This window comes from Diceros bicornis, chromosome 25 (genome assembly GCF_020826845.1).
Source record: "Diceros bicornis minor isolate mBicDic1 chromosome 25, mDicBic1.mat.cur, whole genome shotgun sequence".
Lineage (NCBI taxonomy): Eukaryota > Metazoa > Chordata > Mammalia > Perissodactyla > Rhinocerotidae > Diceros > Diceros bicornis.
Window position 1 is genome coordinate 11,900,839 of NC_080764.1, and position 68,759 is coordinate 11,969,597.

The following is a 68,759-nucleotide window of genomic DNA, read 5'->3' on the forward strand; positions in this document are numbered from 1 at the left end:
TTTTTTCTCCCCAAAGCCCCAGTACATAGCTGTGTATCATAGTTGTAGAGTTGTAGCTCTTCTGTGTGGGACACCGCCTCAGCATGGCTTGATGAGTGGTGAGTAGGTCGGCGAACCCCGGGCCGGCCCCGACTATCCTTGTTTTATATGCAAGGAACAAGGCTCAGAGGTGAAGCGACCTGCAGGCAGGGGCTTCCACCCCAAGAGCCACACTGGTGCCCACCTGTGAGTGACAGGTACCACCCTAACAGCCAGGGTAAGCAGGAAGCCATCTTGCCCAGCTCCAGCCACTGCCTACCACCCACGTTCCCGTGACAAGCAGGTGGAGCAGGCCCAGCTCTGCCGGGCAGCAGGCACCAAGAACCCTCCAGCGTACTACTGCCCATCAGTGAGCAACGTGGCACTTGCCCACCCATTTCATCTCACAACCTGGGGGGATGTCTTCATTGTCAGACAAGGCTACCAGCCCAGAGAGGTCACGCAGCAAATTAGTGACACAATTCAGACCTGGATCCAGGTGTCATCCCTTCAAGTCACTGGCTCTTTCCATGTCCTCCAGCTCCCTTACAACCAGAAAACTCAAAAGGAACCAACCACACACCAGGTGAGCAGAAAGCCTCGCTTGAGAACTCATAGTAACCCTGTCTAACCCTGTCACTGGGACGCAGGGAGCAGCCCCACCAGCCGTGTCCTTCCAAGTTCCAGGAAACAGCCCTTCACTTTCGGGCTAATACATACCCCATGTAGATTTTTATGGGTTATCTATTGCTGTTTCACCTTTTGCCCCCAGTCTTAGAGTTGGACTTCCTAAGTAAAAATACAAACTTGGGAAACAAAAAACTTGTCTTCACTACCCACTAACTTGACCTTGGACAGGCTATTTAATTACTCCAAGCCTCACTTTCCTCATCAATAGAATCAGGACACCAAGTCTACCCACCGGACTTGGTCTTCCAGATACCAGGTCTCCAGAATAAGTGAGACAATGCATAAACTGTTTGCAGGCCTCTCTGAGGGTTTACTCCTGAATGCAAAGCTTCTACAGTTCCAACATTTGACTTCTGATGGGTAGATTGGGTGAGGAGTCCTAGACAACCAGCTCCAGTGAAGTTTTCAATTATCAGAGACCTCTATTATCTGTGCTTCGTTAGATAAGATCAGAAACCGGCTCTGAAAATAAACAGTGTGGGCTGCCAGGTTCTGAGGTGCAGAAGATGCCATCTCAGAGAAGTCCCCAGGATGGCAGATCCCACATGGGCGTTTAAGGGAGGGATGGCAGAGAGAGTGAAAAACAGACACAGCCCAGTAGTGACTGGCCCACGGAGGTGCAGGCAGACAAGGAGAAGTATCGAACTCACTGAGGGTGGGAGAGGCTGCACACAACACAAATCAGGGTTTTCAGGGTGAGGAGTCAGAACTGGGCAGCAGAAGACAGCAGAAAAAAGTGGTGATTTGGAGTCAACTCTTGGCTTTTTTATAACTACGTTACTTTGACCAAATCACTTAACTCCCTGAGTCTGCTTCCTGATCAGCGAAATGGGGATACTACTGCCAAACCTGAGTTGTACAGTGCAGGCGATGTACACGGATTCCTCTCAGCACAGTTTCTGGCAGGAGGGGGTGTGCAGTCGTTCCTTCCCCAGACCAGCACTTCCACTAACGCACACGCAAATTACGCCAAGTCACTGAACACTCACAGGATTCTCGTGAGGTGCAAACGAGATACTGAATGTGAAAAAGTCCTGTAAGCTGTGGAGTGCTTTATGAACACAGGGATTAGAGAATCAATTTAAACACCAATAACTGACGCGTCAGGAGAAGAATCATCACACGGGAAATCAAGTCCTGTTACGATGCTCCCCAACAATAACAAGACGACAAATCTGGCCGCAAAGAAGATCCTTTACTGAGACCAATTTAAAACATTTCAGTCCTTGATTCAAACAAACTCCAACTCAGTGGACTGGCTGATGGCTGAGCTAGGCAAAGGCTTCATAGTGGTAAAAACACTCTCTGCCTACAATGACATCAAAATAGGTTCCTGTCTAATGCAAGTGTGAATGCACTCAGGGTCTCTGTCCCATCTTCTTCAGGGTTCGATTGAGCTAGAAGAGAAAGAAAAGCAAAGTTTGACATGGGGTTTTCACCAAACATTTTCCTCCGGGGTGCACGATCACCAGCTCAAGACTCGCCGGCCGCCCTGATGTCAGGGAAGGAGTCTCTGATGTGGCCACGAGTGTGTACCATGCGTGCGTCAAGACCCAGTTAGGTCCTCCACCCGACATTCATCTGGCCCCCACACTTCATGCAGATGGTCCTTCTACCTGCCCTTCACACTCAGCACGCACACACTCTACAGGGCCCCAGCCATTCTACAAACAGGAAAGGGATTCAGAGCGGCCAGACACACCAGGGCTGTGCTATCATCTTGCAGGAGGAGCCTGGTGGCATGGACACAGCATAGCAGTGACCTCTGCTGGAGGCCTCAAAGCACCAGGACACAGCGGCTCCGGCTATGGCCACAAAGAGACCCACACCCTTGTGTGTTTGGCCTGACCCACGAGCCCTCTCCTAGGTCACAATGCAGAACGCACCGCACCGAATCTGTCAAAACAGAGCTTCCTGTCCTCTGCCTGCAGGAACTGGTCAGACCTGTCTAAGCTGGAGAATAAGTGCCAAATAGGGAGGGACGGATAAGAGCAGGCAGTGAATCCACCCATATTAGGAAATGCCAGGGAGGGAGAGGAGAGCTGGCCACCCGCAGAGGGAGATCTTGGAAAAAGATGCTCCAGAGAAGGCTGACACAGCAACTCCAACAAGCCCAACCCCACTCCCCAAACCCCAAGCAGCCAGCCAGTCTAGCTCAGAAACTTAAAGGGCCAATTTCAGGCTTTCTTGAAAACAGAAACGAGAAATAAAAAATGTAAAACTCCCTACCCAGTTCCTAACCTCTATGCCCAGCCCACACACCACTGTCTCAGACCTCTCTCACCTCCTCAAATTTGTGAATCTGCCGGATGAAGAAATCCCCATAGCGCCTGGCGACCTTGGTATCTGCGATGTGGATCATGTCCTGCGGGAAAAGCAGAGTCAGAGAAGTGAGGTGGAGCCACTTTCGAACTTGCAAATAACCATGCCACAAAGAGCTAGATAAACCTCTACAGTGCTTTTCAAAAGCAAAGGGGGGGAAGAAACCCTCTGGAAGAGCATTACCAGTTAATTTCTTTCTTTCTAGATGGCTGATTTTCATTTTCTTCTTGTTAACTCATTTACTTTTATTCTCTAGTCTTTTCAACGAATATGAATCTCTTGGCAATAAACATTTATTTATTTATCCCCCCCCCCCCCAAGCCCCAGTAGATAGTTCTATGTCATAGCTGCACATCCTTCTAGTTGCTGGTTGCTGTATGTGGGACGCGGCCTCAGCATGGCCGGAGAAGCGGTGCGTCAGTGCGCGCCCGGGATCCGAACCCGGGCCACCAGCAGCGGAGCATGCACACTTAACCACTGAGCCACGGGGCCGGCCTGGCAATAAACATTTAAAACAGCATTTTATTCTCATACACTGTTGGTAAGATTGCAAATTGGTCTAGATTTTAAATTTTGTTTTTTAGCTCAAAATATTTTGTTGAACACCACTTTACTTGTAAATTCCTACACATTCTAGGTTAAGACTCAAGAACTTTCTGAATCTCTTTGATAATGATTTTTTTATGTCAAGGATGAAAAAAGAAAAGCCAAAAAACCCAGAAAGCAGCATTTTGCCAAAGATGAACTTGAACCAGTAAGAGGAACAATGATAACAACAAAAACACACAATTAAAAACTTTTTCGACTCAAGGACTTTAAATCATATTATTAATATTTTAACATATTATTAATTTAACCTGAATATAACCTGATAACAAAGTTTTATTTTTAATAACCAAATTGCTAATTCTTTTTTTTTTTTTATAATTTTATTTATTTATTTTTTCCCCCAAAGCCCCAGTAGATAGTTGTATGTCGTAGCTGCACATCCTTCTAGTTGCTGTATGTGGGACGCGGCCTCAGCATGGCCGGAGAAGCGGTGCGTCGGTGCGCGCCTGGGATCCAAACCGGGGCCGCCAGCAGCGGAGCGCGAGCACTTAACCGCTAAGCCACGGGGCCGGCCCAAATTGCTAATTCTTGAGCAGTGTTTTATTAAAGACTATCCGGAGTTAGGACTAGTTCAGCTGGGTCACTAAGCGATGACAGAGGGGTGTAGCAGGTTACTGATACCGCCAAAGAATGTGTATGTGTCAGGCATCTAGAAGAAACTCCAAAGGACTTTAGGTGGTTAACGTGATACTGCAGGGGAGACAGTTTTGTTTGATTTTTAAAAGCATGTTTTTAAACAACATTGAAAAACTTCCACTACTGACGTGTTTCTACTTTCAGTGAGTCTGTTCATGTCAGAGACAGCTAAGTTCTGCCAAACACCAAGTCTTCCAAAAACCATAAACTCTAAATGAGTACTCCGTTTAGCCAGACAAGCTTTCAAAAACAAAGTACCCAACTGACCGAGCAATTCTACCATCAAGTATATACCCAAGAGAGTATGGTCACATAAAGACTTATACACAAATATTCATAGCAGCATTATCCCTAATAGCCAAAAAGTGAAAACAACTCAACTATCTAGCAACCAATCAATGGATCAACAAAACGTGGTGTATCCATGAAGTGGAATATTATTCAGCCATAAAAAGGAATAAAGTACTGATACCTGCTACAACCTGGATGAAACTTGAAAACATGCTCAGTGAAAGAAGTTCAACAGAAAAGGCCACATATTTTATGGTTCCATTTATATGAAATGTCAAGAATGAACAAATCTACAGCGACAGAAAGCAGATTAGTGGTTTGCCAGTGATTGGGGGAAAGTGAGGATTGGGAATGACTGCTAATGGGTAAGGAGTTTCTTTCTGGTGTGGAATTAGATAGTGGAGATGGTGGCACAACGCTGTGAATATACTAATAATCACAGAACTGCACCCTTCAAATTGTAAGGTTTGTTATGCAAATTACATCTAAAAAAAACCAGTCAAAAAAGTATTATGTTTAGACCAACACACTTCCTGAAAACAACTAAAAACGCAGGATAATTTAAAAAAATCTCCTTATAGCATCAAAGAGCTGAAAAAAGAACTATTTAAGAGAAAACAGAAATCATTCTAAGCAAAGCCTCCTCTGCCCTGAGCCAGGGCCAGTCTAACAGAAGACTCTCCTTGTAATGCTGGGGTCCCAAAGGGCCATCCCCTCAAGCTATAGGTGAACCAGAAGTGAACTGCCATCCAACTCGTGACACCAAGCAAAGGCTGCCAAGGGGAGGGGGATATAAAAGAAAAAGAGACCCATCCCTGAGACCTTATAAACACAAGGGGATTCTTCTGACAATCCGTAGCCTAAGCTTATCACCTGGCTGGTCCAGGGGACCTCAGGCTTTGGGCTCAGTCTATGGTGGTCCCAGAGCAATAACAGCCCCAGCCAGCTTGAAGGGGCAAAAGCAAACCCCCCAGAGGAATGAATCTTCATCCTAGGCTTCAAAGAATGCCAGCAGTTTCTCAAGAACAATGAACCACATGTAGTACCAAAATAACCAAGCACACAAGGAAACACTGCACCATGAGTAAAAAAAAATTACAGAAAGCAAGAAATAGAGCTGAAGAGATTAATTAGGGATAGAATGAAGGATCAAAAGAAAATTATCCATAGTGGAGGAGACAAAACGATGGAAGACGGGTTTAAGAGACATGGAGGACAGAGTGAGGTCTAACATATATCAAATAAGAACTCCAGAAGGCGGAGAATAGAGAAGAAACAATATCTAAGAGATACCAAGAATATGAGAGGTGAAAGATCCAGTCTACTGATTTTAACAGGCTGCTGTAAGTCCATATCAGGGTTCCAAATATGTCTGAGTAGAACGTTTTTTTTTACTTCTGAGTATACGTACGTGGGGGAAACAAAGAGGGGACGTGATATTTAATGCAAAGAACAATTCTAGAAGTCTAGCATATTTTAAGTCTGAAAAAACTCATTAACAAAACAAAACAACTTAGTTCTTTAAAAAATCTCATTAAGAGATTAAAATGTCCAACTTGAAATTAAGATCCCAACAGTGACAACACTGCTCCTCAATCCGCCTCTCTCCTGAGAGGAAACCACTGCCATGCTGCTTGTGCATCCTTCCAGAAGTAACTCTTTGCATACACAAGAATATGTAAATTATATATCACTTAAAAAAAAAACTTAGGGCTGGCCCAGTGGCATAGTGGTTAAGTTCGTGCGCTCTGCATCGGCCGCACGGGGTTCGCAGGTTTCGATCCCAGATGCAGACCTATGCACCGCTCATCAAGCCACAGTAGCGGCGTCCCATATACAAAATAGAGGAAGATGGGCACAAATGTTAGCTCAGGGCTAATCTTCCTCAGCAAAAAGAGGAAGACTGGCAACAGATGTTAGCTCACGGCCAATCTTCCTCACCAAAAAACAAACAAAAAAAAACCCCAAAACTTAAATGGACCATTGACAGCCACTCTATAAAAACATATGTGTACTTTCTGTAATAGCCAAAAACCACCCAAATGCCCATCAACGTAAGACTGGAAAAACTGGCGTCAATCACCGTGGTAGCTGCTGGACTATCACAGAGCAGCAGGCATGAATGAACTGCTATACACGACGATGGTGGACGGTGACTCTCTCAAATATAATGCTGAACAAAAGAAGCCAGACACAAAAAGAGCACAAACTGGGCAATTCCATTATATGAAATTCAAAAGCAGGCAGCACTAATCCAGGGTGGAACAAGTCAGGACAATGGCTTCCACTCGCCAAAGCACTTCCAACAGTCTACAAAGCACCCTCTGCTTTCTCCTCCAACCCCATCTCCTGCCACAGCCACCACTCTCAGGCCACTCCAGCCACACTCCAACTGTCCCTTGAACATACTGGGTTTGCTCCCGCCCCAGGGCCTTTGCTCTAACTGCTCCCTCTGCCTAGAACTCTCTTCCTCCAGATATCTGCTTGGCTAATTTCCTAACCTCTTTCAACTCTTAGCTTAAATTTCACTTTCTCAACAAAACCCATTCCGAGCACCTTATCCAGTACTACAACCTGCGTCTTCCACCACCACTACCCTTACTCCCAAGCACTTGGCAACTTCTAACCCATTACACAATTCGCTTAATTATAATGTTTATTGTCTATTTTTTTTACACTAGAATATCAGCACAAGGGCAGAAATCTTTGATTTTGTTCACTGATGTATCCCAAAGGCCCAGAAGAGTGACCAGAAGACAGTGGCGCTTAATCAATATTTATTGCTGAATGGGTGAGCAGAGAGCGCCCCACAGCACCCAGCCCAGGGGGCAGCCATACCTTATCGATGTAGAAGTCAACCTCAGAGGCTGACTGAAACTCGCCGTCTAGGGCGGAGATGCCACTGGTCCACACCAGGTTCTTCATCTTGTGTTTGAAGACAAGCAGCTGGATCCGGAACTCCTGCTCTGTGAGGTCGAGGAAGCCAGCCAGCTTGGCCACAGGCATGGTGGTGTAGAGCTTGAGGAAGCTGCGGATGGTCGAGAGCTGGGCCTGCTGCTGCACCTCATCGGAAAACACCTTCAGCTGCTGCAAGAAGGGCTCCTTGTGGTAGTTGGGGTGCACGTGGTCGTAATTGGGCACTACAGGCGACAGGAATTTGGGGCAGGAGTAGCTGAAAAGCTCCTCGTAGACCTGCGGGTCACCCTTCTGCATGCGGAGCATCTTGTCCCCGTACTTCTCCCGCAGCTGGAGGTGAATGCTCTCGTCTATACGCATGGGGTACATGGTGAGGGCGATGGCCAGCAGCGCGTGCATCTGCTCATTCTGCTTGTTAATCTGGGGGTGGGGAGAGAGATGCGCACAGGCTCAAATGAAAAGGACCTTCTGAGGTTCCCACTGCCAACGCGGCCCCACTGTCCTCCCAAGTACTCTGCACAGATCCGACTTCTCCCTTTGTCTTACCCCAGCCAGTTAACTTTCCCAACGTCTCTCCCAATCCTCCGTCTAGCTCTACTGAACTTCTGGCCTAGTTCCAGGTCCTCCTTAGTTGTCTCCTGGATTCTTTACTGGTATCTCTGTCTCAGTCTCTCCAGTTCACCCCACACATCACTGGCAGGTCAATCCTGCCACACCAGTTATGATCAAGTCACCCAGAAACCTTTGATAGCACCTCAATACCTTAGCTGGGTAATGAAGGTTACCCCAGAATCTCACACCCCAACTCAACTACTCTCCTGCCCTCCAGCCAAAACGGTTTATTGTGCTGCTACATCACCGTAGTTCCAAGTCTCAACACCTTTGCTCTGCCTAAAAACCTCCTCCCAACTCTACACACGTCTTAGACCCATCTTGCTCCATGGCAAAGCTTGAGGACAATACCCACATCTAACTCATTTTTAAACACCCACAGCCCAGTGAACACTCAGAAAATCACTGCTGAATAAATAAATGTAGGCACTGTTGGCGGATAAAAGTGAAACAAAAGATACTGTCCTTATTGTCAACTGTCAAGGTGTTAACGATCTCTGAGGTAACAGGCATAACGAAACAAACTCTTAAGAGTACGCCAGCCATTAAGAAATCACGGTGTTGAAAAGGCATACAAAATAGCAAAATTTTGGATGGTGTGTACTGAAAACTGTTGTCATAGGTGTCAAGGGGTCAGCTGGTCAGAGGCCCCCTTACCATCTCATACTTGTATGTGGTCCTCTGGAACATGCTCTTGGTCCTCTGGATGTAGAGGAGGATGTTGGCAAAGACCCGGATGGCATCCTGGTAGCGACGCATCATCAAGTATGCAAAACCCACGTAATAGTACGTGGTGACCTGGCACTCGGGCACACGGGAATACATGCTCTGTGGAAGGAGGTGGGGGAAGCATCCATGAGTCCCCAGACCAACAGACCAATTCACCCCAGATGGGGTCTGAAAGCTGGCAAGGCCTAGTGTCAGCTGGGGTGAAAGCACTGAGCTCCCCGGGAGAGGCCCTGACCCATGCAGAGGAAGGCCCGGTTCTGGAGTCAGGGGCTTTGAGTGCAAATCCTATGGTTCACCAATTAAGCTATGTGACCCCAGGCCTCCATGGCAGGTGACCCTAAAGGTGACAGGTGACCCTCAAGTCTCTCAGCTCTAAAACCTTCCACACCTCAGTTTTGTATTCCTCCTTGCTTTCTACTTTCTTTTTCAAATAAGCACTATAAAGGAATAGATAGATAAGACAGAAAGACAGACACATGTCAGACAAAAAGGTAGCCATCTGTCTGTGGCTAGGAAAAACAACCACAGCTAATCATATCATTACCATCTTATAATTAAGTCATCTGTTAATTCTTTAAGACCAGTGAAACTTGAATGTAAAAATCTGCCATTATCACTCTGTTTTGAAAACAGAATCAAATGACTGCTGAATATGTTAAGTATTATTAAGCACCAGAGAGACACCCCTTGTCCAGTTCAGATTCTCACTGCAGTGGCTTCTCCAGTTCTCTTTTCAATTTTCAACTGGCCTGGGGAAGCATCCTCCTTCTCCTCCCTGAAATCTGTCCTAATAGGTCAGAGTTTCTCTAGAAGCAGACAGACTTGCTGGCTCTGGGAAGGCGGGCGGGGACTGGGAATTACCTTCTTGTTCAGTTCGATATTCTCCAGCACCTTGATGGCCTGGTAGTAATCCCCCAGCAGGGAGTGCAGACGCAGAAGCCCCACCAGGCTGAAGTAGCCAAGCATCTTGTAGAGGGAGTGCCGTCCATACTCCCCAGCCACGCTCTCTGGGTCGCCTGAGAGAGAGAGACACTGTGAACACTCAGCAGGGGCAGGTGAAGGACGGCAAATAAACTCACTCAGTAAACTCTGTGGGCTACCAGGCTCCACAGCTTCCTGCAATAGGGAAACACTCCGCCTCTGAAGGAACACCAAGAAACAGCATGGCTGGCCTTAAGCAGATCTTACATTTACCAACAGTTGCGTGGAGGATGACAGCTTTTTTGGGGGGGTCTTGACATAAGAAAAATTTTTAGGGCCGGCCCCGTGGCTTAGCTTAAATGCATCGACGCGCCACTTCTCCGGCCATGCTGAGGCCGTGTCCCACATACAGCAACTAGAGGGATGTGCAGCTATGACATACAACTATCTACTGGGGCTTTGGGGGGAAAAATAAATAAATAAATAAAATCTTAAAAAAAAAAAAAAAAAAGAAAAATTTTTATATTTTCAAGTATATGGGGAAGCCATTCTGGTTTGAACCCAATTTGGCCTGAACCTTATTTAAACAAGGAAGCCTACCTTACGACCTGTCAAACACTGTCCATCTGCTTTAACCTGCAGTAGGGAAAGTCCTCTTTGAAGACAGGATCAACGCCTCCCTCCCTATGGCACCAGGCTCATGCTGAACGAATGCTGGGCATGCGCTAGTCTAACAAACTTCTCCCTGAACCCTTGAAGGAATGTACCGCCGTCACACTTGATGACGTATCTTTGTTCTGAAATGGTACGTAACTGTGCCGGAAACTGCTCTTCTCTGGAGCGCGTTCTTCCCTTGTGAAGGCTGGGACTCCTGGGCTATAGTCCTCAGTAAGCCTTGACTAAAACTCTCTTCTTTTCTTTTGCAATAGAATGATTATTGATTCTGTCGACATTTCCAACACACTTGAGAACATGAGAGGGCCTTATCAGTAACAGTTACTCACCAAGGCCCCTCCTTTCAGGAAATCCACGAAGTCAAAGCTATTTTCCTAATAAGACTAACACGCTATTTGCCTTTCTCACTCAGTTGACACGTGCACTGATGGTGCAAAAACAACAGTAGGCAGAACTACTGACAACTGAGCATAAATCAGGCAGCAGCATCAAACTATACCAGCAGTCAGTGTATTCTTCACCACACACACTTGCAGTAAAAGAACCAGCCAGTTTTTTCACAAAACAATATTTTTACTTGAAAGAATGACTGACACACAAATGACAGTTATTTAGATTTAACCAGACATTTCCTCACAGATGAATGAAGTGAGCCTGTTACACTTCAATAAAGAAAACTGATAGTTTGCTGCCAATGAAAATTTGAGCTTTTAAGCAAAAATCAGAAGTTTATAAAATATGTATCTGCCACTATGAGCTCAGAGGCTTCTAAATAAAGACTTATCTAATGAGGTTGATGGCAAAAGTAACAGATGTGTTTTTTTAAAACTGTATAATAAAATGTCAATATTTAGAAAATCTTAGGGCTTTGGGGGCAAAGAAAATGAGGAGGATTGGCAATAGATGTTAGCTCAGAGCCAGTCTTCCTCAGCAAAAAAAGAGGAGGATTAGCACGGATGTTAGCTCAGAGCTGATGTTCCTCACAAAAAAAAAAAAAAAGAAAATCTTTATAACTCAGCTAACCAATATCTGACAACATCATGCATGGGTAAAAGATACATTCAAGCTGCAGGGAAGACCAATAAACCATGCGCTGCACAACGATGTTTCAGTCAACGATGGACCACGTATATGACAGTGGTCCCACAAGATCAACACCACAGAGCCTAGGTGTGTAGTAGGCTACACCATCTGGGTTTGTGTAAGTACACACTATGAAGTTCGCACGACGCATTTCTCACAGAATGGATTCCCGTCGTTAAGCGGTGCATGACTGTATAACAAAGTAAAAGCTCACTGAAAAGGTTTCGGATTCCTTACTGCAACCAACCCGGAAGAAACTACCACTTGTCCAGTTTTGATGTAGTATCAAAGAATAGCCGTACTACCTGAGAAGGCTGTTAAGATACTCCTCCCTTTCCCGACTAAGTATCTGTAAGGCCAGATTTCTCTTAACTACTTCAACCAAAACAGCATATTGCATCAGACTGAATGCAGCAGCAGGATGAGAATCCAGCTCTCTTCTATGAATTCAGATACTAAAGAGATTTGCAAAAATGCCAATCTTCTCACTGAAAAATTTTTTATATCAATAAACTGTGATTTTCAATCTTTTAAGAGTGTAATGTGGTCTTGACACCAAGAAGTTTGAGAAGTGCTTATCTAAACAAAGGCCTTGGAGACACGGTAGGAATATTTACAAATGCAGACCCCAGGAAATGCTGGTTTTGTCAGTCAGCCAACAGAATGCCAAGCCCAGTAGCCCCCAACATCAGCCCTTGGCCACTGTTGACACCCAAACACCAAAGAGGAGCAGCCTAAGAGACGATAACTCCTCTGCACTACCTGCAGTCTCTATTCACTTGGAACAGACGGCAAGCAGCACTCACCTCCGCTTGTGTACACCTCCAACTGCCGGTTGATGTTGGACTTGTCTACCAGGGAGTGAAGGACATTGAGGACACTGTGAACATTCCAGATTTTGGGATTGGAACGGAGAAAGTCAATCTCCTCCTCTGACTTCTTGGCAGTCTTACAGCGGTACTGACTGAATGACTGGAACTGTTGAGGAAGAAGGGAAAGATGCAGCAGATGCCAAACCCAGTGCCAGCCCAAGTGCACAACGCTGTGCATTTATCTTTCATTAAGCTGTGAATTTTGTTCATTACTGAATATGTTCCTTATTCCACAGCTAAGTAAAAATCTGTGAGAGGTAGTTTTTGGAAAAAGCATTCAATTTGGAGTCAAACACAGCCTAAAGTCACTTAATATCTCTGGGCTTCACAATGCAGTCAACTTGGCAGCCAGAATCAGGTGGCTTGTAACAAATCTATTCATATTGGCTTTGCCATGCCAGCGTCAAGATTATGAATAACGACACAGTGGAGATGGCACAGGTATCTGTGTCTGTCTTCCCTTCCAGAGTTGACCATCAATTCACCTGAGTCACCTCTGTACTAACCACAGCGCCTGGCCAAGTGTAAGGCACATATAGGGGACATAACACAGGTATTCTGGGGGGACCGTGGTTTTATCTGGGACCAGCGTCAGGCTGGCTCCATCAGTCACCCAGAGAAGAGCACAAGAGACCTACCTACCTACTCAATCAGAATTTTTAAAAGCTCCTTGGCTGATACTGGTACACACACAGGTTTGAAAACAAGTAACCTAGCTGGGCCAGCCCCGTGGCTTAGCAGTTAAGTGCGTGCGCTCTGCTAGTGGTGGCCCGGGTTCATATCCCGGGCGCACACCAAGGCACGGCTTGTCCAGCCATGCTGAGGCCGCGTCCCACGTACAGCAACTAGAAGGATGTGCAACTATGACATACAACTATCTACTGGGGCTTTGGGGGAAAAAAGGGAGGAGGATTGGCAATAGATGTTAGCTCAGAGCCGGTCTTCCTCAGCAAAAAGAGGAGGATTAGCATGGATGTTAGCTCAGGGCTGATCTTCCTCACAAAAAAAAAAAAAAAAAAAGAAAAGAAAACCAGTGACCTAGAATCCAGATCCTAAATGACCTAAGATTGCTCTTCAACTCTAAATATCATCTTCCTCTAAGAGTACAGAAGAAAAAGTTTCCAAACTGACAATGAACAAAGAATAGTATCCAGAATATAGAAGGAATTCTCCTAAGTCAATAAGAACAAGATAATCCAACAGAAAAATGGGCAAAGGATACTGATGATCACTTTAGTCAATTAACAGGGAAAATGCTTAATCTCTTCAGTTATCAGAAAAATGTAAATTAAAATGAGATTACCATTTCTTAAATCAGACATACCGATGACATACAGTACAGAAAACTTGCTCTCAAACGCTGCTGGTAGTAGTATAATTTGATACAGCCTTTTGGGAGGGCAGTATTACTATTTATTAAATGCAAAGTGATTGAAATGTTCTATATCTTGATTGTGGTAGTGTACACATTTGTCAAATCTCATCAACTATACACTTAAAATTAATATATTTTATTATATGCAAATTATGACTCTATAAAGCTGATTTAAAAAATCTTATAAAGCAAATATCTTTCAACCAGCAATTCTAGTGATCCCTAGAGATATACCTACGTGTAACACATACAAGGATACCCACTGATTCACTATTTGTAATAGTGAACACTGAAAACCCAAATATTCGGCACCACAAGAGCAGTACATCCATATCATGTACACGGCACAAAAGAACAAGGCAGATCCTCTACGCAGACATGGTAAGTGTTCCAAGTCACAACAAATTACACAACGTAGTATGATATCACTTTTCAAATGAGCTATTTTTATATGTACACATTTATGTAAATGCCTGAGAAACACTAACGTGGTGCCTATCTTTCCAGACAATGATGCCTCTGCAATGGCAAGGAAAGAAGACACTTTCACTTTACCTGCAGTTTGAAAAAGAAAAAAACTTTTCATCAGTAATAACACATTCATATATTACTCGTATCAATAAAAGTAAGTGAAAGAGAGTGGCGGGGAAGAGGCATCTACGCTGTGGCATCTACCTGGCCCTCAATGGCCAGTCTTTGTGAGAAGTGAGAGCACTTTAAGCCCCTTAATAAGAGAACACCAGCTAAATGCAGGGAATGATGATTATCTTAAGGAGGATGGAGAATCTTAGCACAGATGATCCTCCTCGACTTGCTGTGAGTCGACAAGACTGCCAATCTCCTAACATAGAGGCTGACACAAGCCCAGGAGCAGAGAGCAAACAAGGCCAGGGTGGTTTGTGGCCCTCGCTGCACAACGGCAGTGAAGCCCCATCTTGAGCAGGAAGCCTTTCTCAAAGAGCCCAGGAAGGTTTCCTCAGCTCACCAATCACAATTTATCAGCACTCTGTATTCACAAAGTCTCTCTGGTCCATGGAACTCAAATGGTTTTATTCAGAAACTGACTTCTCCTGAAATACCCACAGAGAGATATACTATCCCCCTAAAACACATGGAAAATGAATTTTTCCAAATTTAACTATTTTATGGTTTTCAGTCTATATTATATAAGAGTAAAACCAGGCTAAAAGAAGGTAGAGAACAAGGATGATGATATTGACCACCCTAACAAGCAGGCACTATCTCCCGCGCAATCATTCTGTGACAGGCACTGCACTAAGCACTCCCTATGTAGTACCCTGGGAATCTTCCCCATCATCCCTGTTTCAGAGAAACCAAGGCACAGTGTGCTTAGGTAATCTGCCCAAAGTCCAGGGCTAGAGGACAGCAAGACCTGAACGTTTACCCCCAGGCTACACAGCTGCTACACTTTACATCTGGCACGGTTCTTAGTGGAAATCTTAACATCACCCCGAGGTAGGCGCTATTTCCGTTCTGACAATAACGTTCTACTTTACTCTGAACTAGGACATACTCAGGTAACCACTATCACAATCGAGATACAGAACATTCTTGTTTTGTAGGTGAGGAAAGTGAGGCTCAGAAAGCTTAAATAATGTCACTGTTACACAGCTACCAGGTGGCAGCCCCCAGACTAGCACCCACTTCTACCTGACTCCAAAGCCTGTGAAGCCTCTGTTCTTCCTGCCAGACCACCTTTCAAGGTCAGGTAAGAACTTGGTGAAAGTCAGGAGTTCAACTCTCTTAGGCCTCACAGACTCTTCAGAAAACCACGACATAGGAGTTCACCACCATGGGATATTTACACTATGATGGGGACTTTTTTTTTTTCTGAGGAAGATTTGCCCTGACCTAACATCTGTGCCAACCATCCTTTACTTTGTATGTGGGTCATCACTGCAGCACGGCCGCCAACGAGTGGTGTAGGTCCACGCCTGGAAACTGAACCCAGGCCACCAAAGTGGAGCACACCAAACTTAACCACCAGACATGGGGCCGGCGATGTGGACATTTTTATACCATGCATCTTTTTTTTTTTTTTTTTTGTGAGGAAGATCAGCCCTGAGCTAACATCCATGCTAATCCTCCTCTTTTTGCTGAGGAAGACCAGCTCTGAGCTAACATCTATTGCCAATCCTCCTCCTTTTTATCCCCAAAGCCCCAGTAGATAGTTGTATGTCATAGTTGCACATCCTTCTAGTTGCTGTATGTGGGACGCGGCCTCAGCATGGCCAGACAAGCGGTGTGTCGGTGTGCGCCCAGGATCCGAACCAGGGCCACCAGTAGCAGAGCGCGCGCACTTAACCGCTAAGCTATGGGGCCAGCCCACCATGCATCTTTTTAACAACACAAACAATGGTAATAGCTGCTGCTTGTTTGGACCAGTTACTTCAAATTAGGCCAAGGCTGGCCAGATACCTGATAGATGAACTCATCGATGATATCCCAGAGCCACTGGTTGGGTAGTTCAAGGGGAGCAGGACCATCAGCATCTGTGAAGATCACAGAAAAGTCAGACTCAGAGCAGTGACTATGCCCATTCAGTCAGGCTGCAGAACACACTCTGTAAGTTCTCTCTTAAAAGGACTATGAATCATAAGATTTCCCCTCTTCCCACCTGCATATTAAAATCCTGCTAAAAAGAACTGGAGGCCAATACTAGACCTCACAATAACCTCACCCCCACCCCCTTGGCCAAACCTCAGACTCACTAAGAATGTAGTTGAAGAGATTGCAGTAGTTGTAATAAGATTCAAACCTCTGTTCCAAGGAGGGTCCTCCCTGTAAAGAGAACAGAGACATCAGGACACAGATATTTAATTTAAATGTATTTTTATGGTGACAGTTGGTAACTAGACTTATTGTGGTGGTCATTTCATCATGTATATAAATATCAAATCACTATGATGTACACCTGAAACTAACAGGATATTTTATGTCAATTATACTTCAACTAAAAAAAAAAATGTTTTACTCATGGCCTACCATGACAAGTGAAACAAATACCTGAGAACTGACGTCTGCTCTCTTCTTAGTAGGCAAAGAGTACTCAAGTGAGAGGCAAGACAGTAAGCGCTACAGCAGTTCAAAGGAGCACTGAATGCCTGACCACAACGGTCAGGTTTTATGGCAACAACCTTAACCGACAGTCAGACAACAGCCATGCAGATCCAGCAAAACACAGGAGAGAGGGGAAGGTGTTTCAGGAAAAACAGTACTAACAAAGGCAGAGAGCCAAAATCACGGCACTTAAAGGTTGGGGGGTAAAAGCAGACAACACTACACTGGGCTACACAGGCCAGGAATGCAGAGGTCTTGCAGTGCCAAACAAGAATCTAGTCCAGGGGGTCAGCAAATCCACCAACACTTGTGGAGGGGCCAGCCACACGGCATAGTGGTTAAGTTCTGCATGTTACACTTTGGTGGCCTGGGTTCCCAGGTTTGAATCCCAGGCACAGACCTACACCACTCATCAGTGATGCTGGGGCAGCGACCCACATATCAAGTAGAGGAAGACTGCAACAGATGGTAGCTCAGGGCTAATCTGCCTCAGCAAAAAAATAAAAATAAAAAAAATAAAAAAAATTAACAGGAACTCAGCCATGCATACTCATTGTCTATGGCTGCTACAAAGGCATAGTTGAATAGATTCAACAGAGATCATTATAGCCCTCAAAGCCAAAAATACTTACAATCTGGCCCTTTACACAGAAGGCTGCTGACCCCCGATCTAAACTTTATGTTGCTGGCACCTGAGAATGACTGAAGGTTCCTGAGCTGGGGAACAACATGATCAATGATGTATTTGTGATGGGATGGGAAGAACAGTGCCTTGGAGATTTAGCCCCACAGCTTACTAACTGTGGGGCTCTTACAAGGCATTTAATCTTTCTGTAAAATAAGACTATGTAGTTTAAATGCCTAATATAGTAAATGCTCTTTTTTTTTTTAAATGGTGCAGCCACTTTTTTATTTTATTTTTTTTTGTGAGGAAGATCAGCCCTGAGCTAACATCCGTGCTAATCCTCCTTTTCGCTGAGGAAGGTCGGCTCTGAGCTAACATCTATTGCCAATCCTCCTCCTTTTTTTTTCCCCAAAGCCCCAGTAGATAGTTGTATGTCATAGCTGCACATCCTTCTAGTTGCTGTATGTGGGACGCTGCCTCAGCATGGCCAGACAAGCGGTGTGTCAGTGTGCGCCCGGGATCCGAACCCGGGGCGCCAGTAGCGGAGCGTGCGCGCTTAACCGCTAAGCCACGGGGCCGGCCCAGTAAATGCTCTTTCGATGAAAAATCTCCCCCTGGGGTTTTAAAATTGGTCATGTATGTGAAAGTGCCCCCTCTGGTACCCAGCAAAGAGGTTATGGGGTCAGTAAACTTTTGCTGAATCTTCATCTACAGACCAAAGGGAAGACTAGAGGAACCAGCTATACCATGGGTTCCGATGCCACGGCATCCCCAAAGAAGCCATGTTATACAGGCTGCTAGATTCTCAGCCTAGCCCACAAAGTACCTGAGCCATAGCATCAATGGTAGGAAGGACTCTTTACTTTCTATCAGCTAAGATAATCAGAGACCTCACTGGGATGCCAGAAAAACGTGGCCCCTCACTACCTTAGCAGCAGGAACTCCTCCGGCTACCACCACTGATGGTGGCTCCTGTGCCAAGGCAGGCGCTCTAGTCAGGTCAAGTGGTCCTCAGGAGGATGAGAGGTGAGTAACTGTGAGAAACTGGGAACTTCTGAAGTGGAAATACTCTTAAAATTGTGGTGCCAGTTTCCTTTATGTACACATGCACACACACGCTCCAACAATTAATGTGTCACCATCAAAGATGAGGCACTGGATGACAGTAGTGAACAAGATCAAGCCTATGCCCTGGTGGAGATTACCCTCTAGGAGGGGAAGTAAACAAAAACCAAAGAAACAACACAATGCCAGCTAGTGCTACGTGCTCTGAAGTGCCACAGAGCATGGCGAGGAGCCCAGAGGAGAGAGAGTTGTAGGAAACAAGAGGAGAAAGGAGTCAGGGGTCAGATCAAGCAGGACCATGACCAAGATTTGGGATTTTATTCTAAGTATGATGGGAAGTCATGATAGGATTGTGAGGAAGGGAGTGACCTGATGAGACTATGTTTCAAAGGGCTCATGTTGGTCACTAGATTGAGAATAAACTTAAGTGGACAGAAATGGAAACTGACACCAGGTGAGCGGCTATGCAGTAGTTCAGGCAAGAGATGATAAAGCCTTGAACCGGAGTAGCAGCAGTAGTGGTGGTGAGAAGTGGCTGGTTTCAAGATGTATGTTGAAGCTAGAGCTGAATAGGATTTGCTGCAAGGCTGGAAGTTAAGTGAGAGAAAAGTCAAGAACGATGCCAAGGTTTTCAGTCCAAGGAACTGGGTGAGTGGTGATATCATCTACTGAGATGAGGAACAGGTTTAGAGGGAAAACAAGAGTTCAGTTTGGGGCATATTAAACTACAGATGACTTATGAGACAGCCAAGTGGAGATGGCGAGCAGGCTGTTGGCTACACAAGGCTGGATTTGGAGAGACTGGACCTAAAGATAGAGATTATTAAGTCATTGGTGTATATAAATAGTACAGATGGTATTTCGAGAGACTTAGGGCACTCTAAAATTCAGAAATCAGGAAGAGAAGAATCGAGCAAATACCCAAAGTTGAGAGAACGTGGTAGAAAGAACAACGGTGTCACAGTAAGACCGGCCTGGGTTCAACGAGTTTTGCCCCTTACTAGTTGCGTGAATGTGAGAAAAAGCAACCTCTATACACCCTGGTTTGCCTACTTTGCAGGATCACTGTGAGGATTAGAGATGTGTAGATGTGTGCCAAGTGCTAGCACTGTGTCTGGCAAATAGTGACAGTTTCATGTACGTTTCAGAGGGCAGGAGGCTCAGTGGCAATGCACTGAAGGGAAAAAGCAAAGGCAGCCCAGGCAGAGGCAGCAGAAGGTGCCTGGGAACATACTATTAGGGCAGCCTGCAACCCAGTGCATGTGGTAAGTGTCCAGTCAAGGAGAACTGTGGGGATCCAGAGATTAAAAACGACGGACAGGCTATGCAGTGTTCCAGTTTGTCTGGAACAGATACCCAGCTTTCTGGGTTCAATCATTCCCTCCATCGTTTCTTAAAAGAATGCTCAGAAAACATGCCAACCACTCTTAGGCACCAAACCAATGCAAACTAATGATTGTGTTCCAGGGACAAAAATAACACAGAGTTTAAAAAACTGCCAGCAACATTTAGATACTCACACTGACTTTGGCATATATGTGCCTGTAGTATAATTCTTTGTACAAAATCAAGAAGACAGCATCTGAAAGAGATGGCAGAGGAGTGCTTTAGTAACCCATAAAACTAGCGTCTCCTGGAAGTTCTCGCCCTTTGAGGGGAGTAAAGCGATAAACACAATTTCAGAGACTAAACAACATCGAAACTCTAACGCTTTTACCCCAAGAATATGTGCAACAAAAAAATTCATTTCTCATTTTACTCTCTCAGCCTCATCATAATCTCATTCAGAGTCATTTCCCTACACCGTTTAGAGATTTTTGCCATACAGTTTCTTAAATAAACCAGCATATAAATAAATAGTAACATGCTCCATAGAACGCAATTTGACACTATCAAAATTGCAAACACATGGGTATCTTTGACACAGAAATCCTATTTTAAGGAATTTAGCCCACTGATACAATACAACCATTAAAAAGAAAGAAGGGGGGAAAAAAGCTCTTTGGGTATTGATGTTACGCAGAAAAGAGTTGACAAAGCAGGTCTGAGACTGCTGTTCTTGGAAAGGCCTGCTAGTAAAGTTGGTCCTTGGCTGGCATCTGGGAACCTAGATCTCAAGAGGGTTCCCACCACCCTGATAGGGGTGTTCTGCTGTGCCAAAACTGTTTGTGCAAACGTATGACTTACACTGAACACCTGCTTTCGTTCTGGCAGTCTAGAATTTCGGTACATGCTAGGCAAAGGGTGTGCCTACATGACTAGCCCCCAACGAAAGGCCTGGACACTGAGTCTGTAATAAGTCCCTCTGGTAGACAACTTTTCACACACGTTGCCACAAATCCTCGCTCGAGGAATTAAGTGCACCCCGTGAGACCCCACGGGAGAGGACTGTTGGAAACTTGCGCCTGGTTTCCTCTGGACTGCGCCACAGGCGCCTTTGCCCTTTGTTGATTTTGCTCTGTATCCTTTTGCTGTAAATGCTGTGGGTACAACTACACACTGAGTCCTGTGAGTCCTCCTAGCAAATCATCAAACCTGGGGGTGGCCTTGGTAATCCCGGAGATGCAGAATACTCTCTGAAAATATAATAAATTTTTAAAAAGGTAAAGAAAGGGGCAATTAGTCTATGTAAAAAAGGAACAAAAACTACCACCATCTACAATAGCACCAAAAAACATGAACTACTTAGATCTAAATCTAACAAAACTTGTGCAGAGTTTGTATACTTTGACAAGAGATTTTCAAATATTGAGGTATATGCGGTAACTATTCGGGTTCAAAACTGATTTGGCTTAAACTAAAAAGGCTGACTTGGGGTCGGCCCAGTGGCGCAAGCAGTTAAGTGCGCGTGCTCCGCTGCGGCGGCCTGGGGTTCACCGGTTCGGATCCCAGGCGCGCACCGACGCACCACTTGGCAAGCCACGCTGTGGCAGCGTCCCATATCAAGTGGAGGAAGATGGGCAGGGATGTTAGCCCACGGCCAGTCTTCCTCAGCAAAAAGAGGAGGATTGGCAGATGTTAGCTCAGGGCCGATCTTCCTCACCAAAAAAAAAAAAAAAAAACCTGACTTATGGCCTATCAAACACACATTGTACATCTGCTTTACTTTTTTTTTTTTTTGTGAGGAAGATCAGCCCTGAGCTAACATCCATGCTAATCCTCCTCTTTTTTTTTTGCTGAGGGAGACCGGCTCTGAGCTAACATCCACTGCCAATCCTCCTCCTTTTTTTCCCCAAAGCCCCAGTAGATAGTTGTATGTCATAGATGCGCATCCTTCTAGTTGCTGTATGTGGGACATGGCCTCAGCATGGCCGGAGAGGCAGTGCGTCCGTGCGTGCCCGGGATACGAACCCGGGCGTCCGTGCGTGCCCGGGATACGAACCCGGGCCGCCAGTAGCGGAGTGCACACACTTAACCGCTAAGCCACGGGGCCGGCCCTGCTTTAACTATTAAAGAACGTACTCTCTTAAGAATGCAGACTTCCCCTTCTATGCAGCCCTATTGGTAACGTCCGGATTAGTCATTCCTATTTGCTTATGTACGCATAGAGTAAAAAGCAAGAATAAACAAGAAAATGCTAACACTAGATGGCACCAGAGAGAGAAACTGAAAACTCAGGGAAGGAAGTGGGAAGGGGATTTTTATACCAAAGCTCCTTTTATACCAAGAGTCCTGTGAATCCTTACCTGTTTAAAAATACGTATCATGGGACTCCTATTGTTCTTAATATACATGAGATTACATTCTTTATAGGCAAATAGGCTCTATAATATAGGCTCTATATTAAACATAGAATAAAGTCTGAGCAACGTAACATTTCTTTCTGAATGAGTTCTACACCTACGTAATGATGATACTAATAGTAAGTGTTCAAAAACGCTAGCTATAACAAAAGACTTGTACACTGAAAACTATAAAACATTGTTGACAAAAACTGAAGACCTAAATGAATGGAAAGACATTCTGTGTCCAAGGACTGGACTTAATGTTAAGACGGCAATCCTCCCCCAAATTGGTCTTCAAATTCAATGCCATCCCTATTAAAATCTCAGCTGGCTTCTCTGCAGAAATTGACAAGCTGATCCTAAAATTCACATGGAAATCCAAGGGACTCTGAAGAACCAAAACAATCTTGAAAAAGAAGAACAAAGTTGGAGGACTTAAATGTCCCAATTCCAAAACTTACTACAAAGCTACAATACTCAACACACTGTGGTATAAGCATAAGGATAGACACAAACCAATGGAGTCAAACTGAGAGGCCAGAAATAAACCCTTACATTTACATGATAACCAATTTCGACAGGGTGCCAAGAAAACTCAATGTGGGACGATTGGTCTTTTCAAAAATTGGTGATGGGACAGCTGGATATCCACATGCAAAAGAATGAAGCTGGATCCTCCTACTTCACAGCATATATAAAAGATACCATCAGAAAGTGAAAGGTAGGAGGAGGCTAGAAAGCCCATTCCAGAGTGACTGTAATGAACCCCGAAATTAGACGGAAATGGAAACAAGTCAGGACAAAGATCTGGGTTTCAGCTTTCGCTACATGAGAGATCTGTCCTCTTCATTTATTCAGCCTTCATTCAACAAGTTATCTACTAAGGGTCTACTATGTACCAAGCCCTGGCGAAACAAAATGGTGAGCAAAACAGACACAGATCATCAAGCTTTCCCACGACGCCCAATCATAGAATCCCATCCAGCATACAGGACAGAAAGAGCTCACACCTACCGTTGCCAACTTGTGGAGCAATGGCTTCAGCCTCAGGCCAAGGTGTATTCTTGAAGAATCTTTCTGTCAGCTTGGTCCAACTGAAAACCAAGAAGAAACATTCTAGAACCCCAAAAGAGGAAGGACCTGAGAGAGGCAACCCTCTCATTTTACAGATAAAGACCCAGACTCAGAATGGGGAAGATGTCACAGAAATAGAGCCAGGGCCAGAGCCTTCCAAGTCTACAACTTTTCTCAACCCAACCCTGTACCTCAGACAACCTTTCTTAATACATAACATACTCCTTTTATATCAATTAGGCACCCACCAAGCTCCTCAGGATCATCTCCTCCCTCTGTATCATGGACTCTAGCCACATGCTTGCTGTTCCCTGATTCGAGAACTACTTTTTAGACAGTCCCACCCCCTCCCTTAGCAATACTGGTTCCACTACCTGGAGCACTGTGCCTCCTCCCCCTCTCCAAACATGGCAGCCAATCAGTTTGATGCAGTCTGATGCCACAACAGACCTAGAGCATCCAACCCAAACACTGCTGCCCAAGATGCTTCACAACCCCACCAGACGTTTCTATTCATTTTCTTTCTCCCAATCCCTTTAGCAGTTACTGCAACTTTCCTCCACTCTCCTCAAGCCCCACCTTTCCCTCTTCTTTGGGTCTTAGCTCAGCATGGAAACACGCTCAAGTCTCCCTTCAAAACACAGAACAAAACAGAAAGCGTCTCAAGGACCCCATAAGTCCTCTACACTTACCAATTCCCTTTTCTCAATCCCCATTTCTTAACCCACTGTCACCTGGCTGCTGCCTCCGCCACTCCACTGAAACTGACCTTGCTAAGGTTACCAAGGGCCTTCTGAATCACCAAATTCAACTGGCTCCTTTCTCATCTCAACCTTACCAGACAGTTAACATTTGTTGACCATTCCCTTCTTCAAAGTCTCTTTTCTCGTTAGTTCCTGTGACCCTTCTCTCTGCTGATCTGCTGCCTACTTTTCTGACACTTCTCTTTGCTCATTTACTACTACTACTTTCTGCTGTCCCCTTTACTGTTTCCTCTTTCTTTGCCCACATTCCCACAGGAACTTATTTCCCAAGGTGCCAGCCATTCTCACTACATTCTCCTAGGGACAGATCTACCACATGCGAGGCTTCAACTACTGTCTATATTTGCCTTCACTGTCCAATACAGTAGCCACTGGCCACATGTGACTAAAGAACTGAATTTTAAATTTTAATTAAATTTAAAAAACAATACTTAACTCAGTTATTGGAAAACTTGAAAGTATATTTGGAACAACTTGGGTATGTGAATCTACTTTTCCAACTGCCAATGTTATGAAACCTAAATAGAGTTCAAGTATTTCTGATGCACAGAAATTAAGATGTGCTATAAATGTAAAATATAGGATTTAGAAGACTTAGTACAAAGAAAAAGTAAAGTATTTCATTAACAGTTTAATACTGATTATATGTGGAAATATTTATACTGGATTAAATAAACTGTTAAAATTAATTTCACCTGTTTGTTTTTACTTTTTTAAAAACGAAGCTGATGAAAAAACTTTAATTACATCAGGCTAGCATTATATTTCTATTGGACAGCGCTGGTCTGTACACTTCTAACCAGAAAGACCCAGGGGATGAAGGAAACACAGGTCAGGGATGGGTGAACAGGAACTCACTGATCCAACAGGCCTTTGGCTATTCGCCTTATCCACCCATCCTTACAGGAACTGCTTAAATTCTACTTCCTTGGTGATGTCTTTCCTGACTATCTCAACCCTGACTGACTGTCTCGTCTCTGATGCCCGCTGCACGAGGGCAGTCCCCTCAAAACCAGAAGAAATCACTCAAAGCTTGGCTCACCCTGTTACACACTGAGAAGTTGTACAGGACAGTTTAGAAACTAGGCTCTGGTCTCAGACTGTGCAGGTTCAAAACTCAGCACATCCACTTAACTAGCTATATGACTTATCCTTTCTGTGCACTGTTTCCTCATCTGTAAAATCAGGGGAACGATAGTATAGTAGGCCCCCCTTATCCGCAGGGGGATATGTTCCAAGACCCCCAGTGGATGCCTGAAACTGTAGACAGTACCAACTCTATGTATATTACTTTTTTTCCTATACATACATACCTATGATAAAGTTTGATTTATAAATTAGGCACAGTAAGAGACTAACGACAACAATAATAAAATAGAACAACTATAATAATATACTGTAATAAAAGTTACTGCAGATTTTAGCAACTTCAGTATACGTGCTCTTTCTTAAGTCAAGAAACTTTCACGTTTTCACTTAAAGGAAGCCCTTTACGGCTTCTTTGGCATATCTGAATTGTCAGCATCACTACTCTTGCACTTTGGGGCCATTATTAAGTAAAACAAAGGTTACTTGAATACAAGTATTATAATACTGTGACAGTGGATCTGACAACTGAGGAAGCTACTCAGTAATTAACAGGCGGGTAGCATATACAATATGGATATGCTGGACAAAGGGACGATTCATGTCGCAGGAGGGACAGCATATTTCATCAAGCTCCTCAGAATGGCCCGCAATTTAAAACTTATGAAGCGTTTATTTCTGGAATTTTTCCATTTAATATTCTCGGACCGCGATTGACTGTGGGTAACTGAAACCACAAAAAAATGAAACCGTGGATGAGGGTGAACTACTGTACCTACTTCTTGGGGTTACTGTGAAAGGTAAATAAGTAAATACAGGAAAAGCATGCTGAACACTGCCTGATATATACCGATTATACACACTAATTGCTATTATAATGATTGACACTGACATTATTTTAGGCCTTGTACAAGTTATGGGGATACACAGACCAACAAAATAACATGTCCCTAGCCCCAAGGAATCACAGAAACCCCTTGGACACTCTCTTTACAGAAAAATGATTAACCATCACCCCTTTTTAGGGGCAGCATCACCAAGCCAGTCCCACTCAGAAAGAGGTCATTTCAGCCAGCAGCCAGTACCTGTTTTCATAGATGTCCTGGATCTCATACACTTTCTGGTCAATGACATCACTGGAGACACGGCTGGCCTGCAGCTCATACACCTTCTGGTCAATCAAATCCGAGACGGTCTTGTGGAAATACTGGATGAAGTTTTTGATCACTTCGGGGATCACCTGGTAGGTTTGCTGTTCATACTGCCGTTCGTAGGCTAAATCCTGCTTTGGATCTCCTAGAGGTTGGATATAATCAACACTTTACAAAAGTGCTTTCAAACCCATATATATGACATAACAAAAGGACAATCCCATCCCCCAAACCAAACTCTATAAAATCGATATAATTCCCTTTTAAACACTCAAGGGATACAATCCTCCTAGGTCACTCTCAATCCCATCACTTTGTTTCTTCAGAACATTAACCACTACTTAGTTATTTATTTACTTATTATCTGTTTCCCCACTAGAATCTAAAGTCTATGAGGGCAAGAAGCTTGTCTGTCTTGTACCCAGGGGCACCCTCAGAACCTAGAACAATTAACACGTGTGTTGGAGGAGAGAGGAAGACTGTAGTAAGGGGGGGTTAGTAGGTACTTAATATTTTTTGAATGAATGAATGATTGCCGTTTTCTACCTCTATGGCACGATGCAAGTTACTAAACTTCTCTGTGCTCAGTTTTCTCATCTCTAAAACGGACACCACACTAATTTACGTACTTTATAAAACTTTTGTAAGGACTAAATTAAATACTTCACGCAAAGTACCGGGACAATGCATGGCACTTACTAAGTGCTAAGTCAAGCCAACTCACTAGGACATTTCAGGAAACGTCAAAAACCTTCCATCTGGGGCCGGCCCCGTGGCTTAGCGGTTAAGTGCGCGAGCTCCGCTGCTGGCGGCCCGGGTTCGGATCCCGGGCGCGCACCGTCGCACCACTTGTCTGGCCATGCTGAGGCCGCGTCCCACATACAGCAACTAGAAGGATGTGCAGCTATGACATACAACTATCTACTGGGGCTTTGGGGGAAAAATAAACAAAATTATTTTAAAAAAAAAAAACCTTCCATTTGGACTTGGTTTGAATCATTAATTTTTCACAACAAGATTTTCTTCTTCGGCTAATAGTTTAAACAAAGAAACCACAGCCAGGATAGCGATTCCTCCCTTCTGAGACTTGGAAGTGGACCATGAAAAAGGCCTGGTTTATGAGGTTCTATACCACCCTCCTGCTGAAAGCTAATAACTGACGCCAAAGCTGGACCATCAAGAAGCAGTTTTAAACAGCCGTGCGTTAGAGCTGTTGCAAAACGTTAATAAAGGTGCCAAACCCTAAGTTGCCGTACCTAGCTAGCCAGACCAACCTGTAGTCTCACCTGTATGCATATCATAGTCGCCCGGGTAAGCATACGGATCATAAGCAGCCTGTCAACGAAAAGAGACAAAAACAAGAACAGTCACCAATTCGTGAATCCAAAATGCTCGTTCTAGGGCCTACGTGCCACGCAGGATACTAAGGATACAAAAGTGGATGAGACACAGTCCCTGCCTTTGAGGACCTCGCATGGGAGCAAAGCGAAAACAATGACAACACAACGTTAGGAGCGCAATAAGGCAAAGCACGACAGACCGTGGGAACCAGCGGGATTCAAGACCGAGCGCAGACCATGAGAAGAGCTCAGTTACAGAAACACAGAACCCCATAACCAGCCTCCGTGCCCGGTCTTGGGAAAGGAGAGGACGAAGGGACCGGCCCTGCGAAGTGGGCGGGTAGAGACAGGGCTGACGAGGAGCCAGGAGCTGTGGCAGCAGCATAGGGGCCGCGCAGGCAGGGAGGCGGGCCGGAGCCGGTCGGCCCGCGGGGCTCCCGGAGACGCCCGGACACCGCCTGCCCGCGGGGCCCAGCATCCAGAGAGCCCTGCCCCCGTCGCGGAGCCCAGCACACTCTTAGGGTCGGGTTACCTCGGACTCGTAATCATCAGCAGGGTAAGACATGGCTGCGGCGCTCACGAACACCGCGGGAGAGAGCGAAAAGACCGTCCCGCCCCGCGCGGCGAGGCCGGAAGTTCAGGCCCGCTCGGGCCTGCCGGGAAACCGGAAGCCCTTCCGGGCCGCCGGCGAGCTGAGACAGCCACGTTAGGAAGGGCGGAAAAGACAAACACCTAAATTTTCCTTCCTTCTTCAAACAGAGAATTTACAAGGATCGTGGCCCTATAGTACTTGCGTAAAGTCGGAAATAAGGACATGACATGGTTCGCCGTAATAGAGGATGGGCAAAGTAAGAGAAGCCAGAAGTCATGCCACACAAAAGATGGCTGACAACTTCCTCGGCCGACTTCTCGCGTGAAGGGAAATTCGGACGTGGGGGCCTGATATTGGATTTAGGTGTAAGCGGTTTGCCTGCGGCGAGAAATGTCTTCAAACTTTCTGCTCTCAAAAGACTATACTTCCTGGGTGTAAAAGTTGAGACTTGGTCCCGTGCAGTGAGAGGGCATTGAGAAAAGGCGCTTCCGACTTTGGACTTGAAGGTTGGAGCAGGCAAAGATGAGGCCAGCTGTGGTGTGAGGCCCTGCGACCCACGGGTAAAGCACGGAGCGCTCAGGCTGTGGGTCGTGTTGCGAATCCGGCGGTAGCGTGGGTTCGAGTCCTGGGAAGTCCTGGAGTTAGGGACAGGGTTATAAAACAAACCAACAGAAACTGGTATGTGAGTCAAGGGCCTTCGTTTAGCCATCTGCCCATCCACAACACCCAGTGGAAATCTGGATTCTAGTCACAGCCACTGATTTGCTGTGTGACCAGGCTGTGTCTCTCCCTCTGTAGGCCTCATCGCCCGCATCCTCTTGTCACACAGCCTTCCCAGCTTTCCGAAGCGAGGCACGCTCCGCCTCACCTGGTCTAGATTGTAGAATGCAGACCTCCCAGATGTCCGCAAGGCTGGCTCCGTCACCTCCTTCAGCTGTTTACTCTGATGCCAGCGACTCAGAGCATCCTACATGTTTCGAGTTGCAACTTCCCGCCCCAGCTCCCTGTGCCGCGTTTTACTTTGCCTTCATTCTTTGCACTATCACCAAGAGGTGAGACCGTCATGGAACTAAAGCTTAAACTTTAGGGCCTCTCGATTCCCCGGGGTTCTTCCATGGCTCAAGGAGGGCCCCCAGCTACGTGCTTGCATGGTCTTATGTTTTTGTAAACTTTGCAAAAGTAATATTTTTACTGCAGTCGCTTAAAACCACTTTCTACTCCGATTTCCCCGGTCATACTGCCCCTTGTGTTTAATGGCGTTTGGGATCCAGCTAGAGGAAATCCAGTTGGGAACATTTGAGTTTAGTAGAATATGTTTATGTGATACTGTTCCACGTATAGTTGTTATCACTGGCCTTCCTAGTGTAAGCTGTACCTGCCATCCCCTGTGATCAGTGAGTGTCCTCAATGAAAGGAGTATTTAAGGTTAATCAGGGTACTAGAAAGCTTGAAATTTTATAGTTATATAGGACAAAAATTTCATACAGGTTGTCCCCAACTTTGACAACAATTCTCAAAATATTCATGACATTACTAAAAAGGAATTGTAAAACTGGAAGAAGTTTTTCTAAATTATTAATAAAAAATTTTGATGGAACATGCTAGAGGATAGACTAAATTATCTTTCCATTCTCATTATGATACGAAATTGTGGTCATATAAAGAGGCGACCAAAGCATAGTCAGCCTGCCAACACAAATAATCCATAATCAATCTATAAATCAAAATTGGGGTGAGTTTATTATGAGCCGGGTTTGAGGACTGTAGCCCAGGGCCTGCCTTCCCCAAGCATGGAAGGACACAAAAGTGGGGTGAACAGAGTGGTTATATACCGTCTTGGAACAAAGAGCATACATCACATATGATAGGAACGTCCCTTTTACAATAGTCACAAGATTGCTTTGCTGGCACAGCAGGTCAGTGGTCACAAGGTGAGCACAGCAGGTCGGTAATTCTTGTTTCTAGGAAGAGATGCTTATCCTTAAGGAAATGATATGGGGGAAGATACATCCCTATCTTTAAGGGCATCATTCTTGTCTTTGGGACATTGTAAATGATTAAAGTAGATGTACAATGCATGCTCAAGAGGCCATGACAGGCCCTTTTGGAAAAACAAGGTCAGGCCGAATTAGTTTTTTTTTTTTTTTTAAAGATTTTATTTGTTTATTTTTTCCCCCCAAAGCCCCAGTAGATAGTTGTATGTCATAGCTGCACATCCTTCTAGTTGCTGTATGTGGGACACGGCCTCAGCATGGCCGGAGAAGCGGTGCGTCGGTGCGCGCCTGGGATCCGAACCCGGGCCGCCAGCAGCGGAGCGCGCGCACTCAACCGCTAAGCCACGGGGCCGGCCCCCGAATTAGTTTTAAACCAAATGGTTTCCTCATACACTCCAATATATCCTGTTGCTTTTCATGCTTTTCCTGTTGCTTTTTTCAGCCTAAAATAGAAAACATCTTATGGAGGTGTTTAAGAAAATTAACAAATATGTTACTTTTCTGGATTTTGTGATGTTTGTATTATTTGTCAGCTTTTTAAAATGACAAATTGCAATTTGTGATTGCATGATTTCTCCCACAATTTGTGTTGTGATTCCTTGTTCTAAATAAATATTCTCTTTCCTACCTAGTTCTGGTTTTGTAATTTTCTGTTCTTTGTTCTTCATGTAAGCTTCAGTCACCAGAAACTTGGATTCTTTGATTACAACCATCTAATATATATTTTATTTATTTATTCATGACTTTCTACCTCTTCCAGAATGTGTGCTCTAACTTAGAGATTAGTAAAGGCTCTGAGAGAACGTTCCTCACTGGCTACTCTTTCTCACCCTCCTTTGTTGGTTTTCTTGTGTGTGTGTGAGGAAGACTGGCCCTCAGCTGATATCTATTGCCAATCTTCCTCCATTTTTTTTCCCTTTTTCTCCCCAAAGCCCCAGTAGATAGTTGTATGTCATAGTTGCACATCCTTCTAGTTGCTGTATGTTGGACGCAGCCTCAGCATGGCCAGAGAAGCAGTGCGTGGTATGCGCCTGGGCTCCAAACCTGGCCCGCCAGTAGCGGAGTGCGCGCACTTAACCACTAAGCCATGGGGCTGGCCCTCACCCTCCTTTCTTAAGTCCTCTTCCTCTCTCCAATCACTAAATAGTGGACTGCCCCTTCTCCCTGGGCTTGGTCTCCTCTATCTGCCATCACTCCCTGGGTGTCTTATCCAGTCCAGTAGGTTTAAATATCATCCATATGCTATTGACTCCCCACATTTATATCTCCAACCCAGACCGCACTCCTGAGTTGGGCTCAGTGGCCCATGTGAGTACCCGGATGTCTAATGGGCACCTCAAACTTAACATGTCCAAACTGATCTTCCGATTTTCTGCCTCAACCTTGCTCTTCTCACGGTTTTTCCCATCTTAGTTAACGGCAACTTCATTCTTTCGGTCGCTCAGGCCAAAGCCCTCAGAACCACCCCTGACTTGACTCTTCCTCACACCACACGTTCAGTGCAGCTGCACTTTGTTGGCTCTACCTTCAAAATATTCCCAGACTCTCCATTCTCACCACCTTGTCTCCATCATTCTTGTCCAAGGCACCATCATCTCATTGGTAGTGTAACGGCTTCCTCACCCTTCCTGCCTCCAATTCTCAGTCCATATTTGTAGAATTGCATTTGAATTCAAACTTAGGCCACTGCTTGGCAGCACATTAAGTCTGCTTAGAAATGCAACTTCGACCCGAAAGCAGCTGGAACCCCATTACAGACTATGAAATGTCTGAGCACTGCGTGTTTGATTTTGCAAGGCTCTCTTGTTAATGGAAGCACTACTTCAAAGGGAAGGAAACTGTGGGCAGACCAAAGCTCCTGGAATAATTTTACCTGGGAGAGTTGCTGAGACGATTTAGCAGCTGAAAAGCTGCCCTGTTTCTCTTGATCTTCCTTTGCCTGGGATTTGAGGCAGAAAATTCTCTGACCCAGAAAAGCCATTAGTTATATTTTACAGTCTGCCTGGGCTCTTCAGCTGGGTTCGTTTCAGGCTCCACTTCCCAAGAACCTGTAGTTTGTTTGTAGTTTGCTTACTGTCCTGTTTGTTTCATTCTCCTGAGCATGATTTCACAAGCCCCTGCCCACCCCCTTACTGCAGTGGTCTGTGGGCCCTAAGAGAGCAGTAGCCAAGTCTTTACAAATCAGAACTAGAAGTGTCCTTAGGAATCATCAGGTACAGGATTCCACTAGATAGAAAAAGACAGTGAAGTAGCAGACTGTTTCCTGACCTCATGTTAGGTTGTATCCCTTCTTTCACCACAGACATTGAAGACTATTGTTCTTACCTACAAATAAATATTCACTTCCTTTTCTGAAAACACAGGGCCCTCTCTCTGTAGTCTAAAAGATCAATTCTCAAATTGTTAAAAATATAATTGTCATGTTCTATATCTTGATAGGGGTGGTGGGCACATGAGTGTATACCTTTGTCAAAAATCATTGGCCTTGTACACTTAAAAAGTGGGACTTTTACTGCATGTAATTTACACCTTAATAAAATTGATTTTAAAATTATAAGTAAAATTAACAACAAACAACTAACCAAGAAAATTTTGGAAACTTAAGATGATAGACAAAAGATTAATACCCTTAAGAGATTAAAAACAATTCTCACACTAATAAAGAGTGAGCTTCTTTAGTCGTTAATGAAGGAACCAACAGTATGACAAAGCTGGTTTGGAAAGAATTTGAGGATAGTTAATGGGCAAAGGAAAGCTAAAATATGATGGCTGAGTTAGATCCAAACCTGTTTCATGCTCTACAGAGTAACAAACCGTAACTGTTGGGGTTATCTCTCCATTGGACACACAAAAATTATTGCACCTTATCAGTTTCCTACAAGTTAACCTCTAACTTGACAGAGTTGTAAAACCTCACTGGGTCCTAATCGATTGTTAAGTTTCTCCAGAGAGTCAGCTGTCCCTTATGTAGGTTTTATTAGAAATTCTCTAGCATGATAATAAAAAGCCACATAATCACTTTGTCATGTTTTCAGACACTAGATAATTTTCCTCTGCACTAGTTTTCATTATTCCACGTTTTAAAGACAAGAAATATTTTAATTTCCTGTTAACTCTACTTAAGAAAAACAACAGCACAAGTGTGATGAAAAACGGTAACTGCCTTTGGGCCTCAATGTGGAGGTAACAGAGAGTGGTGGGGACTGTGGCAAACCAGAACACCATGTCCCATCAAAAGGGGACAGTTGCCATGCAGACCCAGCCAGCTGTTGCCATGTGGGAGAGCTGGTCCTGTATTGCCATATCTTCTCATTTTTAACAGAATCTGGAAATAAAACATTATGTGAAAGCTCTCAATTTTTAAATGTTGGCAACCAGTTCAAATTGCTCTAAAATACTGTGAAGGCCAACAGGGGGAGGGAAAGAATGAAAGGAAAGCCAACCTGCTGAATCGGGTCTGAGCCAGTGTCAATAACTGACCTAGAACAATACCTTCTGATGGGAAGACTGAGGCCCAAAGAAGGGAAACACTTACCCCCAAATCAGGAGGTGAGTTTGGGCTGAACCAGACTTAGAACACAAGCCCCTGGATTCCCACAAGGCAAACATTATAGGTACTTTCTTTGTCTCCCACAAACTGCTTCATGTTTTATTTGCCGATTGACCAAATATAAATGACTTGTATATGAATGCTTGCCTTCATACCCTTAGGTCAAGTTCAAGCCAGTGTGATGTGCCCACCGCTGTGTAGGATTTGCATGGGCCTTAGCCTGCATCCTACCCTTATTTATAATAATAACAACAATAGCTACCATTTTTTGAGCACTAACTCTGCGCCAAGCTCTGTACCAGGTGCTTTACTCACATTGTATCGTTTAGTCCTACGATAATCAGATGATATAGGCACTACCATTACCTCCATTTTATAGACGAGGAAACTGAGGCTTAGAAAGGTAAAGTCACTTGCTCAAAGCCATAGCCCCACATATTTATGGCTCCAAAGTTGATAGTCTTAACCACTGGGCTATGCTATCTTTACTCATTCATTCATTCCTTCAATCAGTCAGCCAGTCAGTCAAATAGCTGCAGGGTGCTGGTGCCCGTTGCTGAGCCAGGCATCACGGGGGACTACAACTTCATAGACCCAAGTTCCAGTCGAAAACCGTGAGGCTGAGGCTAACTGGGTCTACAGGCAACATCCTATTCTTCTAATCCAGAATAACAAGTGGCTCTTGAAACACACAGAGGACTGGGCTATGTAATTTAGACTTCAAATTAGAAGCAACAACCACTTCTAGATATTTAGGGATCCTGTTCAAATTAAAAGACTTGTGACAATGCAAACATCTTAGTAGACCAGATGGCTTGAAGACCAGACCTACTGGTAGGAGGAAGATAATGGTCTTGACTGCTACGATACAGGGTTTGGACTTTAGCCTGAACTCAATGGGCAGGCAGATCCTAGAGACCTGAAGAGAATTGTGGTTTAGGCAGCATGTGCACCTTGAATTCTGCAAAGAGAGACTGGAGAGAGAAAGACTACTTTGGAGGCTATTACACGGAAAAAGGAGGAATGAATAATAAAGTTATTTTGGGGTACATTCAGCAGGAGGGAGGTAAAAATACCTAGACACCACTTAAACTCTCCGGAGCCAGATTTCCAGCAGACTTCATTAAAGAAAGCAGTGTGATGGAAAGAGAGGACTTTTCTGGGTTCAAATCCCAGTTCTTCAACTTTCTAGCTCTGTACCCTTGGACAGTTCATATAACATCTCAGGACCTCAATTTCCTGATCTGCAAAGTGGGTATAATAATATCTACCTGCTAAGGCTCTTGTAAGGGAGAACTAAGTGGTATAATGTATATATCAAGCAAGCACTTGGTAAATGATACATGTTCAATGTTTATTTCTTTCCTCTGTTTCCTTCTGGCTACAAGCAGAGCTGGCATATGTCCTTACTGAAGATGGGGCAGTGGAGGAGAGTTCAGATAGACAGCATTTTTCTCCACACATTAACAATCATCAACCACACCACATTAACAATGATCAACCTCACAATGGTGTGCTGAGAGCACTGCAAAATCTGAAAGTGCTTTTCAACTGTCAGAAGAACATTACTTTTTTTTTTTTTTTTTTTTTTGTGAGGAAGCTCTGCCCTCAGCTAACATCTGCCAATCCTCCTCTTTTTTTGCTGAGGAAGACTGGCGCTGGGCTAACATCCGTGCCCATCTTCCTCCACTTTATATGGGACGCCGGCACAGCATGGCTTGACAAGCGGTGCGTAGGTGCGCGCCCGGGGTCCCAACGGGCGAACCCCGGACCGCCACAGCGGAGCGCGCGCACTTAACCGCTTGTGCCACCAGGCAGGCCCCTGAAAACACTTTTATCATAAGTAGATGTTGACATTTATTGCTAGTGCTGAGACAATCACATGACTTTTCTCCCTGAATTTATTAACATGATGAATGGCATTAATAGATTTTCCAATGTTAAACTAGCCTTGCATTTCTAGGATAAACCCAATTTGGTCATGAGATTACACTTTAAGTGGCTTGAATGAGAGGGAAGAACTCTTGCCTGGACACAAGCCCTCCTCGCAAGAGAGCTAGGCATCTATGAAAAGTCCCTTATTTCTCTGGTTTCAGCTCATCTATAAAATGGGGATGATCCTCCTTTCCTACCTTATAGAAGTATTTGTGGGGTACAGGGTTGTGGAAATTCTTAGAAACAGTGCACCCGTGAGGGTTTGCTAAGCTCATCGTTCAAGGTTTGCGACTTCCCTGTTTCCGGCTCTGACTTCTCCCATCGGACCGTGTGCATCTCAGAGGACACCGAGTCGGATCCTGTGTCCAGGACCTAGCACCGAGAGTTCCCTGGCTCCGACTGAAGCGTCGCTCTGGTGTAATTATATTGAATTATAATTCTCTGTAAATCAGTGATCAACGCCGGGGTTACCGAGAGAACTAAAGGGATCTATCGCATTCAGAAGCTATTACTCCACAGTTCGGTGATAGCCCTAAATTTTAACATAGTCTCACTTTCCTACTTACACTACGCATTTGTGGGAAGTTCTTTTTTTTACGTTCATCGATTTAAAACATATCTAGATCTCTCTATCCCTTGAGTTGGGCTTCTTCACTCTCCTTTGTGATTGGCTGCAGATCATCTTAACGTGATTGGCTAAGGCATCTGCCCGTTATCGTTCCCATGATCCGACGGGGAAAACGGAAAAAGAAGAGTGCCTTAAACTCAGCTGTTTTATTGGCTCCGGTGGATACGTACGGCGAGGGCGTGGGCATCTCCAATTTGTGATTGGTTCTTGTGTCCGTCAGTCACGCTGCCGGAAACCAATTCTATTGCTCGTACCATGCCCGGTGGGCAGTAGGGGGGGGGGGGTTAGGCTGGAAGGGTTTTCATTGGCCCGGAACGCTCCAGCTCGCGGCCCGAGCCCGCCCCCCGCTCGGTTGCCGTGGTTGCAGGCCGGGCCCGCCCGCTCGCCCGCTGACAGAGAGGCTTAGGACGGAGGGAAGCGGGTCCGTCGGTCGGTCGGGAACGAGGCTCCGGCGGCCAGGCCGGCGAGGGGCCGTTGCCATGGCAGCCGCCGCCGGGGGCGCGGACGACGAGCCGCGCTCGGGCCGCTCGAGCTCGGATGGCGAGTGCGCGGTGGCGCCGGAGCCGCTGACCGGCCCCGAGGGCCTCTTCTCCTTCGCCGACTTCGGGGCTGCGCTGGGCGGCGGCGCGGGCCTGCCGGGCCGGGCGTCTGGCGGGGCCCAGTCCCCGCTGCGCTACCTCCACGTCCTGTGGCAGCAGGACGCGGAGCCCCGCGATGAGCTGCGCTGTAAGATCCCCGCCGGCCGGCTGAGGCGCGCCGCCAGGCCCCACCGCAGGCTCGGGCCCACCGGCAAGGAGGCGCACGGTGAGCGGCGCGGCGGGAGGCGGGCGGGCCCTGGGCCCGGAACCCGCCCCCAGGCCCCCAGTCGCGGTTCCTCGGACGTCTGAGCTTCGGGCCACAGTGGCCCCTGAGTCTCCTTTCAGCAGTGATAATTATTATAGCTGCTAAGACCGTGAGTGTGAAAAAACGTCTTCCTGCTCAGAGCCAGTCACCCTAGGCTTTTCACACGTGGTAATTCCTGAACAGAAACTTTTCCTGACTCCAGTGTTCATTAGTAGATAAGAAAATGGAGTCATGGAGAATTCTTTTATCAGAGAGAGGAGGCCAGAGCCCGTAGCCGGGTCCTACCAACTTGTTTAAATGCACAGACCTGGATTGGACTCTTCTACCTCGTTTAGGTCTTAGGCAAACTATAGGACCTTTCAGCCTTAGTTTTCTCATCTGTAAAATGGGTGCAATACCTACTTTACAGGGATGTTGCAAGAGTTAAGTAAGGTAATGAATGTGTAGCTATTATTCTGCCTTTGTTTTGTGCCAAACCCTGTTGGGTGATGTCTAATCATTTCTAATCCTGACCATAACTCGTTGAGGTGCAGGTACTGTTCCCATTTTACTGAAGAGGAAGCTGAGGCTCAGAGAAATTGCCTTGCTCCAAGTTACGTAGCTAGAAAGTAGCTGTGCTGGTGGTAGAACCCTGGGTCTGCAGACTCAAACTCCTGCTCGGGTGTGTCTGCCATATTGTCTTTTACATTTTGTGGATGACGTGGAAACTAAAGAGTGAGGACTTCTGAGGTCCCTTCCAGGACTGTGATTCCACCCATATCTTAGTCGAGTTATGAAGATTAAATGAGAATTTGAAAGTGCTGTATAAATCATTAAGTGCTATATGACTGTAAGGAATTGTTATGTATCTGAGTTACAATTTCTGTTCATTTCTCTGATGACAAAGGCATTGCTTTCTATTAGCGTCTAATATAGAGGTAGTGTCATTGTAGGAGAAAAAAATTTCTGCTTAGGAATTAGCATGTTTAAGTCATTGGGGAGTGGCCTCTTTTGAAGGAGAATATAGGGTTATCTATGTGACCTGCTCACAGACAGCGTCCAGGTAAACATCTCGTTTTGTCTTTGCTGTAACTCAGGGCTGTCAGGACAGAACTCAGCCTTGTTTTGCAGATGATAGACCTGAGGCCCAGGTGGGTTAACTAACTTGCTCAAGGTCACCCAGTTGCTACAAGTGCCAGAGCCCAAGATCTGGCTCCAAAGGCCTTGGAAGATTTGCTGCAGAATGTGGCTTTTGCACTAGCTGGGCCACGTTTCAATTTTCTCCTTGTTCCCAGGGTTGTGTCTCTTGTAACCTGGCACCTTTCTTTCCCTTTAGATGCTATTCTGGCTGAAGAGTGAGTTAACTAGGAAGCTGTCCACTTTCTGCTTCATCGTGGCCGTTGTTGTGTTTTTTTTTAACCGGCACTCTCGCACTCTTTTCACAGCTCTAAAGAGGCTGAGGGACTCGGCCAACGCCAACGATGTGGAAACAGGTGAGTGTGCAGAGCAGGCCCAGTTCCATGGGCTGGTTAGGGAAGGCACTGGTACACCTGGGGAGACAGTGCTTGACTTCAGTCTGCCAGCTTCCCCCTTGGACCGGGCTCTTTGTACTTACTGTATAACTGCGGTCGCCTTGCAGAAGATAAGTCTGGCTTAGATGCTCACAATTCCCATGCTTCCCTGTCACCAAGAACTTCCTCATGTCATACTGTTGATCTCCCTCTGGGCTCCCTGAGGGTGGGGACCATGCCTGCTTTTGCATTCCTGGCCCCCAGCAGCAGAATAGAACCTTTTTGGGACTTCTGGTTAATGGGAGTGAACACTCAACTTTAACTGCCAGGAGAGCCACCACCTGCCCAGAGCCACCACCTTTCACTGCTCCCTGAGACTTTGTGGTGCTTGTGTCAGTGGTCCTCAAACTCGTTTAGTTGATAGATCACCTGAAAGGCACGGGAGGGGCCCCTGGCAGGCACCACTCTGGTTTGTTGTTGCTCTCCAGCGTTCACTAGCTGTCAGGGCAGTAGCAGCATCAAAGGTACAAGGACGAGTTATAGGAAAATACTTTTAATTTTTTTGTGTGTGTGAGGAGATCAGCCCTGTGCTAACATCTGCCAATCCTCCTCTTATTTTGCTGAGAAAGACTGGCTGTGGGCTAACATCCGTGCCCATCTTCCTCCACTTTATATGGGACGCCGCCACAGCATGGCTTGCCAGTACTTTTAATTTTATCCACTGACTTAATTCTGTGAATCAGGGAAAAGTGGTGTATTCGTTTTCTATGGCCGCTGTGACAAATTACCACAAACAAGTGGTATAAAACCACACAAATTTATCATACAATTCTGTAGGTCAGAAGTTCAACACACGGGGCCAGCCTGGTGGCGCAAGCTGTTAAGTGCAAGCGCTCTGCTTCGGCGGCCTGGGGTTTGCCGGTTTGGATCCCGGGTGCGCACCGATGCACCGCTTGTCAAGCCATGCTGTGGCGGCGTCCCATATAAAGTAGAGGAAGATGGGCATGGATGTTAGCTCAGGGCCAGTCTTCCTCAGCAAAAAGAGGAGGATTGGCAGATGTTAGCTCAGGGCCGATCTTCCTCACAACAAATAAAAAAATTAAAAAAAAGAAGTTCAACACATGGGGCTGGCACAGTGGTTAAGTTCGCGCACTCCACTTCGGTGGCCCAAGGTTCACCGGTCCGGATCCTGGGCACGGACCCACGTACCGCTCATCAAGCCATGCTGAGGCAGCATCCCACGTAGAGCAACTAAAAGGATCTACAACTGTGACATACAACTATCTACTGGGGATTTGGGGGAAAAAAAGGAGGAAGATTGGCAACAGATGTTAGGTCAGAGCCAGTCTTCCTCAAAAAAAAAAAAAAAGTTCAGCACAGGTCACACCAGGCTGAAATCAAGGTGTCAGCAGGGCTGTAGTTCTTTCTGGAGGCTCTAGGGGAGAATCTGTTTCCCTGCTTTTTCCAGCTCCTAGAGGCCGCCCACGTTCCTTGGCTCCAGTGGACTGAGTCTGCACACTGCCATCTCTCTGGTTCCCACAGCAGGGAAAGGTTCTCTGAGTTTAAGGACTCCTGTGATTAGATTGGGCCTGAATAATCCAGGATAATCTTCCCATGTCAAGGTCCTTAACCTTAATCACATCTGCAAAGTCCCTTTGGCTGTGTAAGGTAACAGATCTGCAAACTCTGGGGGTCACGGCGTGGCATCTTTGGGAGCCCTTATTTTGCCCACCTCAAGTGGACATCATTCTGTTGGTGTCAGGATGCTATGGTCAACAGATAAAATGCGAGCATGGGATAGGAGAGCTCGGGTACAGCCAGTGTAGAGAGGAGGTCATTTACCTCAGGGAGCTGGGCTATTGCACCGTGGGCCTTGAAATGCTTCCCTTCTCCCTGACACAGCAGCCATGAGCAGCCTGGAAAGCAGAGGGCTTTTCAGCTCTTTTCACTTTGGTCTCTTTTCCATGAACTTTAACATTTTGGAATATTTTGGACAGCAACCTAGATAGCTTTTCAAGGAAAAATGATAAGTGTTCTCTTTTTAATATTTCTGGTATGTGGCCAGAGAATATTTTAATTATACTTCCCTTCCACAGAAAGTCTAGTTCATCTTGAATCAGGTGTTCACCTGGTGGTTTTATTATTTTGATAGAAATGCTGTAGTTTTCCATTCAGAGCCTCTAACACACTCATCTTCACATCTGAATGGCTCTTAGATTTACTGGGCTCTTGCAGGCCTCTGATGGTGAGATTGGCTGCGGGATCAGCCTCTTCACGCCTTTTCTTTTGTGGTTAGGACTTTGTTTTCTTTCTCTGTGTGTTTATCTGTTTTTTCTATAGTTTAGCAATTATAGTGAACATAAAATTTATACCCCGCTATTGTTAAATCGTAAGTCCTTCTCTATGAATTCAAATATTTTAAATATGAAAATAATATACACATTTAAAATGTTTTGGAAATTAGAGAAATATACAAGAAAAACATCCATAATATCAGCAAAAGAACTAATTTCTGTTAATATTTTGGTGAATATCTTTCCAGTCCTTTTTCTTTTGCAGAAGAATTTTCATTATAGGCTTGCAAACTGCTGTATACACAGTCTTGTAGCCCACATAATTTTTTGGGTATCATAAACATTTTTCATAGTCTTTGTAACTGTTTTTTCAAAATGGAAGCATCATTATTTTTCTATATTTATAGAATGAATATACGGCTGTACGATTTTTTTAAAGCTTTTAAAGTAAAAATCAAAAAACACCTTATAATTCCATTCCCCAGTTATAACTGCAACTTTTTTGTGTGTGTCTGAGGAAAATCAGCCCTGAGCTAACATCCATTGCCAATCCTCCTCTTTTTGCTGAGGAAGATTGGCCCTGGGCTAACATCTGTGCCCATCTTCCTCCACTTTACATGGGACTCTGCCACAGCATGGCCTGACAAGCGGTGCGTTGGTCTGCGCCCGGGATCTGAGCCTGTGAACCCCTGGCTGTGGAAGCAGAGCGCCTGAACTTAACCACTACGCCACCAGACCGGCCCCTATAACTGCAACTTTTTTTTTTTTATTAATGTCTTAATAGCTTATAATATTGTGAAATTTTGGTTGTACATTATTGTTTGTCAGTCACCATATACATGCCTCCCTTCACCCCTTGTGCCTAACCCCCAACCCCCTTGCCCCTGGTAACCACCATACAGTCCTCTCTGTCTCTGTGTTGGTTTATATTCCACATATGAGTGAAATCATGCGTATAACTGCAACTTTTAATGATGCACACTAGGCCTTCAAAGGCACAAAGCAAGAGTTATTTAGTCAGTCATATATCTGCACATTGGTTTTTCATTTTTAAGACAATTTCCCAGGTATGGGATTGTTACATCAAAGGGTATATGTATTTTGATGGCTTCTGATAGATGTGGCTAAAGTGCATTCCAAAAAGACTATAACTGCACAAATCACAAGATAGAACTGGCTGTTTTAGCTTGGTTTTCTCTCTTTGATACTGGCTATCTTTCGGTGAATGTACTGATGAATGCTGAGCTAACCTGGAGCTCTACTCAGAACTCTGCTCTCATAAACCTTTTCCTGCCACCTCTGTTCATTGATTCAGTCAGCCAGCAACATTCTCTGAGCAGGACAATAATATCTTGATCCAAAGTGTTAAGATAAAACAAAAAGCTACAATACAGTTGGAGAAGAAGAATATAAAGTGATACCACTTCCAAACCAAAAACCCCCGAAAAACTGAAGTATGTGTTTAATTGGAGAGGTGTAAGTTCCAGAGCCAGAGGAACCTGGGTTTATGTCCCAGCTTTGCCTCCTGTGAGCTGGGTGAACGGAGCTTGGGCGCCTCACATCATCTCCCTGGGCTGCAGTTGCCTGGTTTGTGAAATGGACGTGATACCTTGCTGGCTGGTCGGGCACTTAGCAGTCAGGTGTCTGACGCCTGGCTGGTGCTCAGTGTACAGATGCAATTACTCTAAAATAGCACAGCCCGTTAATAGTAGAGTAGCAGGGTGAACAGGCCACTGAGGAGATGCAGGAGAGGGAGTGTCTACCTCGGCTTGAGGAGCCAGGAAAGATTTGTGGAGGAGGAGACATCTGGGCTTTGTCTGGAAGGACTCAAGTCCTTGAGAGGTTTGCCAAGGGAAAGAGACTAAAATGTTGCCTGCTCTAAAATGACGGTTGGCAGCAATTTCTACATTTCAGGTGGATGTGTACATGTAATACATAATGCCTCACATTTTATAATGGCTCCCTACTTTTCAGAGAAGGAATTTCATGTCCATTATTCTCGTCAGAGCAGCTCTGGAGATTGGAAGGGCAGAGATTATCCCCATTTGCTGGTGAATTGGGGCCCAAATCCAGGCGTTCCTGCTCCCAGCCCAGCTCTTTCCACTACCCCATGCTGTTGTGAATGCACTCCTTCCTTTTTTCTTAGCCTTGCCTAGGACGTGGTCTGTGTGGCTCCAGAACTCGGGCTCTGTCCACTAGAAAGGGCTGCCTCCTGGGAGCAGAGTAAGCGTCGGCCCACAGCTTGGGCAGCTGTGTCCAGCTGGAATGGATATGTATCCAATTTCAAGTTGAGGGACAGGGCCAAAGTCTATGCTGGGGATTTCTGTGATCCCAGAATTCCTGGCCCTGAGGGTCAAGATCCTTCTGTGACATTCTATCCCTAGACACATAGTTTGAGCACCCAGAATCCACGGCCCTCAGATGAGCCCTCAGGAAACCAAGTCCCTGTCATGGCAGTCCCTGTGGGGCCAGCATCCAAGAGGGACCAGCTCTCCCACGCATTACAGATGCCTTGCCTGGAGGGGCGTGTGAGCATCCGTCTCCACCTGCTGGGACTGCAGCTTAACTCACACTGCCGCTCTCTCCCCTGCCTCCCTGTCTTGCTGGCGTCAGTGCAGCAGCTGCTGGAAGACGGCACAGATCCCTGCGCAGCTGATGACAAGGGCCGCACAGCTCTACACTTTGCGTCCTGCAATGGCAACGACCAGATTGGTGAGTCCTGGGGAGGGAGAAGGGAGCATCCCTGGAGAGGTGCTGGGGGATCATCTGCTGTCTGCACAGCTCGGGGTGCTGGGTGTAAGGAAGACCCAGCAAGATGTTGCCCGTCCCCCTCACTCCCTTCGCCTGTGGAGCTGGCACCACCAGCCTGGGGAAGGGGCAAACCTGAAAGAACGTGATGGACTGCGAGGTTGGGGCCAGACCTTCAAGACATTCAGGCCACACTTAGCGCCAAGGGCAGCAGTGGGACGGCCCTTTTGTTTTTGAGGAGTTTTTGGGTGTGGTACAACTTATAAACAGTGAACTTTCTGTGTGTATACACTGGTGTAACCACCACCCAGATCAAGCTATAGAATATTTTCAGCACTGCAGCAGCCTGCCTCATGCCCCTCCCAGTCCTTACCCCCATGTGGGCCTTGTTCAGCATCGATTAGTTTTGCCTGTTTTTGAATTTCATGGAAATGGAAGCAGAGAGTATGCACTCTTTTGTATCTTGGCATCTTTTACTGAAAATTATATCCTTGAGATTCATCCCTGAATGCTGTGTGTCTCAGTAGTTTGTTTTTTCTTACTGATGTACCACAGTTCACCCAGTCTACTATAGACGGACTTGTTGGTTGTTTCTAGGTTTGGGCTATTGTGAATAAAACGCTGTGAACATTCTTACACATGTGACTTGGTGGATATAAGCACTTGTCTGTGTTAGATATAAACCCACAAGTGGAATCGTTGGGTCCCTAGGGTACACATACATTCAGCTTTAGTAGATACCAAACTTTATCCCGAGGTGGTTGTACCACATGCACTCCCGCCAGCAGTGGAAGAGAGCTCCACATTTTCCCACATCCTTGCCAATGCTTGGTATTGTCTCTTTTTAACTTTAGTGGTATCTCATTGTGGTTTAATTTGCATTTCTCTGATGGCCAGTAATGTTGAGCACATCTTCGAGTATTCATTGGCCATTTTTATATCCTGTTTTGTGAAGTATCTGTTCAAGTCTTTTGTCCATTTTTTTAACAAGTTGCCTTTTTCTTATTAATTTGTAGAAATTCTTTATATATTCTGGACACAAATAATTTAAACATAAATGACTTACCTTTTCTGCGCTTGGCTTTTTGTTCTCTGAATAGTGTCTTCTGATGAACACAAGTTCTTAATTTTAATAAATCCAATTTATTAATCTTTCTTTTTTATGTTAGTATTTTTGTGACCTATTTAAGAAATCTTTGCCTATCCCAGCATCATGAAGGTATTCTCCTGTTTTCTTCTACAAGCCTGACTGTTTCAGCTTTCACATTTAGGTCTGTGGTCCCTCGCATTAGTTTCTGTATATGGTGTGAGGCTCAGCCTGGTCTCCCTGTATGAGTTAGTCTGCCAGCACGTCCATCTGGGTAATGGATGAGCCCTGGTGATACCACAGCCCACCCTTAGGTGGCCTAGACACTCTCAAGGACAGGGTGCTCAGCATCATCTATTGGTCTAATTCCCACTGGGGCGCTTGGCTGTGGAAGGAGCAGAAAATGCCCTTGAGAGCCCTGCTAGCAGCCATTGCTGTTGGAAGAAGTTTCTTTAACCCTTGAAATCTCAGTCCCCTAACACTTGCATAGGCCAGAGGCCCTCCTGGAATCCTCAGTTCCTGGCCCTCAGAGTCCTGTCTGTGAACCCTGTGACTGAGTGAATGAATGAATGAAACAACATAGGGAACCGTATTTGCTTTCAGTGTTCCACACTTTGTTTTTTTTTAAATTTTTAATTTATTTATTTTTTCCCCAAAGCCCCAGTAGATAGTTGTATGTCATAGTTGCACATCCTTCTAGTTGCTGTATGTGGGACGTGGCCTCAGCATGGCCGGAGAAGCGGTGCGTCGGTGCAGGCCCGGGATCCGAACCCGGGCCGCCAGTAGCGGAGCGCGCGCACTTAACCACTAAGCCACAGGGCCGGCCCACAGTGTTCCACACTTTGAGGGAGCTTCTTTAGCTAGGTTAGGGATGGGGTTAGGGTCCAGTCTATAGAAGCCTCTGACAGCTCCTCTTGGGTTTTCCTGTTTCCAGTGCAGCTGCTCCTGGACCACGGGGCTGATCCCAACCAGCGAGATGGGCTGGGGAACACGCCACTGCACCTGGGTAAGTGCCTGAAAAGCTGCCGAGACACCTTCTCTGCAGCACACACAGGCCCCTTTGCTGGAGAGCCTGAGCCCCCAGGGCCGCACTCCCCCAGTCTGTGTCCCAGGGACCTCCCCATCCATCACTAGTTGGCTGTGCCCTGAGCAGAGCTGAGTTAGCCACCTAAACTGGCTCAGCAGCCCCTCTGCTAGGGCAGGTGAGGCCTGCAGCCATTCCTGCCCTGTGGCTGGCTCACACCATGGCTCATGGTGAGGCAGTCCCATCTCCAAGCCTCAGTTTCCCCAGCTGTCCCGGGGGAAGTTGGACTTGATTGCTGAGTCCTGCCCAGTAGCCACCATGGTGATGCCTTCTCAGGAGGCATGACCTGGTGCAGGCACACTGGAGACACAGTCCTGCTCCCTCCATCGGGCACACAGGGCCAAGCCTGGTGGTCCTGGCCTCTCAAGTCCCTGTTCTTCTTCCTCAGCGGCCTGCACCAACCACGTCCCTGTCATCACCACACTGCTAAGAGGAGGTATGTGGGCCTTCCCCTTCTCCTTCCTCTCTCACCCTTGTCTCAGCATGCTCACCTCCGCCTGCTCCCCCAGGGGCCCGTGTGGATGCCCTGGACCGAGCTGGCCGCACGCCCCTGCACCTGGCCAAGTCGAAGCTGAACATCCTGCAGGAAGGCCACTCCCAGTGCCTGGAGGCCGTGCGGCTAGAGGTGAAGCAGGTGAGTGCCCCTCTCCTGCCGAGCCCGTGGCACCGAGCAAGCCCTGGACAAGTGCTGCCCTCACCACAGACACGCCTGCCTCCAGCGCCGGGCGGGTCTCCTGAGTCGCCTCACACTGACCCCTTGGCAGCAGCATCAGGCCTCTGTGTGCCTTCCAGCAGCTCAGCCACCACTCTCGTTTCAGATCATCCAGATGCTGAGGGAGTACCTGGAGCGCCTGGGGCGGCACGAGCAGCGGGAACGGCTGGACGACCTCTGCACCCGCCTCCAGATGACTAGCACCAAAGAGCAGGTGAGTGGTTGGTCCACACCCAGGGCCCGGCAGGAGCCTCAGGGCCAGTCCATCCCTGCCCTGATGCAGCCAGACACTCATAGGAGAAAGAGGCTGTGGCTGTGGGGCTGCAGCCCACTGTGGACCTCAAAGCCTCCAGCCACTTCCTTTGAAGCTGCTCATGGCTCTTCTCTCTGGGGCAGTCTGAGACCAGCTAGTGTCAAGGATTAACCCTTGGTGGGCAGGCCCCGTGGCTTAGTGGTTAAGTGCATGTGCTCCGCTGCTGGTGGCCTGGGTTCGGATCCCGGGCACCCACCGGTGCACCGCTTCTCTGGCCATGCTGAGGCCGCGTCCCACATACAGCAACTAGAAGGATGTGCAGCTATGACATACAACTATCTACTGGGACTTTGGGGGGAAAAAAAAAAAGGGGATAAACCCTTGGACAGCTGTTCCGTAGTCACAGTGAAGCCGCCACGTATCTTGGGAGGAGAGGCAATGCCTGCCCTCCATGCCGGTGGTATTGGGAAGGAGACCCGGGGGCCAGGCCCTGTAACAGAGCTTCCATTTGGTCCTCTAGGTGGATGAGGTGACCGACCTCCTGGCCAGCTTCACCTCCCTCAGCCTGCAGATGCAGAACATGGAGAAGAGGTAGCAAGAGAGGCTCCCTGACTTCCCGCTCTGCCACTGCCCCACCCCTGCCCCACCACTCTCGTTACAAAGCAGAAGCCCGATACCTGGAACTTGGGAGCAACACTTGTCTGGTGAGGCCCTCACCTGCGCCCCCAGATGCTGTGGGGCAGGGATGCTCTCTCACTGACCTCAGAGCTGCTCCCAGCCATGCTCTCCGTCACCTCTGTGGGCTGGGACCACCGCCCCCAGCTGCTGCTTCTGGCTCCCGCAGCACTGCAGCCACGCCTCAGCTCTGGCCGATGTGCGCTCTCCTGGCAGGCCTCACTCGTCCCACGGCCCCTGGCACCCTCGGCGGGCCCCAGCCCCTTCTCCATGTTCCTTCCTGGCCATGGGCTTGTTGTAGCCAGCAGGTGTGGGCTTAGGGCCGGCCCCCTGTGGCCTAGGGGGCTTCTCGGCTGGCCCTGCACCTCTCGTCAGCACTTAGACCTGTCACCTGACTCTCAAGGAGACATTGCAGAGAGTTTCTCTGGGTGGAAGGAGAGGGTTGGTGAAGCCCAGACTTTAGAAATACAAAGTTAGAAAGGACCCTGCTGAACCCAAAGCAGAAAATCCCCAATCCTTTTCCTCTCAATCACTGCAACACCAGGCGGCTGTAGCAGTTCTGCAGCCTAGTTGTAGTAGGCTGAGTAGTGGCGCCCCAAGATGTCCACGTTCTGTTCCCAGGAACCTGTAAATGGTCCCTTATATGGCAAAAAGGAACTTGCAGTTGTAAATAAGTTAGGGATCTTTAGACAAGGCGACTATTCTGCATTATCCAGGTGGGCCTGATGTAATCACAGGGATCCTTATAAGAGGGAAGCAGGAGGTCAGAGAGGAGGTAGGAGATAAGGTGACAGAAACAAGAGGTTGGAGTAATGCGAGGAAGGGGTCACAAGCCAAGGAATGCAGGTGGCCTCCAGAAGCTAGAAAAGGCAGGGAAATGGGTTCTCCCCTCAGAACTTCCAGAAGGAACCAGTCCTGCTGACACCTTGACTTCAGCCCAGTGAGACAGAGTTTAGAATTCTGACCGCCAGAACTGTAAGAGAATAAATTTGTGTTGTTTTAAGCCACTGAGTTTGTGGTCACTTGTTGCAGTAGTGACAGGAAACTGATACACAGTGAAGGCTCACCACTCACCATCAAGGAGGTGCCCCACTCACAGCCCTGCAGGAGCAGACGTTCCCTCTTTTGGGGGCCTGAGCCCTGCAGCGCCCCCCGCGGCAGGGGTCTGCATGCTGCCAGAGGGAGGACTGAAAGGAAGGCACTGCCAGGCCCAGGCCGCTCCCAGGAGACATTTGACTGCAGAGTAGAGACAGGCTGTTTTCCGGGCATCCGTCCGTGTCCACTCTGGCTCTGCCCCACATTCCCTCTCACCAAATTGGAATCCTGGCTACTTTTCAGAGGAGGAGAGCTTGTCCCCCAAATCTCGGCTTGATCAGATCTGAATTGAACTCAAGGAACCCAGCTGTTCCCCAGACCCTGAAGAAAAAGGCTCTCTGTGGATTTGAGGTATAGGCCTGGGGCTGCCTCCAGGACCCTGTGCAAGGGGAAGCCGAAGGCCCCACCAGGTCAGCAGGGTTGGGGAAGGGGAAGTGTTGTGGTAGCCCCCAGACTGGGGAGGGAGGGCCAGGGGAAGCAGTAAAGTCTTTCTGTGGAACTCAGGCTGCTGCTGCTGTGTGTGAGGTGGCTGCCAGCTGGCTGTGTGCTGGGGTGAGGTGGAGAGCAGGGTGAGGTGGGGAGCAGGGTGAGGAGGAGCTGGGGAGCAGAGGGAGGTGGGGAGCAGGGTGAGGTGGGGAGCAGGGTGAGGTGGGGAGCAGAGGGAGGTGGGGAGCAGGGTGAGGTGGGGAGCAGGGTGAGGTGGGGAGCAGAGGGAGGTGGGGAGCAGAGGGAGGTGGGGAGCAGGGTGAGGTGCAGCAGGCAGGGAGGCTTTTCTCCCTTCCTTCCTGTCCATGTTAGTAACTCCCTCCAGGTGAGCCTGCCCGCTCAGGCCCGGGGTCCACGTTTGAGCTTGCCCTCCCACAGTGGCTCAGCCCCTTGGCCCGTGGCCCCCTCGGGTGGGGCTGGGCCGGGAAGAGTCCAGGGCAGTGGAGAGGCAGGGGCGGGAGGCAGTGGACCTCAAACTCGGGTGGGCACCCTCATGGGACCTGCTTCTCTGGCCTCCCCCCTACCACACAGGGGGCTGATCACCCTGGAGAGAGTTGAGGCAAGGTTTCTCAACCTTGGGTCTAAGGGGTTCAATTAACGGACCCTTAGAGATGTCTGAACCCCCTGAAAGGATACAAGATTTCTTGTGGAGAGTGTGCATGTGTGTTTCTGATAAAAGGGCCCATAGTGTTCATTCTCAGCAGGGTCCAGTCTCAGAAAAGGTTAGGAACTCTTGCTACAGTCTTTGGGAGCAGATAGATGGGCACTTCTGGGACCGGTTATTCCCTAGGGCAGGCTGCTTTGTATTGGCAGAGCTGAGGGGTGGGGCATGCTGGGACTTTGTGAAATTGTGAGGTGACTGCGTGTGTTTGTAGGACAGGCTGACACAGACTCGCTAGCTAACTAACTCCTAACAAGTCCTTGGCCTGGACCAAGCCATCCCTACCTGGAGAGTGGCGCGCATCCTTGCAGCATCCTCTATTCCTCTGGTGTCTCACCTACACCCTTCTGGCCCTGTAGCCCTGTAACCATGAGAATGGGCCACTGGGGCAAGTGAAGGGCTATTGTCAACTCCCTTTCTGGCCGTGTAGACAGTGAATGAAGGGCTTGACACATGAAGGTTGCTTATAGGCCGGTCAGTAAACACCTGTCAGACATCCAGGCAGCCAGCCAATCTGTTTCACTCCATTTCCAACCAGGATTTTTCTGCAACCCCAAATCTGTCTGAAGAGCCAGCCAGTTAAAGTCAGCCCCAGACATTGGAGTGAGTCAGAAAACACACAAGTGGGCCCTGAGCTGGCTGGGCAGGGGCAGGATGGAGAACACAGAGGTTGCCCGCCAGGAGTTGGTTCCTTCTGTTACAGCTGCTCTGGCAGTTCCTGAGTTGCGGGGGATGTAAGGAGGGGGTCGTGGGGGCGGCAGGAGGAAGAATCCCTGCTTGTCCGTGTCACCTTCTGGGTCTTGACACCTCACGTCTCATTCATGTTTAGAGAGACGAAGTGAGCACTTGCTCTGCGCTAGCCAGTGTGTTAGCTGGGGACATGGCAACGACGGAAAAGACAACATCCTGGCCATAGCCCATGGCAAGCGGTGTTAAGTGCTTGGAGAGGAGCAATCACAGGTTCCCACAACCATCGGGAGACAACTGGCCTTGCCGCTGCCTTTGATAGGCGAGAAAATGCAGGTTTGCCGGGGCGACCCAACCAGGCAGCTGGGCTGGAACCTGAGCCCACCCCCAGAGCCCATGCTGTTCCTACCCCACCTAAAATGAGAGCCTCTCAGAAACGGTTTCCTAAAACTAAGGGCGACGACATCTGCTGAGCTCCTGCTGTGAGCCAGCGGGCCCTTTATACAAGCCCTTTGACTTAGTGTTTGCAATAAAATGTTAGGGAGCCAAGGTAGGGAGCCAGCATTTTACAGATGCAGAAAACTGAGGCTCCGAGAGAGTAATGTGTTGAGGTCGGATAGCTGTGCGCAGGGCCCAGCCTAGGTCTACGGAATCTCTGCCAAGGTTTCCAAAGTGCCAATGTCCCCAGCACTCCTTGGACACAGTCAGTAGGAACTGACATCTTACTAAGTGAACGTCCCTGTCTGTGTGACCAGTCTCAGGTGTGGGGAGGGTCTGGCCCTTTCCTTGCTGAGCACATGATGCAGTGTGCTTGGTGGACGAGGCGTGCACCTGTCACCTGGTGAAGAGAAAGGACAGTATGAGGTGACGGGGCTGAGCTGGGTCTGGAGTGGTCCTCGCTGATCTTTGGTGGCTGCCTCAACTATTACAGGCCGTCCGAGGTGGTCAGAGAGCTGGGTGGGTGGAGGGAACAGCATGAACCAGGCCTGGAGGCTGGAGGACAAGCACCAGCTGGCCGTGGGACCAGGAGGGTGAGAGGCTGGCCAGGGAGGGAGGTGGGACCAGGCTGTGGAGATCCTGAGGTCTAAAGATTTGCCCTGTGGCAGAAACCAGGTGAGGCAGGCTGTCACCTCCACCTGGAGGTCAGATGTATCCTTACCCAGAGCAGGCACCACGAGCTCTGGGGAAAAGCCCCTCTGGGAGAAGGCCCCTACCCACCAGGGCTGTCTGCTCCCCAGGCTGCTTCAGGCGCTGAGCCCAGGCCAGAGTTAGGAGGTCGGGAAGCAGGACTGATGCCCAGCTAATCCCAACAAAGACCCTAGCTCTCCCCAGCTGTGGGGCCCAAAGGGAATCACAGCCCAAACCCGCACATGCCGACTTTCAAGCTGACACTGAGGCCTCAGGGCCTGAAGGGAGATATGATCAGCTCACTTTACAGACGAGGAAACAAGCTCAGAGAAGCAAAGGAGTCTTTCCTGAAGTCCCAGACCAGGGGCCAGAGTGTTCTCTTGTCCCTGTGACTGGCCCATGCCAGCCTGGTGAGTTTTTCCCTCGGGAGGATGGCACGTGTTATAGAAGCCCTTGGCAATCAGCACGCCCAGAGGGGCAGAGGTGGGCGAGTGGCACCTCAGCTGGATTGTGAGGGTTTGGATGGAGACAAAGATCTGCCTGGGAGAGCCCTTGTAACATGGCATAGGGCTGGCAGCAGCCAGTGAGCAACCCAAGGCGGTCTGCCTCCTGTGGGGCGTGGCTCAGACAGCCCAGTTCCACAGGAAAGGAGGCACAGAGAGGTCAGAGCCATGAAGTGCAGAAGCCAGGATTCAAACCTGACAGTGCCGCTCAAAGGCCATGCCGTGACCCCTGCACTATGCCACCTCTCTGAGTTGACCTGGCAGGTCCACCAGGTGCTCAGGCCAGCACCCTGCCCAGCACCACAGCCATCCAGGGCACCCCCCCTACTCCAAGCTGGCGCCCTGGTCCCTCAGCCCTCCTCACCACCCTTCCTCCTGCTTCGGGCTCATCCCCAGAGCCTGGGTCACTAAAACAACCTGGCACCAAGCAGATACCTCAATGAATCAGGGTCCTGTCCTCTTAAACCAGAAACAATTCCACCCCTGCACAGCCTGTCCCTCTGGCCTCACGCCATCTTGGATCCAGCTGGTGGCTCACAAATGAGCCCTGCATCCGGGCCAAGGAGCTGATGTTCATTAATAGGAAACCGCATGGTGGTTAATTGGTATTGATGTCCCCAGGTGCACACCTCAAAGCTGATAGATGACGCTGTTCCTGCCAGCCTTAAGCAGGGAGGGGGCTTGGTTAACATGGCTGTGCCAGGGCTCTCACCTCACCCGCCCTCCCCAGGGCTGAGTTTCAGCCCTGGTTATTGTTGCTACACAGGGCGCGATGGGGGGTCACCTTTGCACATTGAAGTTCCTCCCTCCCCTTCAACCGACTCCCACTGCCTCTTCTCCCTAAGGACCATGGAACCGAGATCAGACAAACCTGAGTTAGACCCCAGCTCTGTTTTGGGCCAGCTCTGTGATCTTGGGCAAGTTACTTAATCTCTCTGAGCCTCAGTTTTTCCATCTTCAAACTCTAAAGCTGATGAGACACACGTTCCAGGGCCAAGCACAAGCTTGAAACATAGCAGATGTCCCCACCGTGTCCCCTAGGCCCCTCAGTCTCAACATGTTCCAACCAAGCTCAACATCTTCCCCCCAAAACCTGTCCCCTGCCATCCCCACTGCCACCCTCAATAGTCAAGCCAGAAGTCTGGGGTGTCATCTGGGACACCTCTCTCCTCCCCCCAACATTTAATCAAGTCCCAACAATTGTACCTCCCAAATGGTTGTCCCGTCTGTCCACGTCTCCCCACCCACTGCCAACGGCTTGGATATCATCATCTCTCTGGATTCTCACAGCAGCCTCCTAACTAGTCTCCCAGCCCCCAGTCTCATTCTGCTCTCCCTCCCCAGGAAACCTGCCTTGCAGACAGAAAGAGTTCCCTCAAGAGTCAATCTGATCAGGTCATTCTTTTGTTTCAAACCTTTCAGTGGCTCCCCATTGCCCTCAGGACAAAGTACAGTCTCAGTTCCAGACAGGACTTACTGAATCCTTTGCAACTGCCCCCTCACTCTCCCACCTCACTTCCCATTGGGGCTCCCGTATACCCTGTTCCAGGCCCTCGGTGCATCATGCTGTGCCTGACTCCAGGTGACCTGCGCACATGTTCTCCCATCGCTCCCCTCTCCATCTGCCCTGATTAACTCCCACTTCACAACTTGGCTTGGGCACCGGCTCCTCTAGGAAGTCTTCTCTGCCAGCCCAAGCTGGTGTAGGGCCCTCCTTTGGGCTCCCACAATCCCCTGTGCTTCTGTCTTTCTTTCCTGCAGGAAAACCCTGTACCTAGTAGGTGCTCAGACATGAATGCTGCAGGCCCATCCCTAAGAGGTTTGCACAAATAGGAACGTGAGAGGGCTGCAGAATTCAAGCCCTCCCTCCTACTAAGAGGGGCTCCTTCCCAGGAAGCCCAGGCTGCCTCAAGCCTAGCCCGAGACTTTGCAGGGGGCTCAGGTCAGGTGGGTTCTCCTGGATCCCATGGGCAGTGACCCGGGCTCATTCAGCCTCTACTCCAGCGCCCATCGTCTGCCTCTGGCCTTACAGGTCTCATAGCCCTCTCCTAACCAAAGTATTACGACCATCTGCTCTTCTAAGCATTTCATTTGCCCCCTGAAGCAGACCCAGGAGGCTTGGGGACCAAGCCCAAGCCCAGTAGCAGGCCATCAATCTTCCTGCCAAATCCATGGCCAAGGGCTCACAGAGCAGCCTCTGGATTGGGCTCCTCAGTGCCAGCCTTGCACCTCCAACCCAGCCTCTACACAGCAAGCCCGGGGCTTTCTGACCACACGTCTGGTGGGGCCCCTCCCCTCCTAAAAACCTCCAGTGGCATCCTGGCCTGCCTGAAGTCTGGTTCCTGCTCTCCAGCTGGCCCAGGAGCGCATGTGTGCTCGCTGCAGCCACCCTCCTGGCCTCCCCGCCCCCACCCTGCCCTGCTTCAGCGGCACCAGCCCACTTGCTGCTCCTACCTGTACCCTGCCTTGGCACAGGCTGTTGCTCCACCTGGAGCTCTTCCCATGTTTTTCCAGGAAAATGCATATTAAATGTCACCTCCTCTGGGACTCCTGCTTGGGTTGCCCAGGAGAGCAGGAGTTTCCTCCTCTGTGCCCTTTCAGAACTGTGTGTTCTCTGTTAGGGCCCCATCACACAGTGCTGTCTTTGCATCTGTTGGTAGTTGGCTCTCCCGCTGGACTGAGAGCTCCTGGAAGGCCGGGACCAGAGCAGACTCCTGCCATCTCTGTCTTCTCCTCAAGGCCCAGCTTAGGGCAGGCACTCACATGTTTGGGGGATAGAGAAAAGAAGGAAGGAAGGAAGGGTCGCGTCTTTCCTTCCCCGGCACCTCTGTCCTCACGTGTCAGATATCTGCTGTGCCCCCCTCTGGGCCAGGCTGCGCTGTCCTCCGTTAGTCGGGGCCTCTGGGTTTCTTTACCTGGCTCTAATGGGCCAGAGAGACCTGCTTCAGAAGCAGGAGGCCTTGGAGGCCAGCCAGGGGCCTAGGCGGTACAACTGTCCCTCTGCCAGTTGAGCAGAGACCCAGGCCACTGTGGAGTGCTTCCACTGGCCAACCCCTCCCCGGGACCCAGAGTTTCATGCAGGTTCAGACTCTGGCCCTGCCACTCCCTGGCTGGGTGATCTTGTTTCCTGCCTGTCCTAGAAGGCTATTCCCAGTGGGTCACCTGTCCGTGCCCACAGAGGGGACTGTGGAGGAGCAGCGGCCCAGCTGGGTGGCTGGACTGACCACAGCATACATCAACCCCAGGAGATTCTGTTCCTTACTTCTCCTTTGCAGGCACTCGCCATTGTCGTGCAGTGAACTTTGGCAGCTTCTCTTAGATGTTCTCTGGACACTGCCTGGGCTGCCGTGCGAGCCATCTCGGGCCAGTTAGGATCCCAGCTCTGCCGCGAATGTGCCACTTGGCTCTGGGCAAGCTACCTCAACTCCTGGAGCCTCAGTTTTCACTTCTGAAAAGGGAGGTAATATCCCTTGCTTGCCAGGGTTGGCGCGAGGCACGGATGAGCCAGTGGCAGTGTGAGTGATGGCCACGGGGAGACGGAGGCCATACTGGGTGCTGTGGAAGTGGGCAGCATCACACCTCCTCCAGGACACACTCCCCCTGCTGCGGCGAGTCAGCTGTGGAAACCATGTAGCGCTGTGGGAGAAAGAACACTGGACCAGGCGTCAGGCCCTTGTGTCGGGCCCTTGAAGCAGTCGCTCCCTCAGCTGGGTCTCAGCCTCCTCCTGTGAAGGGTGACTGCCACTCTGACCCCTAGGTCTGTGCAGGCGGCAGGCAGTGGCAAGGACTCAGCAGCTGCCTACTGTCAGGGAGGGGTCTTCCCTAGGAGGTACGCTGGGGAAACATGGAAGCTGAGAGGTCTCAGGCCTTGGCCAGAAGCTAATAAACATTGGTGTGTGGTGAGGGAGGGAGGGAAGTGGGCGGCTCTGCAACCATCGAGACTGACTTCTTGGTTAATTAGGAGGTTTCCACAGCCAACGACTACCCCAGCTGTGGGCAGGGACAGGGAGGGAGGGGCCACCGAGGCTGCTGGGAGGCCAGCTGGGGCCTGAGTGTGGCTCAGTTTCTCTCCTGAGCCAGGAGCACGGAAAGGCTGAAGGAATAATGCAGGGGGTTTGGGTCAGGCAATGGACCCAGGACCCACTGGCCTGAGTACCTGAACAGAACTCTCTGAAGGAAGGGGGCTGGAAGCGCCCTGAGGTTTCCGGGGCATCCAGTCGAATGTGGGGAGCTGTAGGTTTGGGGAAGAGGGCTGAAGCCCAATCAGGAAGAACCAAGAAAAACCTTGGAAACCATGGAAACCGAGAGCAGAGGCCCTAGAGGTGGAGGAGGTTCCACTGAGCAGAAAAAGTTGGACAGCAGTGGGTCTGAATCCAACCTCTGTCGAACACTAGCCATGTGACTTTGTGCAAATCACTAAACCTCTGATTTTTCATTTCTACATCTATAAAACGGAACTAATTATACCTTGCAAAGCTGTTTTGATAATTAGACTGAAGAATGTAGCACCGCACAAGATACATAGTGGGTGCTTAATAAATATCTGCTGTATTAGCTGCTAGTGTTAAATTACCCAGGCCAGGGCCTGGAAAGGAGAAGAGGCTTGGTAAAGGGTGGTGGAGGAAGCAGGGCCTAGAAGGTGCTGGCGGAGTTGCAGGGATGGGCAGAGGGACTGCCCTCCTGCCACACTGGCTATGGATAGTCTGAGGGCTGCCGAGCCAGGAGGCTGTGCTTGGCTAGGTGGACCCATTTCCACCGCCCAGGGGTGTTCAAAGGGCTGGAGCCCCAGCTCAGCCCCTGCTCCTCAGAGGGCTCCTAGCGTTGGCCCCCATCCCCTAGCCCATCCCCTAGTAGCGTCCTGCCCTGGGGGAAGGGGAATGACACACGGACACCCAGCAGAGTGCAGGCGAACAAGGTTTATTCCCATCCTCGGGCTGACAGGGCTCGCGCAGCCTCTCCGTCGCGGGCAGGCTCCCCCCCGGGCTGCCCGCCCCAGCCGCTGCCCGCCGGCAGCCTTCCTCGAGGCCAGCCGTCCCCGGGGCAGCCGGCAGGGCCCGAGGACGCCGGGCCGATGCGACGGAGGGCGCGGCGGGAGCCCGGGGGGCAGCGGGCGCGGTGGCGGCGGCGGCGGCCGCAGGGCCACAGGCGGCGGAAGCGCGCGCGGAAGTGGCGCGAGGCGAGCGCGTAGACGAGCGGGTTGAGGCAGGAATTGGCGTAGGCGAGGCAGTGCGAGGCCAGGCGGCAGGCGTAGGTGGCGGGGCTGAAGGCGAAGCGGCCGTACCAGAAGCAGAGGATGAGCGCGTGGTGCGGGCCCCAGCAGAGGGCGTAGAGCGCGGCCACCGCCAGCATGGCGCGCCCCGCGCGGCCCGCGGCTCTGCGCCGGGCCTCCGCCGCCGCGCCCGCGGGGCCCACGGCCGCCCAGAGGAAGCGCAGCGCGCGCCCGTAGGCCAGGCTCACCACGGCCACGGGCAGCAGGTAGCCGGCTGCAAAGGTGGCCACGTCGAGGGCGCGCCGGCGCGCGTCCTCCCAAGCGGGCACGCAGAGCTCGAGCGCGCCGTAGCGCACCGTGCCATAGTAGCTGAGGTAGGGCGCCGAGAAGAGCGCCGCCAGCAGCCAGACGAGGCCCACGGCCGCGCGGGCGTTGCGCGGGGTGCGCAGGGCCCGCGAGCGCAGCGGGTGCCGCACGGCCAGGTACCTGCGGGCGGTCGCCGGGTCAGCGCGGCAGGCGGGCGGCCCCGCATCCGCGCCCCCGCGTTGACGCTGCCCCGGGGACCCGTGGGCCGGGCGGCCTTGATTCCGCGTCTGAACGGTGCGGGGGACCGCGCGCCCTGCCTCGCTGGGTGGTTGTGAGGACTGAGGGAGTTAACACACAGCGCTTAGAGCCGTGCCCGGCCCCTAGGAAGGCTGGGTCGGAGGCTGAGAGAAGTGACTTGCCCAAGGTCATCAGCTAGAGTGTGAGCCCGGATTTGACCCCAAGTTTCAAGCTATGAAAGCAGGTGTGACCACAACGTGGGCCAGGTGTGGGCGGTAATAAAGTACTGGATGAATTCATTTGTGTTCTTTTTGCCATTCATCTCACTCACAGAGCACCCGCTCTGTGCCGGGCCCTGTGCTGACACTGGAGGCAGAGATGTCCTCCCGAAGCTCACAGTGGCGTTGGGGAGGGCAGGATGGTCTCCTCAAGCACACCCTGCAGGTGCCCAGAGACTGGTTGGTGGGGAGAGAGAACTGATCCCTCCCTCCCTCCCTCCCTCCCATCTCCCTTTTGGGTCCCTCATTCTCTCCTTCCTATGGCCAATGAGAACCTGTTCAGGTCGGCCCTCCCCAGCCAGGCCCAGCCAGGCCCTGGGCACAGCGCACCTGTCCACTGAGACGGCGGCCAGCGTGAAGCTGCTGGCATACATGGTGAGGTAGATGAGCAGGTGCACGGCCTTACAGACGAGGGCTCCAAAGAGCCAGGCGTCCAGCGTGTAGATGGCCGCCTGGAAAGGCACGCAGCACAGGATGAAGCAGAGGTCGGCCACCGCCAGGTTGAGGATGAATAGATCTGTAGTGCTACCTGGCTCCTGCCAGGCACTTGGGCCGGGCTGCAGCAGCACCGCCAGCACCAGCCCGTTGCCCACTGTGCCCAGCAGGAAGATGAGGGCAAAGACCACAGGCACTGCCACAGCCCCCACACTCCCTGGGCTGTCCAGCGAATTGTTCTGGGCATCAGCCATCTCCTCATCAGATGGGCACCTGGGGAAGAGAAGCTGGAGTTCTCAGGCAGGAGCCCCCAGCTCTGGTCACTCGACCAGAGCTAGTTCCCTCAGCCTAGTTCCCTCAGCCTGCGCCTGGCCAGGTCTCCTGGGCTGGAATTTCATGGGGGTGGGAGTCGGGGAACAGAGCTGAAAATCGTCACTGAGACCCACTGTGCAAGCTGCTGGCACCATCACATTGTTTTCTGGGGTGGGTTTCTCAGTTTCCTATGGAACACCCCCATAGCCCAGGGCGTGAAGAGCTGATTACAAAGTTGATGGACACCGCCAAGCAATGATGCAGGTAAGACACAGGCAGAGCAGGGTGAGGACATGGCAGATGGGGGGAGGGGCAGCTCCACCCCCAGAAGTTGGTATATTTTCCTTACTTCTCAGTGGGGACCTGAAGCTCAAGAAAGACTCTCGGACATGGGTCATTGACTTCCATCCGGCTACAAGCTGTAGACTCAGGTGACATCCCTGAGTCATTGGAGAGTCCAGTCTACTGAGAGCCCCACAGGGCACAGCTGGGACGACCATATAGGCCACTGCCCCTTTGTTGCACATGAGGAAATCGAGGCTCAGAAAGGGGACATGGGAGGCTAATATCACACTTTGAGTGGCAGATCCGGGGCTGTTGCCAGCCTGGTACCCTGACTCCCAAGCTGGAGTGCTCATCTGAGAGCCTGTAACAGGTGGTGCCTCTGACAACCTGCGTGTGTGTGCGTGCATTTGTGCAAGCTGTGCCCACTCTCACCCCTGCCCCACCCCGCAGCCCACATCGACTGCTACCTGTGGATCCCCCTGCCTGCCTGGGACCTCTGGGGTGGTGGGACAAATTAAGGGCAAGGGGGACCAGGCAGGGAGGAGGGAAGAAAGGTGATATCTGCCTCCCACCAGCACCCAGCATGCAGCAGACCCCCAAAGCCCAGGATGGGCAACACCCACCTCAACCCTGGGCACTGGGCCCCCGCTCGATCCTGGGTGAACCGGCCAGGCTGAAGCTGCCTCCTGGCTCAGTGGCTGCCCCTTGGTGCCTCTCTGCAGGTACAGGTCTGCCTCCCACTTCTCCCTCTTCTCCTTTAAGGCCCCTCCTCTGCTGAGCTGGACTTGTGCACTCCCTCCGGAGTAGCCTCTGGCCACCTCCTGTCAGTCTCTGATTGCCCCCAGAAGGCATGCTCTTCTGCCTGGCTCTTCTCTGCCTCTCTGCGTTGCTTCTCTTTCTGCAGCGAGTAACCCATTGATCTCGCTGAGACTCGCTTTGTAGTTAACCCCTCCGTGCCCAGGGCCCAGCCCATTCGTGGTACTCCCTCCTGTGGCCCTGCCTGATGACTCCACCCCCTGTCCTCTCCCCTCCCTGCTCCAAGCAGGGCTCCAATCCAAGCTCAGAAAGGATTCCTAGTCTCAAATGGGGTGTCCCAGGCTAGGAAACCAGAATATGAGTCCCTTTTCTAGACTTCAGATAGGACTCCTCCTCTGGGCCCTGAGAATCCCAAGACCCATCAGCTTCCCTAATCTTGTTCCAGGGCTTCAGTCTGGCTGGAGATCAGAGGGTTTACGTGTCATCCAGAATCTGGCTTTAGCCAGAGAGCAATGGGGAGCTAGTGAAAGTTCTAGAGCAGGGACATGACCTTTTCATTTATTTTGTAAGAAGTTTATCATGGCCTAGGGTGAAGAGTGGAGAGAGGGGTAGCAATTTAATGAGTGATCTGTTAGGAGCCTCTTGTCCGGGTAGGAGTCAAAGAGGTTAAGAGGTCTTGGTGAATGGCTGTGTGATTCGGTTGCGGGGTTCTGGCCTGGACCTCTTGGAGAAGAAGTGGGTCACATGGCCAATTGCTTCCAGGGGGTTAGAAAGGCCAGCACCTGGGGGGCGAGGCGCATTAGATTTAGCAAAAAGGCGGTTGTTGGTAAACTGGACAGTGCAGTGGAGCAGAAGGCAGTCTGCAGTGAGTTAAAGGAGAGAAGAGGCGGTAGGGACTGTGTGTGGAGTCTATCTAGAAGCTGGGAGAGTGGGGGGAGTGTAAAGGCGAGTCTGTGAGAAGGAAGGGAAAATAGTTGGGGTGGTGGGGAGGGTGACGCTGATGAAGCCAGGACTTGCATTCAAGGCCTGAGGAACCGGGGAAGAGAACTTCAGAACTAGCTCCTCGGAGGCCCTGGGATTTTCACCAGTGCGCAGAGGGGCTTCTCTGATGTTACCCACTCCAGATGCTGTACCTCCCCGAATTTTTGGAAGCAGAAGACTCAACTGATTGAAGATATTAGGAATCATACCTAGACTCTGCTAACGTAAATTCAGAGCTATCAGAACTGAATTAAGGAGTTAGAAGGTAGAATCTTATGATCACTGAAGGGCAGAACTGTAGGATTCCAGACTCAGCGTGATTCTAGACTTCAGAATCACTGACAATTAGAGGCTCACAACCACCCTGTATGAAAGCAAGGCACTTAGACTCCCAGAAGCCTGGACACACGAATGTGGCATGTCTGAACCCTGAAAGTCCCTGATACTGCCCTCCCTCCCCTTGGGAGCCTCTAGCACGCAAGGCCCCTCCTCGTCGTCGGGGCTGGGCTCTGGAGGGGCTGCGGGCAGGACTGGGGCAAAGAGCTCCCAGCAGCGGCAAGGCTGAGCGCCTGATATGACAGCAGAGGCGGAGGGAAGGCCGGAGGCACCCATAGAGGGCTCCGCCGTGGGGCAGGCAGGACCGGCGGGCCCCTGGCGCCAATTCCTCCTCTTGCTCCAACTGCTGCTCCTGGAGCGGTGGCCTTGACCCCGGCGCCCGACGCAGAAGACGTGGCCTGGCGTGCCCGGGAAGCGGTCCCCGGAACCCCGGGGCCCCCAGGACGCATAAGTGCGTTTGATCCGCGGCTGGCCCTCGGGCCCCGCGCGGGCGTCCGGCGACTACCAGTACGCGCCCAGGGCGAAGCACGTGCGCCCGGAGCTGCTGCTGCGCCTGCTGTCGCCTCCTACCCCTCCTGGCTGGCGGCAGATCGGGGCCGGCGCAGCTCCACAAGCTGGGCCGGGAGCTGGCCAGTGGCGCGGCGCGCTACCGCAGCAAGCTGACCCAGGATGTCGCCGCGATGCTGCCGCCCACGCTGTCCACCGGGGAGCTGCAGGAGGCTGCGGCGCGCACTCAGCCCCACTGCCAGGTGGACCTAGCTTCGTGCCGCCTCTCGTCAGCCTGAGTGGATCTGGGCCCGGTGTCCCGGCCCCACTGGGTACGCTGCACGGATTGCGACGCATCACTCCGCGGCTGCTCGTGGCCGCCCGGTACGACCTGCCGGCCACGCACATCAAGCTGCTGGCTGGGCCCGGTGGCGGCCTACAAGTGTTCATGCTGCACATGTGGCCACAGCAGCCCCCTTTCCTGGGCTGCATCCCCCAGCACCCCGAGCTTCTGGACCCCCGCCTCAAGCTCCTCCAGGTCACAAGCTAGGATTCCCAGAATCCCAGTGTCAAGATCCTGCAGGATTGGGCCGGAGCTTGCCCAGATCATCCACGCCGAGACGTCCAGGCTAAGGCGAGGGCTAGGGGTGCAGGGCGGCAGGGATGTGGTCCTAGTTCCCCCTTGTTAATGAAGAGCCTTTTCAACCTCCCTGCCCTACCTCCAGCAAATGACAAGCTTCCCAAGGCTACAGCATGCAGAGGCTGGAGCTGCGGTGACTCAGAACCCACCCCCACCCCCACCCCCACCAGGTGCCCATAAGGCTGAGTGGGGAGGGCAACAGAGAGAGGAGGACCAGGAGCAGCGAGCTGTTGTGGAAGGGGCCCTGCCCGCCAGCCGAGTCCAAGGCCTGGAGTCTGGAGAGGACCGGGCAAGCCGGCACCGGTAGCAGCCGAAGCCTGAGCTCACTGCGCCCCCTGGCGGCTGACCATTAGGGGAGTAGGCCTCGCCCCAGGTAACAATATAACATCCACTCTTGATACAGTGGAGGGAAACTGAGGCACACATAGGAGATGGGGCCTGACCGGGGCCACAGAGTCAGGGACAAAGTGGGCCAGAACACTGGTTTCAGACTGTCAGGGGCCTCTCCAGTAGTGACCCACATTCTTTCCTTTGGGGCCTGAATTCTGTCTCTTCTCCCAAACAAGGGTTTGGGCACCCAGCCTCTTCTTGTCTGGGCAGCTGTAGGCCATCCTTTGGACAGGGAGCAGAGGGCAGGTGTTCACCAGGGCTAGACTCAAGGGGCTGCAGAGTAGGGTGGGGGGTGGCATGAGAAAGGCCTGCGGGCTGGTGTTCAGCTGCCCTCCACAGCAGCACAAATACGGCGGCCCCTGCCCGTATTACCCCAGCTGCCTGGGTCCCATCTCAATCTGGGGGAGGTGGTCAGCTCTGAGATCCACTACAGTCCTCAGGAGCCTGCCCTGAGCCCTAGCTCCTGCCTGATTCCTCTGCCGGCCACAGGACTGAGCCTGCCTAGAGAGAAGAAAGCAGACCAGCGCGTCACAGCCAGTTTCCACACTGTTGCCTCATACTCATGGCCTTGCCCCAGCCCGGCCGCAGGACTTTGACAGAGCTCAGAGCCTCTGGCCTGGGCTGATCAAAGGCTCTCTTTGTTACTGTGGAGGGAGGGGGCCTTGGCTCTGCTTGTCACTCCCCGGGGCTCAGGGCAGTGCCCCGTGCAGCCGCGCCACCTCCACGAAGGCCTCCACGCAGCGGTCGATGTCCTCCTCGCTGTGCACCGCTGAGATCTGCACCCGGATCCGCGCCTTGCCCTTGGGCACCACAGGGTAGCTGAACCCGATGACAAAGATGCCTGGGAGGGTAGAGAGCGTCAACCTGGGACTCACCAGAGCCAAACAGGCTTTGGGGGCGTGACATACAGCCCCTACTTTCCTGAAGGCCACAGAGGGCAAGGGAGCTGCCCAAGGTCTCTCAGACATGGGACTGCCACATGGCCTGTGGTTTTCAAGCTTAGACAGACAGCTGGTCTAAGAGGGGTAGCAGGGTGGGGGTCAGGGGCAGTATTCACAGTCTAGGGGTTCCCCCCTTTTCTCTTAGGACCCACAGCCAGTCCTCTAGTCCTGGGCCCCTCACCTCTCTTGAGCATGTCATCTGCCATGCAAGAGGCCAGCCGTGCGTCACCCAGCATCACAGGGCAGATGGGGTGATGGGCTCCCGCGATGGTGAAGCCAGCGGCCTCCATCTTACTGCGGAACCTATGGGAACAAGCTAGGTGTCAGAGGTAGCTGGCGGGGCTGTGGAGCATTCACACCTGCTCCTGATGGGCATGTGAACCAAGATCTGTGCCCAAGTCTACAGGAAGGACCAACAAAGACAGAGATGCAGATGGGGAGCCAGGCAGACCAAAAACGGAGACAAAAAGACAGGATTGCACATGAGGGGGAGACACAGGGTCATTCGCAGAGAAATGCACCAGGAAATGGAAGGAGGAGGCAGCGACAGAGAAGAGGGAGGTGGGCAAGCAGGCAGCCTTCGGATGAGAGAGCCAAGTCCCAGTGCACCCTGCTGAGGACGTGGTGTGGGCAGAGGCAGAACTCATAAGCGTGGAGCTATGGGCCTGCACAGGCACACAGGGCGGGCCCTCACCATCTCCCCCACCCCAGCCTGCCCCACCCCTGCCAGGGACCGCACCGCTGGGTCTTGGCCGCCATAGACTGGACAATGGTGTTGCTCTCCATGAGCAGGTCCAGGGCCTTGGAAGCACAGCCAATTACAGCAGGTGGCAGGCTGTTGGAGAAGAGGTAGGGCCGGGCACGCTGCCGTAGCAGGGACACCAGGAGCCCAGGCCCTGTCGTGTAGCCCCCTGGGAACAAGGGCAGAGGTGGTGGTGGAGGTGGTGGTCAGAGGCCAGGGGAGCACCCTCCTGAGAGTACAGTCCATGCTGCCCTCTTCTCCGCAGCCCCAGGTCTCCCCTCCCCACCTTCTCTGAGAGCCCTCCAGGACCCTGCATGTGGATAAGGGACCCCAGGGACACAACCCTGCAGGCACCTGATGCTCCGCCCAGCGCCTTCCCCAGTGTGGAGTTGATGACGGTGACCTGGTCCATCACACCCAGCAGCTCATCCGTGCCCCTGCAAGAGAAGCTGCCACTGCCACCACTGGCACCTGAGTGCCCAGGGATCACGGGCTGGGCTGGGGGCTGGCCTCCAAGTTTCCCACCCACTCTTAGAAGCCCGACCCAAGGCCTAAGGTGTCAGGTGCTCCCACCGTCCTGTGGCCCCCAGGAAGCCAGTGGCATGGCATTCATCCACAAAGACCAGAGCACCATATCGAGAGGCGAGGCGGCAGATCTCCTCCAGGGGCGCAATGTCCCCATCCATGGAAAAGACTCCATCAGTGGCCACTAGGCGCAGCCGATGCTTCTGCAGGGAAGACACGGACAGGTGGTGGCTGGTGTCATGAGTTGGGCCAAACCACCCACCCTTTGTGTTGCCGGGGGCTCCAAGAGCTCACCTTGCCCAGTGCCCAGCACAGAGGCGGGCTCATAAGCACCACTGTGTTGGGGCTGGAACATTCTCTCCCTTTACCCATCTCTTCCAGGGTAGTCTGGAGCCACACTTAGCCCTGGGCAGTGAGAATGCTCTGTCTCCTCTCCCAGAGGGCAGGGTGAGGCAGGGCCAGTTCTAGCCGTAAGATCACCTCACTGCAGGGTGAGGTGGCAGGCAGGGGCCTGCCACACATAAGGTGCTTGCTAAAACTCAAGGCAGCATGGTGCAATGGAATAAAACTTTGAGTCTGAGGGATCTGGGTTCAAATCTTGGCTGTTTCAAACTTTCAGGCTGTTTGTCTGAGTGAGGAGTTGACCTCTCCAAGCCCCACTTCGTTCAGCAGGGGTAAGGCTGCAGGTGAGCCCAGTCCTCACCCCTGGGACCCTGGGTCTTGCCCCACCTGGGCCTCCCGCAGCTTGGTCTCCAGATCGGCCATGTCCAGGTGGCGGTAGCGGTACTTGTGGGCCTTGCACAGGCGGATGCCATCGATGATGGAGGCATGGTTCAGCTCGTCCGACAGGACGGCATCCTCCGGGGTCAGCAGGGCCTGGAGGAAGGCAGTTGGAGTAGAGCCATCACTCAACCACCTTGGGGTTGTCCCTCCCCACAACTCCGTCTGAGTCCAAATTTCACTGCCAGCCAGGGTGTTCCTCTGGGCAGGGAGGCAAGGAGCACTCTGCCTTGATCTGGGTCCCCAGAGCCCAGGACTGGCCTGGACCAGCGTCCTGCTCTAGGGAGAGCAGGCAAGGACATGTTTGGTGAGTGCCTGGCCCCTGCCACCCCCAGCCTTCCAGCTGATGTAGGTTACCCCCAAAATGCCCAGGCAGCTGGCCTCCTTGCACGCCCCAGGTTCCTCTTGGAGCACCTGCCTGGGCCAACCTTGACCTCCATAAGAAACGTGCACTGGAGCCCCCAGGCACGGTGCTGGCATCCTACCAGGTTCCTCTAATTGCCCACTCCCCAGCATTCCACAGGCTGGCAAGCCTCACCAACCCCACCGACGGCCCCCTCACACCTCAAAGAGGCCAGCGTTGGCATCAAAACAGCTGGGATAGAGGATGGCGTCCTCCCGCTGATGGAAGCGGGCTATCTTTGCTTCTAGGTTCTTGTGGATGCTCTGAAGAAAGCAAGTAAAACAAGTATTAACGCCTGGTGGGGGCCACGTGGGACAAGTCCTGGGGACAGAGGCTTAGAGGACCAGAAACAGAGGCAGCCTAGAAGGCCTGCAGCCTTGGCCTCTCCCTTCCTTCTTCACCGCAAGCGTTCCCTCAGAGCCGACAGGAATCTGGCAGATGGTTCTCACTGAGGGATCAGGGGCTTGCTAGGTGTCCCTTCCTGGTTGGGTCTTCGTTTGTACTGGGGTCTGATGGTGGAATTATGGGTGCTGATGGTAAAAGAAGATGTGTCTTCCTGATAACAAACTGATGCATTTTTTGGTTGCTTAATGGCAAAGGAGAGGATTACACAAGTAACTCTAGGTTCATTTGGGCCTCGAATTTTTAGATTTGAAAGCTGTGCAGTCTGAGTGAGGGTTCTGTTGGAAAGTGCCCTGGCTGAGAGTTAGGCGTTCCACCTCTGACATTCACTTCACCTTCACCTTTCCGAGACGACAGGTAAGAATAACCACAAGGAGGCAGAGGCACGGACTGCATTCCAGGCCACCTGTATTCAAATCCCACCATGATAGGCTGTGTGCCCTCGGGCAAGTCACTTAACTTCTCTGGGCCTCAGTGTCCTTATCTCCATAACAGGGACAAAAATAGCACCTATCATTTAGGACTGTTATGAGCATTAATGAGTTAATATTTGTAATGTTCTTAAAACAGTACCTGGGACATAATAAGCCATGTAAGTTTCATGATTATATAAGTTTATCTTGTAACATTTACAAAATAAAATAATAACCAACATTTATCAAGCATTACTATGTGCCCAGCACTGTTCTAAGCATTTTTATGTGTTAACCCTTTAATTTGAACAATCCTCTTAAAGTACTATTATCCTCACTTTACCAATGAAGAGACTGAGGCACAGAGAGATTAAGACACTTGCCTTTAGTAATAGAACCAATAAATGGTGGTGCTGGGAACTGAACTCAGGCAGAATAGCTCCAGAACCCTCCATCTCAATCCCTGCCTTCTACTCTTCCCTTCCCAAAGGGGAACAGGTGTGCGGAGTTCTGTTCTGCAGGTAGGGAAATGGATGCTCAGAGAGATTAAGTTTTTTGTCCAAGGCTTCACAGCAAAACAAAAGCCTGAACCCAGACTTTCCAGTGGACAGCTCTGGGGCTAAGAATGGGCCTAGGGCCCTGGGTTGAGCTGAGCTGGCTAAACCAGCCCTGCTGACTGTGGGAAGCAGACAGCTGGGGTCAGTGCCCAGTGCTGGAGACAATCCCTCCCAACTCCCCCAACACCCGCTGTGTACCTGGGTCCCACAGATGAAGCGGACAGAGCTAAGGCCAGCTCCGAACTCCTCCAGGGCCTGCAGACCTGCCCGGATCACCTTGGGGTGGCTACTCAGGCCCAAGTAGTTGTTGGCACAGAAGTTAAGGATTCCTGAGGTGGAGGAGAGGGGACAGACACAGCACCTCAGGGCAAGCAAGGGCTTGGAAAGGTGTCAGTGCCAGGCCCTGGGGTCTCAGAAAGGAGATGAACCTGGATTCACCCCTGAGGAGGTGACAACCACACAGTATGATCACCCTCAGAGAGGGTCAGGAAAGGACTCGGACCGGTGCCTTGAAGGATGAGACATTTAAACTCTGGCTTTGAATCACATTCTACCCTGGGAGAACTCAGTCCTGCCTCACAGGCTTCTCCCATCCCTGAAGACCACCCGCAACCTCTCATCTGGGCCTTGGTTTCCTCCAGGGTAAAAGAGGGCCGGGTGAGATGCCCGCCTCAAACTCCACACAGGTGACTTTGCTGCCTGGTACAGAATCGAATGCCCAAAGGGGATGCCTCTGCGGCCCCGACCCCTGACTTATAAAGCCCCAAGTGAACACAGGTGACCCGAGAAGGAAACTGAGGCCCGAGGAGGGCAAGGTTCATTCAGCCTGGGAGAGGCAAAAACAGGACGAGAAGCTGAGTCTCCTAATTTCCCATCTTTTGACCTGCTCCAAGCTTCCCCTGGAAGAAGGCAGGGATTTCCTGGGATCTCCATTTTACAAATTAGTACAACAGCACCAAGGATTCCATGCCTATTTCCCGGGCAGGAGGCAGGTTTGGGGGCCTGGTTACAATCAGCACCCACCTGGGACCTGGCACAGACAAGACAGGCAGTGACCAGTGGTTGGACAGAAATGAAAGAGGCCTGGAGGGCCAATTCATGGTGCAACTGCTGCAGCAGCCCTTGAGCCGGGTTCACTGTGACTGTGGCCAGTGAGCTGACCTTCCAGCTCCGATATACCAGAGGACTTAGACCAAAGTCCAGCTCTGCCTGCAGCTAGCTGGGGGCTTTTGGGCAAGCC

The 68,759-nt window shown here is 49.9% G+C and overlaps 4 protein-coding genes and 1 long non-coding RNA gene across 7 annotated transcripts in view; 2 read left to right on the top strand and 3 right to left on the bottom strand.

Moving 5' to 3' along the window:
* Positions 1 to 1,884: 1,884 nt before the first annotated feature.
* Positions 1,885 to 28,295, bottom strand: EIF3L (eukaryotic translation initiation factor 3 subunit L). Of its 2 annotated transcripts, XM_058568386.1 has the most exons (13): positions 28,193 to 28,295; positions 27,607 to 27,655; positions 26,255 to 26,465; positions 23,260 to 23,339; positions 20,041 to 20,102; positions 16,482 to 16,551; positions 16,189 to 16,262; positions 12,309 to 12,480; positions 9,685 to 9,839; positions 8,752 to 8,922; positions 7,405 to 7,902; positions 2,993 to 3,073; positions 1,885 to 2,105 (listed from the first exon to the last, which is right to left on the bottom strand). In XM_058568386.1, exons 1-13 carry the CDS (start codon positions 28,223 to 28,225, stop codon positions 2,067 to 2,069), a joined length of 1,695 nt encoding a protein of 564 aa, XP_058424369.1. In that variant the 5' UTR covers positions 28,226 to 28,295; the 3' UTR covers positions 1,885 to 2,066. The 2 variants fall into 2 exon arrangements, with proteins under 2 accessions (XP_058424369.1, XP_058424371.1); XM_058568388.1 differs by lacking the exons at positions 23,260 to 23,339; positions 27,607 to 27,655; positions 28,193 to 28,295 and having other exon boundaries at positions 26,255 to 26,333.
* Positions 28,296 to 28,308: 13 nt separating this feature from the next.
* LOC131421656 (uncharacterized) lies at positions 28,309 to 30,877 on the top strand. Its single transcript, XR_009223925.1, has 2 exons — positions 28,309 to 28,930; positions 29,051 to 30,877. It is a non-coding gene; the product is annotated as an uncharacterized LOC131421656 (long non-coding RNA).
* Positions 30,878 to 36,761: 5,884 nt separating this feature from the next.
* Positions 36,762 to 48,548, top strand: ANKRD54 (ankyrin repeat domain 54). Of its 2 annotated transcripts, none has more exons than XM_058568392.1 (8): positions 36,762 to 37,163; positions 38,627 to 38,674; positions 43,600 to 43,698; positions 45,756 to 45,827; positions 46,294 to 46,341; positions 46,415 to 46,539; positions 46,724 to 46,831; positions 47,391 to 48,548. In XM_058568392.1, exons 1-8 carry the CDS (start codon positions 36,839 to 36,841, stop codon positions 47,463 to 47,465), a joined length of 900 nt encoding a protein of 299 aa, XP_058424375.1. In that variant the 5' UTR covers positions 36,762 to 36,838; the 3' UTR covers positions 47,466 to 48,548. The 2 variants fall into 2 exon arrangements, with proteins under 2 accessions (XP_058424375.1, XP_058424376.1); XM_058568393.1 differs by having other exon boundaries at positions 37,098 to 37,163; positions 43,605 to 43,698.
* A 7,397-nt stretch (positions 48,549 to 55,945) lies between these two features.
* On the bottom strand, positions 55,946 to 58,914 carry GALR3 (galanin receptor 3). The gene is made up of 2 exons (XM_058568390.1): positions 58,466 to 58,914; positions 55,946 to 57,800 (listed from the first exon to the last, which is right to left on the bottom strand). Exons 1-2 carry the CDS (start codon positions 58,822 to 58,824, stop codon positions 57,023 to 57,025), a joined length of 1,137 nt encoding a protein of 378 aa, XP_058424373.1. The 5' UTR covers positions 58,825 to 58,914; the 3' UTR covers positions 55,946 to 57,022.
* A 4,370-nt stretch (positions 58,915 to 63,284) lies between these two features.
* Positions 63,285 to 68,759, bottom strand: part of GCAT (glycine C-acetyltransferase) — a 6,162-nt gene continuing 687 nt past the window's right edge. Inside the window, exons 2-9 of the mRNA XM_058568389.1 lie at positions 67,718 to 67,848; positions 66,309 to 66,410; positions 65,694 to 65,840; positions 65,013 to 65,167; positions 64,794 to 64,876; positions 64,437 to 64,608; positions 63,879 to 64,000; positions 63,285 to 63,597 (exon numbers count right to left, since the gene is read on the bottom strand). Coding sequence (XP_058424372.1) covers positions 63,446 to 63,597; positions 63,879 to 64,000; positions 64,437 to 64,608; positions 64,794 to 64,876; positions 65,013 to 65,167; positions 65,694 to 65,840; positions 66,309 to 66,410; positions 67,718 to 67,848 — 1,064 coding nt within the window. The 3' untranslated portion in view covers positions 63,285 to 63,445. The remainder of the gene's footprint in view (positions 63,598 to 63,878; positions 64,001 to 64,436; positions 64,609 to 64,793; positions 64,877 to 65,012; positions 65,168 to 65,693; positions 65,841 to 66,308; positions 66,411 to 67,717; positions 67,849 to 68,759) is intronic.

Bases quoted from the DNA above. Each gene is read 5' to 3' on its own strand.
- GALR3 (XM_058568390.1), bottom strand. From the start codon at position 58,824: ATGGCTGATGCCCAGAACAATTCGCTGGACAGCCCAGGGAGTGTGGGG. The intron at 57,801-58,465 runs GTGCGCTGTGCC...GACCGCCCGCAG, and splicing joins GCCGCCGTCTCAGTGGACAG to GTACCTGGCCGTGCGGCACC.
- EIF3L (XM_058568386.1), bottom strand. From the start codon at position 28,225: ATGTCTTACCCTGCTGATGATTACGAGTCCGAG. The intron at 26,466-27,606 runs GTGAGACTACAG...TCCAACCTCTAG, and splicing joins CGACTATGATATGCATACAG to GAGATCCAAAGCAGGATTTA. The intron at 23,340-26,254 runs GTACTGGCTGCT...CTTGGTTTTCAG, and splicing joins CAGGACATCTATGAAAACAG to TTGGACCAAGCTGACAGAAA.
- ANKRD54 (XM_058568392.1), top strand. From the start codon at position 36,839: ATGGCAGCCGCCGCCGGGGGCGCGGACGACGAGCCGCGCTCGGGCCGC. The intron at 37,164-38,626 runs GTGAGCGGCGCG...CTCTTTTCACAG, and splicing joins CACCGGCAAGGAGGCGCACG to CTCTAAAGAGGCTGAGGGAC. The intron at 45,828-46,293 runs GTAAGTGCCTGA...CTTCTTCCTCAG, and splicing joins GAACACGCCACTGCACCTGG to CGGCCTGCACCAACCACGTC.